General features: G+C 40.3%; 3 protein-coding genes and 3 pseudogenes across 6 annotated transcripts; all 6 read left to right on the top strand.

The window, feature by feature from the left end:
• The first annotated feature begins 346 nt into the window (after positions 1-346).
• LOC306647116 (olfactory receptor 7A10-like) lies at positions 347-1,918 on the top strand (annotated as a pseudogene). The gene is made up of 2 exons: positions 347-375; positions 978-1,918. The product of its transcript is annotated as an olfactory receptor 7A10-like (transcript).
• An 8,513-nt stretch (positions 1,919-10,431) lies between these two features.
• On the top strand, positions 10,432-11,557 carry LOC306645932 (olfactory receptor 7A10-like). The gene has a single exon (XM_079114106.1). The coding sequence runs from the start codon at positions 10,467-10,469 to the stop codon at positions 11,394-11,396; it is 930 nt and encodes a 309-aa protein (XP_078970232.1). The 5' UTR covers positions 10,432-10,466; the 3' UTR covers positions 11,397-11,557.
• Positions 11,558-15,832: 4,275 nt separating this feature from the next.
• LOC306645916 (olfactory receptor 7A10-like) lies at positions 15,833-22,952 on the top strand. Its single transcript, XM_079114097.1, has 2 exons — positions 15,833-15,927; positions 21,839-22,952. Exon 2 carries the CDS (start codon positions 21,852-21,854, stop codon positions 22,779-22,781), a length of 930 nt encoding a protein of 309 aa, XP_078970223.1. The 5' UTR covers positions 15,833-15,927; positions 21,839-21,851; the 3' UTR covers positions 22,782-22,952.
• A 6,385-nt stretch (positions 22,953-29,337) lies between these two features.
• LOC306647115 (olfactory receptor 7A10-like) lies at positions 29,338-30,410 on the top strand (annotated as a pseudogene). Its single transcript has one exon. The product of its transcript is annotated as an olfactory receptor 7A10-like (transcript).
• Positions 30,411-46,127: 15,717 nt separating this feature from the next.
• On the top strand, positions 46,128-47,057 carry LOC306645919 (olfactory receptor 7A10-like; the record flags this gene model as incomplete). The annotated part of the gene is made up of 1 exon (XM_079114099.1): positions 46,128-47,057. The coding sequence occupies one exon, from the start codon at positions 46,128-46,130 to the stop codon at positions 47,055-47,057; it is 930 nt and encodes a 309-aa protein (XP_078970225.1).
• Positions 47,058-64,864: 17,807 nt separating this feature from the next.
• On the top strand, positions 64,865-65,793 carry LOC306645922 (olfactory receptor 7A17-like; annotated as a pseudogene). The gene has a single exon. The product of its transcript is annotated as an olfactory receptor 7A17-like (transcript).
• The last annotated feature ends 4,132 nt before the right edge of the window (positions 65,794-69,925 follow it).

The following is a 69,925-nucleotide window of genomic DNA, read 5'->3' as shown; positions in this document are numbered from 1 at the left end:
TACCATTTCTACATTAGGAGAAGATAATCTGCTCCATTCAGCTTTTATCATCCGCTCCAGCAGCCTAATGATGTGGTGAGAAGGTCAGAGGGTGAGTGGTGGTGGTGTTGAGTTGTGTGTGTGTGAGTGTGTGCTGTCCTCAGGGTAGGGTACTGGGACTCAGATATTCCAACTGTCTGTTATAAAACACAGGGCAACTCAACCGTCAGGGGTAGTAAATGGTGTGTCCATTTCAATTCTTTGTATCAGCCACCTTTTTTGATCCTGTCTCCAAAAGACCTGAATAGAGTTTCAGAGGAGAAAAAGTTTACTTGGTTCTCATGATTTCAGAAGTCTCAGTCCCTAGATGGCTGCCATCATAGCTCTGGGTCAGAGGTGAGGCCAAAGATCTTGACAGAAGGGCATGGAGAAGCCAAGGAGGTGTTTCCTAAGACACTTTCATCTCATGCAGGATGTAGTATGATTTCTTTTGGCAACTTTTTTGAGGTTTAATTGACGCTCCAAGGACCACATGTATTTAATGTGTACAATACAAGTTGTGCATAATTCACATTGTACAATTATGCAAGTATTCATATGCAAATCTAGGATGCAAAGTGGAAAACAGGTACACAGAGGAAATAAACATGTGCTTTGTCTATCTGCAAACGCCTTTGCCCATCATTGGGGTGCAGGAACTTTTGTTGTTGAGGCCTGGACAGTGCCTGGAACATGGCCAACACTTCAGATGTGCTCCTCAATGGTAAGACATAACTTCTCATGGAATGTGCTCACTGCATGAGCTCTTAGGAAAGGCTTTAGTGAGAGAGGAATTCCTCATCAATATTGGCTCTAGGGATGCCCTAGGATGACCAGACCCAGAAATAAAAAAGAAATCAGCTCCTTTACTGAAAAACAAAAAATGTCATATTTCAAACCTATTAGCGATGTCTATATGTATGAAAAGAAGTCATTTTATTTTCTTCCCTTTCTGATAGTAATAGCCACCACGCAGAACCAGGAAACAGCACAAGAGTTTCGGAGTTTCTTCTTCTGGGATTTCAGAGGAACTAGAACTGCAGTCCCTCATCTTTGGGCTCTTCCTCTCTGTGATCCTGGTCACTGCGCTGGGTATCCTGCTCATCATCGTTGCCACCATCTCAGACTCCCAACTGCAAACGCCCATGTGCTTCTTCCTCTCCAATCTGTCCTTTGTGGACATCTGCTTCACCTCCACCACCATCCCAAAGATGCTGCTGAACATCCAGACAAGGAGCAAGTTCATTTACTATGCAGGCTGCATCACCCAGATGTACTTTCTCTTGGTTTTTGTAGAATTGGGCAACTTCCTCCTGGCTGTGGTGGCCTACGACAGGTTTGTGGCCATCTGTCACCCCCTGCACTACACTGCCATCATGAATCCCCCACTCGGTGGTTTGCTGGTTCTGGTGTGCTGGATTCTGAGCATCCTGCATGCCCTACTACAAAGTTTAATGGTGTTGCGAATGTCCTTCTGCACACATTTGGAAATCCCCCACTTTTTCTGTGATCTCAACCAGGTGGTCCAACTTGCCTGTTCTGACACCTTCCTTAATGACATGGTGATGTATTTTGCACTTGTGCTGTTGACTACTGTCCCCTCGCTGGCATCCTTTACTCCTACTCCAAGATAGTGTCCTCCATCTGTGCAATCTCATCAGCTCAGGGCTGGTACAAAGCCTTCTCCACCTGTGCTTCTCACCTCTCCGTGGTCTCCTTATTTTACTGCACAGGCCTAGGTGTGTATCTCAGTTCTGCTGCAACCCACAGCTCACACTCTCGTTCAATAGCGTCGGTGATGTACACTGTGGTCAACCCCATTTTGAACCCCTTCATCTACAGTCTGAGGAATAAGGACGTAAAGAGAGCCCTGAGAAGGCTCTTTGGAGGGAAACTGTAGCAGGTTCAGAAGCCCATGCCCCTGACTGCAGGCAGCAAGCCTCAGAGCCAGAGATGGGATTCTGATGAGATTGGGCATGTGAAGCTTCCTCCTTCTATTGATTTCCTGCAGATTCACTCCTCTGAGTTCAACCTCTCTCCCATTAACAACCCACTTCATTCAGTCTCCTGATTTCTATGATGGTTGGTAATTTTTTACTTTGTGTTTTTTTCTAAGTTCTTCAGAATGTTGTACAAGAAACCTTTGGAAATTCTCATTTAAGCCATGGTACAGAAAGGATTTAATACAAGTCATTTCTTCCCTCTTGAAATACATCATGTCAATTAATGTTTCTTCAGTTTTACTGAAAAATATTCCTGTGTTGGCTATGTGTATGCAGAAGCAGAGCACTGGGCCCCTGAGGAGGATTTAGTAGTTTGTAGTAGATGGAAATGTTTCACTGAAGTATTTCTCCTTTGCATTATCAATTCTGTGTACGTCAATGCTTTAACTGCTCCTCTTGGTAATTTGAACTTTAGTATAATGGTGTTGATTGTGATAGGTTACCGGGGTCATAAAATTAAATTAAAACTTAAGCCAATATATTCAAAAGTTCTATTGATTAGGACTGAGACATACTTTGGAGATTGTTATTCTGCCTGCTACAAGTTCTTTTTCACAGTGATATTAGTTATGTTTCGAGAGCCCTTGCATGGAATTATTGGATGAACATGGTGGAGCACACCTTTAAACCAAGAGCTTGGAGGTTCAAACTAGAGTATAATCATTTTGAAGCCAGCCTGGAAAATTAGGGAGACCAAAACAAACAAACAAAGAAACAACAAAAAATAGGGCATATGGCCCAAGGGAGGGCTACATCTGGGGTCAATCTGTAGTATGATGATACAATCATAAAAATAATAGCAACAACAGCAACAATAATACAAAGAAATCATTACAGTCTTAAGAGTGAGTGAACACACTTCTTTTAAAAAGTACTAAAAAGTAATACCATATAAAGAGAATTTTTGTAGGAGAAGAACTAAAACTATCTACACCAGACCCTCACAGAGCTTCACAGCCTTGCTCCTCAGAGAGAGGTCCCCAGACCAGGACCTGCAGTAACAGGACCCCCTTTGTCAAGTTAGAGTGCAGAGTTTCTGAAGCCATATTCTTCTGCATAATGAAGTTGGTATAGAATTGGTTTTGATGACCTCTTCACTCGTGACATTTGGAGGCAGGGCAATTATTTGTGTTGGGAGCTGTTGTGGGTGATGTAGATGTTTAGGACCACCATTCAGACTTTATCAAACATTTCCAGTGGAATATATCTCAAGTTGAAAACCAAAGGCCCAGTGCTTGGGAACTGGAAACATCATGCCAGAATTCAATTCAAATAAGGTTCTTTACTTTCCTTAATGTAATAGCATGGGTCAACTCGCTTTCTGCAGTGGATGGAGTTCCTAATAGTATCAATACATAAGATAGACTTTATAGAATAGACTTCCATAAAAATGAAGTGGCCCATTACCTATCAGGTATTAAGCTCAGGCTATCATGCATAAAAACAGCAAATCACATCTCTTCCTAGTAAACACTTTGAAGTGAGGGACAAAATGGGAGCTCTTAACTTGTGTTAAAACTCTATTTTAATGACAGGTTGGGAAAGGACCACGTAGACAAGAAGTGTAATGCCCAAGATTTAGACCAAGGGAACAGATTGCTCACCCTTGTTACAGAGGACATGACTCTCTTCTGGGGTATTGGTGCTTTTTGTCCAGTAAAGGTCCATGTTTTGAAGGCACATGAGCACCAGTTGAGATGAGTTCATCAGCGTCAGACTTAGAAAACACTTTTGGCCAAAGTGGGGATGAAGTGCCAGGAGGCTGGACCTCTGGAAGCCAGGAGGATCGATAAAAACTAGGTTTACTCGAACATAAATGGGTCTCTTGGGAATGGAGAATCAGCAGGAAGAATTTCCTGTCTTTCCAGGTCAGTGTCCCTCAGGGGGACAAGCGGGAAATGAGCCTAATGAGCTGATATAGGGAGCTGTACTCTGCCCTGGTGTGGTCTCCGTGCACATCCTTGTGCCAGACAGGACATGTTGGTGTCCTTTGAGGTCTTCGGTCTGCTTTGAAGATCACCACTTCACTCTGTCCTGTTGTTTTTTTCGGGGGCAGAGCTTCAGTTACTATCACACCCACCCAGGAAGGATATTGCACTTCCATAGGGAGACATTCTTCCCAGAGCTGGTCTTCTGGTAAGTCTAGAGCTCAGTGGACACAGCAGGAGCGCATCAGAGAGAGTGGAACCCAAGCTTTAGCCCAGTTCAGTGGAGAGACAGGTGGACCTAGCCCAGAGCAGGGCTGCTGTGGGTTCTTGCCGACCTGATTGATGATTGAGTCAGAAGGGTGTGTTGATGCATAACAGTTAGCTGAGAAGAGAATGTTGCAATGATTAATGCAGGGTTCACTACTGATGAAGAAATGGAGCTAACAGAGGCTGAAGAGAAGATGGGAGGGAGGCGTCCAGTGCTCCCAGAGAGAGAACAAAGTCCAAGCAGCTTTGCAATTAAGGGAGTAGAGGAATAGGGATTAACTGTGGAGGGACAAGAAGTTAGAGCACTTTTAAATTGTATGTGTGCTCAAGAGGAGAAATAATTGATTAAGTTTGTTTATTATTTACAACAATCCTAAGTAAGAATCTTGCAAATACTATCTTAGGATAATAGTTCATGGGACACACATTTTTAAAGTATTGTTTGCTCTATAATAATGCTGAAAAATACGGTTTCACAGGTGAATAGAGTTATGCCTGGATCCTTACTGTGGAATGCTTTGCATACCTGCGAGACTGAATATGCCTGTGGCTTTTTCAGGGATTTCCTGGTGTGTTGCAAAGGAATGTGCTGGGTTTTCCATGGCTTACTTGAGAGAATTCCCTGCTGCTCTGTTTTCTAATATAGTCTTCTTAAAACGTTTTTGATATTTTTTTCTTCCATAGACTGTCTGTTTTCATGTATATAGAGGTGCTTTGGTTAGGAATGTATGAACGTTTGTGAATTTTGTAAATTCCAGTCTATGAATTGGTTGTACCTGCACATTGCTTTTTCTGAAACTATTGGTGATTAATTTAGTATTGTTTGAGTTCTTGTTTTAAATTAAGAAGAGATAGTGAGCATTCTCCTGCATTTCTAGTGCTACATCACCTTAGAGACCCATTTCCAACTGCTTCTCAGAACTCTGCTATTGCTTACTCTTGTGTTTTTGGTCTTTTTCTACTCAGTTGCATTGCTCAGAAAGGTTTCATCTTTAGGCATCATTGAAAGGCATTCATGCTTATTTCCCTTTCAATCCAAGTTCATTTCATCTTTGTTTAGCGTATTTTAACATACACAACTTTCTATGGGAGATATCAGAACTTCACCTAGTTTCACCATCCAGCTGTTTAGAGGACTTCCTTCCTTTTGTCTTATTTGCAGGTGTTTGGCAATTGAGTCTCAAATTCATAACCCATGTTGATATCACTAACTAATTCCTATTTTCCATCATTCCATTGGATGTTTTAGACTTTTCATTCCATTTCATTTCAATCAATGCATGGCGAATGAATATATTAAAAAGTGACATGGAACCCTGTCAACATGTACAGGGGGCTTTTTTAATAAAGAATAGGGGAACACTTAAGACTCAGTAGAGCAGAATGCAAGCTGGTGGTCAGCAGAGGCTGGAAAGGGAGGGGAGGAGTCAGGGAGATGGGATAACCACTGCAACCCACAGTCACAGGGGAAGGGGCTCGTGTCCCACCACACAGTGGGAAGTTCTCAGTGAAGCCATTCCTTATACAGTGTTATGTCCAAAAGTTTATAATCCTATGAAGCTAACATAATATTAATTCTAAAACACTATACTAGTTTTTTTTTCTTTTTTTTACTATTTCAAGGCACATTTAATTCAATATCAAGAGGGTAATACAAAAGGTCCAAATTCAGCAAAGGAACACAGTCCCCCATTACCACCAAGGACCATGCTGTTTTAACATGTGACTTTGAATGAGATGGGATTTCATAAAGTTCACTACTGAAAAAAACAATGCGGTGAGTCTCATCACAGCCAATATCCTTATACAATCTAGTTGTGAAATGAGTGTTCACATTGCTTCAAAAGTTTAAACCTAAGTTCCACACAACACCTTCATGTTTGTACAGTCCTCAGTTAAGATCAATGACAGTATTTGCAACCATTCAACGAACAAACCTTTGATGAAAAGCATATTGATTTAAGGCTCCGTTATGTGATGTAGATCCCTAAGCTAATGCTAATGGTTAAATACATGCATGACTTGTACTGGCATCTATTATTTGACTTTCTCATGACTGTTAAATGTTGGTTCTCAGCAAAAAAAAAAAGAAAAAAAAAACATTAAAAGCAAAATCACCTTATTTGAACCAGAAGTTCAACAAGAATCATAAAGTCTACAGACTTATTGGCAAAACGAATACAGAGTGTCTCTCAGTCATTAGGCTCAAGGTTAAGAGTGATGCATATTCTGTTTTGTCATTTTACCCAAATTTTACATGTTCAATTCATGATTCGAAATCTCTAGGTTTTCAACTCTCCAACTGTCTGAAGACACAGTGGGCCATAGACTTAACACTTCTGTTTCTCACTCTATTTTCTGCAAATAGAAATATTTCTCAAATGTCTGCCTGTTTGAGAAGGGGAATTTTCAGAGATGACTTCTTCAGGAATAGTCAGGATGACATCAGGACCTCAGAAGCAAGGGGAAGAGGAAGAGAAAAAATTGGAAACACAAGGTTTGCCAGGTAAGTTTTATATAAACCAATATAAGCTGCACAGTATGAGGATGTGACTTCTCTCTTTCCCTTCCTCCCTCCCTCCCTCCCTCCCTCCCTCCCTCCCTCCCTTCCTTCCTTCCTTCCTTCCTTCCTTCCTTCCTTCCTTTCTTGGGTCACAATGCCTGAATCTGGGTGTGGAAATGAGCACTTGGATGCCCCACCCCAGCTTTCTCTTAATGAGACTGTCAGGAAGCCTTGACTGGGGAGTATGATTTGTTTACCTATCAGGCCTGAACTTCCAGGCACTCAGTGCACTTTGGGTTTGTTCCAGTTTGTCTTTAGTCTGGCCCAGTTTTCCTACTTTCCATTTTAGGAAAAACGAGTCACTCCCTGGATCTCCCATTGTTGATCTTGGTGGGCAACCCTGGGCGGCTGGACTTGCTTGGGGCACTGACTTTGAGAAGGACACTCTTGCCTCTCTTGTTGCTCTGTTGCTTCACTCAGTCCAGCCTTTTTGGGAAGAGGTTCTTCATTGGTCATTTGAATCCTTTCTAGGCTGTGGCTGCAGAGGGTCTGCCAGTCACAAGGACCAAGGCCATGCTGTTGTCCTCCCACCGCAGCCCCAGAGCCTGCCTTCATACTAGTTTTTGATTACACGTTTTCCATAAAGAATAATAAAATTTAGAAATTTCTAACACAGAGAATTGATGAATGTTTAAGGAGAGACAAGTACTAATGACCCTTATTGGAGCATGTTATATTGCACACACGTGTTGAATGATCACACTAGGCCCTGCTAGTGTGCACAGCTATTATGTCTCAGTTAAAAAAATTCAGAGTGAGGCTGATGTTCGGTCATAGAGCACTTGCTTATCATGCAAAAGGTCCTGGGTTCACTTGTAGCCTTGCAAGGAGAACCCAAAACATAGCAAAGCAACACAAAATGAAAAACCAAACCAAAACCACAAAACAAAGTGCAGTAGATACCTTTCTCAAGAGACTGAAATAAATTTTAATCAATGGGACATATTGCAAAAAATGGAAACAAAATGCATAAACTGATTGCTTTAGATGAAAATGATAATTACACAGTAAACTTACTAACCCTGCTACTCTGTTTTCCTGTAAGTTCTTAGTTTATGTTTGAACTTTTCTTCCTATTCTGCATGCTGACAAGCTCATATGCTCTTCACTAAAATGCAGGATAGGCTCCTGTGCACATTGCACACGCCCTGTATTTAGTGCTGTGGTCTGTTCTAGCTTGTCCCTTCTTTCCTTCTCTCTCAAAGATGCCTGCAGAGTTGCTCCCAATCAACTAACAGAATGCACCTTAGACATTTCAAAGGATGCAGGGTGATTCACAGTGAGGCTCTGCCACCCATACTTTTGGTGGTCTTTCTTACATTTGTAAACATTGCTTTACTATTATATCAAGGCTGCCAAAATCTTCTGGTATTGTTAGTTTCAAAGTGGTTCTCAATGACGAGTGATATCTGTGTCTCCAGGGGACATTGAGTAGTGTGCAGAGACTTCTCACATCAAGAGAGCTCAGGGGTGCTGCTTAATGTCGTACAAGGCACAGGACAGCCCAATCCCAAAGTGTAAGCTGACCGGAATGTTGTAGGTAAGAAGATAGAGAAGTTGGGAGAAAGAACATCTTCAGCTTTCCCTGTCCCCAGCCTGTCACCAAGACATGGCACCAAGTCCCTTGTCCTCCACCACCTCAGAGAGTTCCTCTTTCCTGTTTGAGAATTCCAATTCCACCAGTTCAAGGGCTCCTTAGGGTGTTTTCCAAAGCAGATAAATGTGATGATATCTTGTTGTTTTCTCAACAGCTTGGAGCTAATCTTCGTTCTTATCACCACTGTTTTGATCTCCCTGTTATTGATATCTGTCTATTTTTCTACCATTATCAGCATTTCAAGTGATGTCACAATTAGTGTTCCTCTACTGACTATTGGGGTGATTTTTTTGACTATTGAACAATTTAAAATTGTATTTAGTGATCTGTGCTTATCTTCTTATTCTGAGTTTCTTGCTTACAATGTCATAATTCACTGTAGATTTCATATATAGTGTCTAGATATTCATCTCAAATGTGTTTTGTATTTTTCCACTGAGGTCTTTAAACTGTCTGAGTAATGGTAAATGTGTGAGCTAGGAGATCAACTTCATCTTCTAGCAGAGAGATGGCAGTTTTATAAGGATGTAATCTACCACCTACTTTTTCCTATCAGTTGGATATCTAACTTTGTGTTATATGAAATGTCCACATACACTCGTCTTCATTCCTGATTCATTCCTAAGAGATAACTGAGCATTTATCACCTGCCACAATGTCATAGGAACATTATGTGTATATGTGTGTACACAAAGACTTTGTGAACTGAATCATTTTTGGATGTTGATATATATGTATTTTTATTATTGTCCTGTTGATATTTTAACATGCTGCATACCATTTTTTGGTTCTTTCAGTTTTTTTGCTGTTCCTTCTTGTTTGGAAAAACTAGGAAAATATCATCTCCAGGGTCTCGGGGTGTTGGTCAGAGAAGAGTGTCCACAATCAGAGAGAAAGCCCTGAGTTGCATGTTCAGTGTGCACATGTGCGTGCACACGCGTGCGCACACACACACACACACACACACACACATAAATACAACCTCATATCTACTGTCTCTGCTCAACCTGATTTTGTTTTTCTCATATCTGCTTCATCATCAGTCATGTGACATGATTATTCTTTTTAAAACAGGTTTATTGAGTGGTAATGAATGTTCAAAGGGCCACACATATTTGATGTGTAAAATTCAATGAGTTCCCACATATGTCAACACATGTGATATACCTTTAGCATAAAAATATAATGGGCCTGTGATTTGACCCATGACCATATTCCTTATCCATCATTGGGACGTAGGAACTTGTGTGGTCAAGCCCTCAGCAGTGCCTGCAATTTGGCCAGCATGCTGCATGTGTTCCTGGGTGGTAAGAAAGAATTTCTCATTAAAAGTGTGCAATGGCTTCATGTACAACCAGCAAAATGAGAAGTTATCCTCCACTTATATATGATGTGTCTAAATACATTCTATTGTAATGTATAAGTAATTAGAGCAAATAAAACATATTTAAGAAAGTGTACAATGAGTTAACTGCAGAATAAAGTTTGCAGTTAGACAGAAATTCCTACTCAGTAATGGCATTAGTGATGCCCTAGGATGACCAGAACCAGAAAAAACAGAACAAAACAAAACAGAGGTTAGTTTTTTCATTTTCTTATTTTTTTTTGTTTGGCAAGATATCCTAACGTTATTTTTACTCTTGGAATAGAGTGTAATGACTTTCATTTAAAAGAAGCAAAAGAATCATATTTTCTAATATAATTACTCAGTATTATTTGATAGGAAGAAAAATGCCACACTCTTCTCAAGAGTCCACATATAGAAACTGGTTTATGATGGAAAATATAAATTGTGTCATTTCTGTTGTTTTGGTACTGGGAATTGAATCCAGGGTCACTTTTCCTCTGAGCCACACTCCGGTGTTTTTATTTAGATACAGAGTCACGGAAAGTGACTTATGGCCTTGTTAAATGGCTGAGGCTGGCCTTGAACTTGCAATCCACTGCCTCAGCATCCAGAGTCAATGGGGTACAGTAATGTGCCATCAGGCCCAGCTGAATTTTCCCATTTCAACTAACCCAGTCGTGACCCTATGTGTAAAGAGGAGTCATGCTATTTTCCTTTTTATTTTGGTAGTCACATCCACCACATGGAAACAGGAAACAGCACAAGAGTTTCAGAGTTTCTTCTGCTGGGATTCTCAGAGGACCCAGAATTGCAGCCCCTGATCTTTGGGCTTTTCCTCTCCATGTACCTGGTTACTGTGCTGGGGAACCTGCTCATCATCCTGGCTGCCATCTCAGACTCCCACCTGCACATGCCCATGTACTTCTTCCTCTCCAACCTGTCCTTTGTGGACATCTGCTTCACCTCCACCACCATCCCAAAGATGCTGCTGAGCATCCAGACACAGAGCAAGGCCATTACTTACACAGGCTGCATCACCCAGATGTGTTTTTTCTTCATTTTTGTAGAGTTGGACAACTTCCTCCTAACTGTGATGGCCTATGACAGGTTTCTAGCCATCTGCCACCCCCTGCACTACACTGCCATCATGAATCCCTGGCTCTGTGGTTTGCTGGTTCTGGTGTGCTGGATCCTGAGTGTGCTGCATGCCCTGCTACAAAGCTTAATGATGTTGCAACTGTCCTTCTGCAGAAAATTGGAAATCCCACACTTTTTCTGTGAACGTAACCAGGTGGTCCAACTTGCCTGTTCTGACACCTTCCTTAATGACATGGTGATGTATTTTGCATCTGTGTTGTTGGGAGGTGGCCCCCTCACTGGCATCCTTTACTCCTACTCCAAGATAGTGTCCTCCATCCGTAAAATCTCATCATCTCAGGGCAGGTATAAAGCCTTCTCCACCTGTGCTTCTCACCTGTCCATTGTCTCCTTATTTTATGGCACAGGACTTGGTGTGTACATTAGTTCTTCTGCAACCCGCAACTCACACTCCAGTGCCACAGCCTCGGTGATATACACTGTGGTCACCCCCATGCTGAACCCCTTCATCTACAGTCTGAGGAATAAGGTTGTAAAGAGAGCCCTGAGAAGGCTCTTTGGAGGGAAACTGTAGCAGATTCAGAAGCCCATGCCCCTAACTGCAGGCAGCAAGCCTCAGAGCCAGAGTTGGGATTCTGATGAGATAGGGCATGTGAAGCTTCCTCCTCCTATTGATTTCCTGCAGATTCCCTCCTCTGAGCTCAACCTCTCTCTACCATTAACAACCCACTTCATTCAGTCTCCTGCTTTTTATGATGCTCAGCAGTTTTTTTACTTTGAGTTTCTAAATTCTTTTAAACTTTGAACAAATAACCTTTGAAAATTCCCATTTCTGTCATGGGACAGAAAGCATGTCTGATGAATCATTTCTTCCCTCTTGAAATACATCATATCAATGAATGTTTCTTAGGTTTTACTGAAAAAATATTCCTGAGTTTGGCTATGTGTATGCAGAAGCAGAGCATTGGGCCCCTGAGGTGGATTTTGTAGTTTGTAGTAGAGGGAAAATGTGTCACTTAAGTGTTTCTCCTTTGCTTTACAATTCTGTGTATGTCAATGCTTTAACTGCTCTTCTTGGTAATTTGGACTTTAGTATAATGGTTTAGTGTAATGGGTCATAGAATTAAATAAAAAATTTAGGCCAAGATATTCAAAAGTTCTGTGGATTAGGATTGAGCTAATTGAGATATCCTTGGAAGATCATTATTCTGCCTACTACAAGTTCTTTTTAGCAGTGACACTAGTTGTGTTTCGAGAGTCCTTGTATGTAATTATTGACTGGACACAGTGGAGCACACCTTTAAACCAAGAGCTTGGAGGCTGAAGCTGGAGGATGGTCATTGTGAAGCCAACCTTGCAAGTTAGGGAGACCCGAGCAAACAAATAAATAAATAGGGCATTTAGCTCAGGGGTGGGCCACATCTGGGGTCAATCTGCAGTACGATGAAATGATAATAACAAAAACACAGCAACAATAATACAGAGAAATCATTACTATCTTTAGATTGAGTGACCACACTTCCTTTCAAAAAATACACAAAAATAATAACATAAAGAGAATTTTGGCAGGAGAAGACCTAAAACTATATACACCAGACTTTCAAAGAACTTCACAGCCTTGCTCCTCAGAGAGAGGTCCCCAGACCAGGACCTGCAGTAACAGGACCACCTTTGTCAAGGAAGAATGCAGAGGTCCTGCAACCACAGTAGACCTATGTTCTCAGCATTTGCATCCTTGATGATTCTTCTGCATAATGAAGTTTGTGTAGAATTGGTTTTGATGAACTCTTCACTGCTGACATTTGGAGGCAGGGCAATTATTTGTGTTGGGAGCTGTTGTGGGTGATGTACATGTTTAGTACCAGCATTCAGACTTCATCATATATTTCCAGTGGAAAATATCTCAATTTGAAAATATCAGGCTCAGATGTTAGGAACTGGAAATATTATACCAGAATTCAAATGAGGGTCTTTTCTCTACTTAAGTTAATAGCATTGGTCAGCCCAGTTTCTGTAGAGGATGGAGTTCATAATAGTATCAATACATAAGACAGACTTCATAGAAGAGACGTCCATAAAAATGAAGATGCCCATTACCTATCAGATATTAAGCTCAGGTTATGATGCATACAAAGAACAAATCACATCTCTTCCTACTAAACATTTTGAAGTGAGGGACTGAGTGGGACCTCTTAACTCGTGTTAAAACTATAATTTAATGACAGTTTGAGAAAGAACCTCAAAGGCAAGTGATGTAATGCTCAAGCTTTAGACCAAGGGAACACAGTGCTCACCCTTGGTAAAGAGGACATGGCACTTTTCTGGGGTATTGGTGCTTTTCTCCCAGCACAGGTCCATGCTTTGAAGACACATAAGCTACAGTCAAGATGAGCTCATCAGTGTCCGACTTAGAAAACACTTTCAGTCAAAATGGGGATGAAGTGCCAGGAGGCTGGACCTCTGGAAGGCAGGTGGATCCATGGAGAGATAATAAAAACTAGGTGTACTGGACTATAAACGTGTCTCTTAGGAATAGAGAAACAGCAGGCAGAATTTCGTGTCTTTCCAGGCCAGTGTCCCTCCAGGGGAAAAGGGGGAAATGAGCCTAATGAGCAGATATAGGGAGCTGTGACTCTCTGCTCTGCTGTGGTCCTTCAGTGCACAGCCCTGTGCTGGACAGGACGTTGTGGTATCCTTTGAGGTCTTCAGTCTGCCTAGGAGCCCAGCACTTGACTCCTTCCTGCTGTGTTTTCTGGGGACAGAGCTTCAGTCACCATCAAGCCCACACAGGCAGGACCTTGCACTTCCACAGAGACCTTCCTCTCAGAGCTGGTCACCAGGTGAGTCTGAGAGCTCAGTGGACACCACAGGAGAGCTTCAGAGAATGGAACCCAGGACTCTTTAGCTGAGGTCAGTGGAGAGCCAGGCCAACCTAGCACAGAGCAGGGCTGCTGTGGCTGCTCGCTGTCCTCACTGAGGATTTACTCACAAGGCTGCATTGATTCATGACACTTGGATGAGAAGTGAACATTGCACTGATTAACACAGGGTTCACTGCTGGCCATGAAATGGAGCTAACAGAGGCTGAAGAGAAGATGGGAGGGAGGCGTCCAGTGCTCCCAGAGAAGGAGCAGAGGTCCAAGCAGCTTTGCAACTAAGGGAGTAGAGGAATAGAAATTAACTGTGCAGGAACAAGAAGTTTGATTAGTGCATTTTAAAATTGTGTATGTACTCAATATGAGAAATAATCAATTATACTTATTTATTATTTACAACGATCCTGAGTATGAATCTTGCATGTTATCTTAGGAAAAAGTTCATGGGACACACATTTTTAAAGTATTATTTTCTCTATAGTAATATTGAAAAATATGATTTCACAGGTGAATAGAGTTATGCCTGGATCCTTACTGTGGAATGCTTTGCATTCCTGTGAGACTTAATATACCTGTGGTTTTTCAGTTATTTCCTGGTGTGTTGCAAAGGGCTGTGCTGGTTTCTCTAAGTGATAGGAGTTGCCCCCGCACTGTTTTCCAATATAGTCTTTTTAGGAGATTATTGGTATTTTGTCTACCACAGACTGTCTATTTTCATGTATATAGAAATACATTAGTTGGGAATGTGTGAAAATTTGTGAATTTTGTAAATTCCAGTCTATGAATTGGTTGTATCCACACATTGCTTTTTCTGAAAATGTGAGTGATTAATTTAATATTGTTTGAATTCTTGCTTTAAATAAAAATAAAGATAGTGGACGGTCTTGTGCATCCCTAGTTCTATGTCACCATAGAAACACATTTCCATCTGCTTTTCACAACTCTGCTGTGACTTAATGTGTATTTGTGTTTTTCTGCTCAGATGCATTGCTCAGAAAGGCGTCCACTGTAGGCATCATTGAAAGGCATTCATGTTTATTTTCCTCTTGATCCAAGCTCATTTTATCCTTATTTAACATATTTCAACATAAACAATTTTGTATGGGAGATATCAGAACTTTACCTATTTTCACCACCATCCTGCTGTTTAGAGGACTTCCTTCCTTTTGTCTTATTTGCAGGTGTTTGGCAATTGAGTCTCAAACTCATAACCCATGTTGATATCACTAACTAATTCCTATTACACATCTTTCCATTGGATGTTTTAGATTTTTCATTTCGTTCTGTTTCAAACAGTGCATGGCGAATGAATTTATTGAAAAGTGACATGAAACCCTGTCAACATGTACAGGGGGCATTTTTAATAAAGAATAGGAAAATATTTAAGATCAGTACAGTAGAATGTAAACTGGTGGTCAGCAGAGGCTGGAAAGGGAGGGGAGGAGCCAGGGAGACTGGATAACCACTGCAACCCACAGTCACAGGGGAAGGGGCCTGTGTCCCACCACAAAGTGGGAAGTTTTCAGTGAAGCCATTCCTTATACAGTGTTATGCCCAAAAGTTAATAATCTTTTGATGCAAACGTAATATTACTTCCAAAGCACTCCACTTGTTTTTCTTTTTTTTTTTTTACTATTTCAGGGCACATTTTATTCAATATCAAGTACGTAATACAAAAGGTCTAAATTCAACAAAGGATCACATTCCCCCATGCATGCATGACTTGTACTGACAGCTATTATTGAATCATGACTATTGAAGGTTCTTTCCCAGCAAAAACAACAACAACAACAACAACAGAAATCCAAACAAAGAAACAAACAAAAACAATGAAATAAAAAAATCACCTCCTTTGACCCAGAGGTTCAACAACAATCATGAAGTCAACAGTCTTATTGGCAAAACTGATACACAGTGTCTTTAGGTCCTTATCCTCAAGGTTAAGTGCGATGCATATTCCATTTTTTCATTTTACTGGAATTTTACATGTTCAAGTCATGATTGAAAATCTCTGTTTGCAGCTCTCCAACATGTCTCTAGACAGAGCGTGCCACAGACACTAGTGTGTCTCACTCTATTTTCTGCAAACAGAAACATTGCTCAAGTGCCTGCATTTTCTAGAAGGGGATGTTTCTGGAGATGGCCTCTTCTTCAGAATAATCTGATGGCACCGGGTGTCAGAAGCAAGGAGAAGGGAAGAGAAAAAAGCTGAAACACAAGGTTCACCTGGTAAGTTTTACACAATTCATTACAAGCTGCACAGTATAAGAATGTGGCTTTTTCTTGCTTTATTGGCTCAAAAAGTCTGAGTATCAGTGTGGAAATGAGCACTTGGGTGTCCCACCCCAGCTTTCTCTTAATGAGAGTGTCAGGAACCTTGACTGGGGAGTATGATTTGTTCACCTATCAGGCCTGAACTTCCAGGCACTCAGTGCACTTTGGATTTGTTCCAGTTTGTCTTTAGTCTGGCCCAGTTTTCCTACTTTCCATTTTAGGAAAAACGAGTCACTCCCTGGATCTCCCATTGTTGATCTTGGTGGGCAACCCTGGGCTGATGGACTTGCTTGGGGCACTGACTTTGAGAAGGACACTCTTGCCTCTCTTGTTGCTCTGTTGCTTCTCTCAGTCCAGCCTTTTTGGGAAGAAGTTCTTCATTGGTCATTTGAATCCTCTCCAGACTGTGACTGCACAGGAGCTGCCAGTCAAAAGGACCAAGGCCATGCTGCTGTCCTCCCACCGCAGCCCCAGAGCCTGCCTTCATACTAGTTTTTGATTACATGATTCCCATAAAGAATAAGAAAAGTAAGAAATGTCTAACACGAAGAATTGATGAATATTTAAGGAGAAACAAGTGCTAATGACCCTGATTAGAGCATGTTATATTGCACACACATGTTGAATGCTCACACTAGGCCCTGCTAGTGTGCACAGCTATTATGTCTCAGGTAAAAAAATTCAGAGTGAGGCTGATGTTCAGTCATAGAGCACTTGCTTATCATGCAAAAGGTCCTGGGTTCACTTGTAGCCTTGCAAGGAGAACCCAAAACACAGCAAAGCAACACAAAATGAAAAAAACAAACCAAAACCACAAAACAAAGTGCAGTAGATACCTTTCTCAAAAGACTGAAATAAATTTTAATCAATGTGACATATTTCAAAAAATGGAAACAAAATGCATAAACTGATTGCTTTAGATGAAAATGATGATTACACAGTAAACTTACCAACCCTGCCACTCTGTTTTCCTGTAAGTTCTCAGTTTATGTTTGAACTTTTCTTCCTATTCTGCATGCTGACAAGCTCATATGCTCTTCACTCAAATGCCGGAATAGGCTCCTGTGTACATTGCACACACCCCGTGTTTAGTGCTGTCTTCTGTTCTAGCTCGTCCCTTCTTTCCTTCTCTCTCTCAAAGATGCCTGCAGAGTTGCTCCCAATCAACTAACAGAATGCACCTTAGATATTTCAAAGGATGCAGGGTGATTCACAGTGAGGCTCTGCCACCCATACTTTTGGTGGTCTTTCTTACATTTGTAAACATTGCTTTACTATTATATCAAGGCTGCCAAAATTTTCTGGTATTGTTAGTTTCAAAGTGGTTCTCAATGACGAGTGATATCTGTGTCTCCAGGGGACACTGAGCAGTGTGCAGAGACTTCTCACATCAAGAGAGCTCAGGGATGCTGCTTAACGTCGTACAAGGCACAGGACAGCCCAATCCCAAAGTGTAAGCTGACCAGAATGTTGTAGGTAAGAAGATCGAGAAGTTGGGAGAAAGAACATCTTCAGCTTTCCCATTCATCCCTGTCCCCAGCCTGTCACTAAGACATGGCACCAAGTCCCTTGTTCTCCACCACCTCAGAGAGTTCCTCTTTCCTGTTTGAGAATTCCAATCCCATCAGTTCAAGGGCTCCTTAGGGTGTTTTCCAAAGCAGACGAATGTGATGATATCTTGCTGTTTTCTCAACAGCTTGGAGCTAATCTTCGTTCTTATCACCACTGTTTTGATCTCTGTTATTGATATCATCCTATTTTTCTATAATTCTCAGCATTTCAAGTGATGTCACAAGTAATGCTCCTCCACTGAATATTGGAGTCATATTTTTGACTGTTAACAATTTAATATTGTATTTAATGTTCTGTGCTTATCTTCTTATACCGAGTTTTTGCCTTACAATATATCAGTTCATGGTAGATTTCATATACAATGTCTTGATGTTCACCTCAAATGTGTTTTGCATTTTTACACTGGAGTCTTTAACCTGTCTGATTATTAGTAAAGATGTGAGCTAGGAGATCAACTTCCTCTTCTCCGATTTTATAAGCATGTATTCTACCATCAAATGTTTTACTATCAGATGGATATTTAACTTTGTTTTATATGAAATGTCAACATACACTCGTTTTCATTCCTGATTCATTCCTAAGAGATAACTGAGATTTCATCACCTGCCTCAATGTTATAGGAACATTAGCTGTATATTCTAGTGTGTCAAAGTCTTAGCCAATTTAATCATTTTTTGATGTTGATTTTTTTTATTATTATCTTGTTGATATTTTAACATGCTGTATACCATCTTTGTTGGTTCTTTCAGTTCTTTTGCAGTGAGAATCCCCTGATATCCACACTCAGCACACGTGCACTCGCACACACACACACACACACACACACACACACACACAAATACAACCTCTTATTTACTGTCTCCACTCAACCTGATTTTGTTTTTCTCATATCTGCTTCATCTTCAGTCACGTTACATGATTATTCTTTTAAAAACAGGTTTATTGAGTGGTAATGAATGTTCAAAGGACCACATGTATTTGATGTGTAAAATTCAGTGACTTCCCACATATGTCAACACATGTGATATACCCTTAGCACCAAAATGTAGTAGACCTGTGATTTGCTCCATGCATATATTCTTTGACCAACAACGGGATGTAGGAGCTTCTGCTATTGAGGCCTGGATAGTGCCTGGAATGTGGTCAGCACTCTGTGCTCCTCAGTGGTAAGAGGTCATTTCTCATTAACAGTGCACAATGCATGAGTTCTGGAGAACAAGCTTAGAGGTAGAGAGAAAGTCATACTCATACTCAGTAATGGCATTAGGGATGCTGTAGAATGACCAGACCCAGACACAAAATAGTAATCAGTTGAATGCACCCCATGAAATAAATCTTCCTCTAAGCATTGCTTCCATAGTGTCCCAGAGATTTTGATATGATGTGTCTTTGTTCTCGTTTAGTTCTAAGAATTTTTTAATTTCCCTCCTGATGTCTTCTGTTATCCATTCATCATATAATAGTGTATTATTTAATCTCCAGGTGTTGGAGAAGTTTCTGTTTTTTGTTCTGTCATTTATTTCTAATTTCAATCCATTATGATCTGATAGAGTACAAGGTAGTATCTCTATCTTCTTGTATTTGCTAACAGTAACTTTGTGGCATAAAATATGGTCTCTTTTAGAGAAGGATCCATGTGCTGCTGAGAAGAAAGTGTATTCGTTCTTTGTTGGATGGTATATTCTATATATGTTGGTTAAGTCTAAATAGTTGATTGTGTTATTGAGATCTATGGTTTCTTTATTCAATTTGTGTTGGAAGATCTATCCAGTGGTGAGAGAGGTGTGTTAAAATCGCCTAGTATTATTGTGTTGTGGTCTATTTGATTTCTGAAGTTGACAAGGATTTGTTTGACGTACATGGATGAGCCAATGTTCGGGGCATAGATATTTATGATTGTTATGTCTTGCTGATTTATGCTTCCCTTAAGCAGTATGTAATGTCCTTCTTTATCCCTTCTGGCTAGTTTTGGCATGAAGTCCACATTATCTGAAATGAGGATGGATACTCCAGCTTTTTTGCTGTGTCTATGTGCATTGTATGTTTTTTCCCATCCTTTCACCTTTAGTCTATGGGTATCTCTTTCTATGAGATGAGTCTCTTGCAGGCAGCATATTGTTGGATTTTTCTTTTTAATCCAATCTGCCAGTCTATGTCTTTTGATTGATGAGTTCAGGCCATTAACATTCAGGGTTATTATTGTGATATGATTTGTATTCCCAATCATTTGACTCATTTTTGTTTTTTGACATGAATTGGTTTCTCCTTTATTTGGCTATTCCTTTAGGCTAGTTCTTCCCGTTGCTGATTTGCATCGTTGTTTTTCATCTCTTCCTCATGGAATATTTTGCTGTGAATGTTCTGTAATGCCAGCTTTCTTTGTGTAAATTCCTTTAGCTTTTGTTTATCATGGAAGGATCTTATTTCGTCGTCAAATCTGAAAGTAAGTTTTGCTGGGTATAAGATTCTTGGTTGGCATCCGTTTTCTTTCAGGGCTTGGTAAATGTTGTTCCAGGCCCTTCTAGCTTTTAGGGTCTGGAATGAAAAATCTGCTGATATTCTTATTGATTAGCCCCTGAATATAATTTGATTCTTTTCTCTTGCGGCCTTTAAAATTCTGTCTTTATTTTGTATGTTAGGTGTTTTCATTATAATGTGCCTTGGCGTGGGTCAGTTTTAATTTTGTATATTTGGAGACCAATAAGCCACTTGTACTTGGTTTTTCATTTCATTCGTTAGATTTGGGAAATTTTCTGATATTATTTCATTGAATAGATTGTTCATTCCTTTGGTTTGTTTCTCTGTGCCTTCCTCAATCCCAGTAATTCTTAAATTTGGCCTTTTCATGATATCCCATAATTCTTGTAGATTCTGTTCATGCTTTCTTACCATCTTCTCTGTTTGTTCAACTTTGTTTCCAGGATTAAATATTTTTTCTTCAATGTCTGAGGTTCTGTCTTCCAGGTGTTCTATCCTATTGGTTATGCTTTCTATGGAGTTTTTAACTTGTTTTATTGATTCTTCATTTCAACGATTTCTGTTTGTATTTTTTTCAATATCTCCAACTCTTTATTGAAATGATCTCTTGCTTCCCGTATTTGCTCTTTTAACTGTTGATTGGTGCAATCATTTAATGCCTGCATTTGCTTTTTCTTCTCCTCCTTCAATGCCTGCATTTGCTCTTTCATCTCCTCGTTTGCTTCCCTGATTGTTTTAATTATGTACATTCTGAACTCCCTTTCTGACATTTCTTCTGCTGTGCTGTCACTGGGTTTTATTGATATAGTATCTAGGTTTGTTTGGAACATTTTATTCCCACGTTTTTTCATATTGGTCAGATGTCAGTGGGACCCTGAGATATTGCAGATTTCCTCTATTGGCTTATAGTGTCCCTGTAGATTTCCAGTTTATCACCTCCCCACTTTCAGTAGCCTGAAGTCTTGGAGGAACTTGATAATGCAGTGCTTCGGAAGAAAGCTGCCCCTAGCTGGCTTCTGGTTCCAGGGCTTGGAGCTGGCTCTATGCAAAGGCTCTCACTGGGTGGTCTGCTTCGAGAAGCTGGCCGTGAAAGGAGCCTGCCACCAGAGGGAGCCGGGCTACTTGGGAAAGTCCCTGGCTGTCCTATCCTGGTCCCTGAAGCTGCCTGTAGGCCGGAGGTGGCCGCTGGCTCTGGGACTTGGAGTTGGTTCTGTGCAGAAAGGCTCTCACTGGGGGGCCTGCTCCGATAAGCTGGCCGTGTGGGTGGAGCCCACTGCTGGAGGGAGCAGGGCTACCTGAGGAAGACTCTAGCTGCCCTGCCCTGCTCTGATAAGCCACCCCTATCCAGGCTTGCCACCCAGGCCGAGCTTCACCCGGTCGTGGAGACTCACCCCGTGGCTCTATTTTAGTCTGAGTCTCTCAATGTCTCCCCTTCTTGAATCATGGGTTCTGGAGTGACAGGAGATGCCATCTTGGATGGCCCCCAGAAATCAGTTTCTTTACTGGAAAATATAAATTGACCCATTTCAGTTTTTTTTTTTGTTTTTGTTTTTGTTACTGGGGTTTGAACACTGGGATACTTTACCACTGAACCACAGTGCAGTCCTTTGTAGGGTGAGACAAGGTCTTGCTAAGTTGCTTAGGGCCTCACTAAATTGTTGAGGCTGGCCTTGAACTTGAAATCCATCATCCTCAACCTGGATGATGGCATTGCCGATATGTACCACCAGGTCTGGATGAATTGTCCCATTTCAATCAAATCAGTGGTGTCCATATGTGTGAAGAGAAATCATGTTATTTATTAATTTTTAGGTAGTAATATCCACCACATGGAACAAGGAAATAAAACAAGAGTTTCAGAGTTTCTTCTGCTGGGATTTTCAGAGGACCCAGAACTGCAGCCCCTCATCTTTGGGCTTTTCCTCTCCATGTACGTGGTCACTGTGCTGGGGAACCTGCTAATCATCCTGGCCAGCATCTCAGACTCCCATCTGCACATGCCCATGTACTTCTTCCTCTCCAACCTGTCCTTTGTGGACATCTGCTTCACCTCTACGAGCATCCCAAAGATGCTGCTGAACATCCAGACACAGAGCAAGGCCATTACCTACACAGGCTGCATCACCCAGATGTGCTTCTTTATGGTTTTTATAGAGTTGGACAACTTCCTCCTGACTGTGATGGCATATGACAGGTATGTGGCCATCTGTCACCCCCTGCACTACACTGCCATCATGAATTCTCAGCTCTGTGGTTTGCTGGTTCTAGTGTCCTGGATTCTGAGTCTCCTCCATGCCTTGTTAGAAAGCTTGATGGTCTTGCGACTGTCCTTCTGCACAAATCTAGAAATCCCCCACTTTTTCTGTGAGCTCAACCAGGTGGTCCAACTTTCCTGTTCTGACACCTTCCTTAATGACGTGGTGATGTATATTGTATCTGTGTTGCTGGGAGGTGGCCCCATCGCTGGAATTCTTTACTCCTACTCCAAGATAGTGTCCTCCATCCGTAAAATCTCATCAATTCAGGGCAAATACAAAGCTTTCTCCACCTGTGCATCTCACCTCTCCGTGGTGTCCTTATTTTATTGCACAGGTGTTGGTGTGTACCTTAGTTCTGGTGTAACCCACAGCTCACACTCCAGTGCCATAGCCTCAGTGTTGTACACTGTGGTCACCCCCATGCTGAACCCCTTCATCTACAGTCTGAGGAATAAGGATGTAAAGAGAGCCCTGAGAAGGCTCTTTGGAGGGAAACAGTAGCAGGTTTAGAAGCCCATGGCCCTGACTGCAGGTAGCAAGCCTCAGAGCCAGAGTTGGGATTTCTGATGAGATTGGGCATCTGAAGCTTCCTCCTCCTATTGATTTCCTGCAGATTCACTCCTCTGAGTTCAACCTCTGTCTACCATTAATAACCCACTTCATTCAGTCTCCTGCTTTCTATGATGCTCAGCAGTTTTTCACATCCTCTGAAATTCTAAATTCTCCAAAAAAAAAAAAAAAAAAAACCTCTGTAAATTCCCATGTGTGTCATGGGATGGGAAGGATTTCCTACAAATCATTTCTTCCCTCTTGAAATATATTGTACTGATATATTTTTATGTTTTACTGAAATATATTCATTTGTTTGGCTATGTGTATGTAGAAGCAGAGCACCGGGCCCTTGAGTTGGATTATGTAATTTGCAATAGAAGGAAATAAGTGATTCTCCATTGCTTTATCAATTCTGTGTATGTCAATGCTTTAAGTGCTCCTCTTGGTTATTTGGACTTTAGTATAATGGTGTTGATTGTGACATGTTACTGGGGTCATAAAATTAAATTTAAAAATGTAAAGTCATCATATTCAAATAATTTTTGAAGTAGAATTTGACATCCTTTAGAGATCATTATGCTGCCTACTACAAGGTCTTTTTACAGTGATATTGGTTGTGTTTAGAGAGCCCTTGTATGGAATAATTGGCTCAATATGGTGGAGCACAACATTAAACCAAGTGTTTGGAGGCTGAAGCTGGAGGATGGTCATTGTGAAACAGTCTTGCAAGTTAGGAAAACCCAGGTAAATAAATAAACAAACAAACAAATAAATAAATAAATAAATATCAGGGCATGTAGCCCAGTGGTTGTTCACCTCTGGGGTCAGTCTGCAGTTTCATGAAATGATAATAACCATAGCAACAACAGCAACAATAATACACAGACATTATTACCTTCTTTAGAGTGAGAGAACACACAGCCTTTTGAAAATACACAAAAATAATAACTTTCAAAGACAGTTTGCAGAGGAGAAGAGCTTCAACTACCTACACCAGACTCTCACAGAATTTCACAGCCTTGCTCCTCAGAAAGAGGTCCCCAGACCAGGACCTGCAGGAACAGGACCACTTTATCAAATAAGGATGCAGAGTTCCTGGAACCTTAGTAGATCTATGGTCTCAGCATTTTCTTCTGTACTTGCCTTTTGGTGATTCTTCTGCATAAATATGCAGAAATGTGGTCTAGAATTGGTTTTGATCATCTCTTCACTGTTGACATTTGGGGCTTGGGTAATTATTTGTGTTGCGAACTGTTGTGGGTGTGGTAGATGGCTAGTACCAATGTTCAGACATTGTTAAATATCCTCTGGGGGAAAATATATGTAGTTAAAAACCAAAAGCCCATATATATGAAGCAGAAGCATCCTGCCAGACGTCTAATGAAGGTCTCATCGCTCCTTACAGTATAGCATTTGTTACCCATTTCTCTGCAATGGAGATGGAGGTCATAGGTGTATCACTATGTGAAATCGACTTCACAGAATAGAAGTCAATAAAAATGAAGTTTCCCAGTTCCTATCCAGTATAGGCTCAGGTTATGATGCATGAAGTGAACCAATCACATCTCGTTCTAATAAACATTTTTAAGTTAAAGTTTGAATGGCAGCTATTAACTGGTCTTAAAACTATGACTTAATGACAATTTGAGAAAGGACCACATAGGCAAGAAGTGTAATGCCCAAGATTTAGACAAAGGGAACACAGTGCTCACCCTTGTTAAAGAGGCATGACTTTTCTGGGATATTGGTGCTCTTTGCCCAGCACAGGATCATGCCTAGAGACACGTGAGCTCCAGTCAAGATGAGCTCATCAGTGTGAGACTTAGAAAACACTTTTGGATAAATGGGGGAAGATGTGCCAGGAGGCTGGACCACTGGAAGGCAGGGGGAACAATAAAATCTAGGTTTACTGGACTATAAACTGTTCTCTTGGTAATAGAGAATCAGCAGGAAGAATTTCCTGTCTTTCCAGGCTAGTGTCCCTCAGAGGAATAAGAGGAAATTGAGCCTAATGAGAAGATATAGGGAGCTGTGACTCTCTGCTCTGATGTGGCCCCTCAGTGCACAGCCTTGTGCTGGACAGGACATGGTGGTGTCCTTTGAGGTCTTTGGTCTGCCTAGGAGCCCAGCACTTGACTCCTTCCTGCTGTGTTTTCTGGGGACAGAGCTTCAGTCACCATCAAGCCCACACAGGTAGGACCTTGCATTTCACTGAGAAACCTTCCTCTCAGTGCTGGTCACCAGTTGATTCTGAGAGCTCAGTGGATGCTGCAGGAGAGTATCAGAGAGAATGGAACCCAGGACCCTTAGCTGAGGTCAGTGGAGAGCCAGGCCAACCTAGCACAGAGCAGGGCTGCTGTGGCTGCTCCCTGTCCTCACTGAGGATTTACTCACAAGGCTGCATTGATTCATGACACTTGGCTGAGAAGTGGACATTGCACTGATTAACACAGGGTTCACTGCTGGCCATGAAATGGAGCTAATGGAGGCTGAAGAAAAGATGGGAGGGTGGCATCCAGTGCTCCCAGAGAAAGAGCAGCGGTCTGAGAATCTCTGCAATTAAAGGAGTAGAGGAACAGGGATTAACTGTAAAGGGAAAAACAGTGCAATTTTTATGTGTGTATTTTTATGTGTGTGTACTTTAGATGAAAAATATTTGATTACATTCATATACTCTCTACAAGATTCTGAGGAAGGATCTTGCAAATTTATATTACTATAAATGGCCACGGGACACATATTGTTTAAAAATATTTCATTTGTTCTAATTAGTTGTACATGACAGTAGAATGGATTTATACATTTTGGTACATCATACATAATGGATTATAATCTCTCAGTTTTCTGATTGCACATATTGTAGGATCACATTGTTCAGGCAGTCATGTATGTACATGATGTATTAATATCTGTTTCACTCTGCTATCATTCCTTCCGCCACACCACTTCCCCTCCCTCTCCCCCCTCTACCTAATATAATGTAACTGCTCTTCCATCTCCCCCACCCTCATTGTGAATAAGCAGCAGCAAATTGGAGAAATTTTTTTTTTATTTTGCTTCAGAATTAATAAACTATTGAACCAACCTAGATGCCCTTAAACAGGTGAATGGATAAGGGAAGTTTGATCTATGTATACATATGCACACACACACACACACACACACACACACACACAAGAAGGGATGTATGTTTTAACGTGTTATTTCTGTTGTCTCATTAAAGAACAATTTAACAGTTGAATAGAGATACACCTAGGAGACTTACTTTGGAATGGTTTATATATCTGAGCCTGTGTCTGTGAGTTCGTTGAGCACTTACTTCTAATTACTGAGGGTTTATGCCAGTTTATTGTATACTGGCAGGTTTTATCCCCAACTCATTTTCCAATGCATTTATTTAAAAGATTGGTGAAGTTTCATTTTCTTTTACAGACTGCTGATTTTCATGTATGTAGAAATATTTTTGTGAGGAATATTGAAAAATTATGACTGTTGTAAGTCCAAGCCTATCAATCGACTGTATTTGTTTGCAGTTTTTTGGAATGTATTGAGTGACTAATGTGATATTTTCTTTTATGAACATTTGCTTTAGAAAAGGTAGTGAATATTCTCATGCATCCCTCATGCTACATCACCTTAGATACACATTTCCAATTTCTTTTCACATCTCTGTTTTTGCTTCTGATCGTGTTTTGTCTTTTTCTGCTCAGGTGCATTGCTCAGAAAGGCATCATCTTTAGGCATCATTGAAAGGCATTCATGCTTATTTCCCTCTTGATGGAAGCTCATTTGATCTTTACTTAGCATATTTTAACATACATATTTTTGAATGACCAATATTAAAACTTTACATATTTTCATACATAGTTTATAGGTCTTCCATCATTTTGTGCTATTTCCATTTGTTTGGCAATTTAGTCTTGAATTTGTAACCCATGTTGAAATCATTAAATAAATCCTATTTCCAAACTTTCCATTGGATGTTTAGAGTTTTCATTCCATTTTGTTTCAATCAGTGTGTGATGAATGAATGTATTGAAAAGTGACATGGAACCCCATGAACATGTACAGAGGGCATTTTTAATAAAGAACAGGAGAACATTGAAGACTCAGTGTGGTAGAATGTAAGCTGGTGGTCAGCAGAGGCAGGAAAGGCAGGGGAGGAGCCAGGGAGGCCTGATAACCACAGCAGTCCACAGGCACAGGAGGAAGGGCTCCTGTGTCCCACCACATGCTGGGAAGTTTTCAGTAAAGTCTTTTCTTATACATTTTATCTCTAAAATTATTTTATAATCCTAAGAAGCAAACTGAAAATTACTCCAAAATACTATAACAGTTTTATAACACATGTTTACAAAAAAATAAGAAAAATGAAGTTAGGTAGTTCCCAACACAAAGAATTGACTAAATGTTTAAGGAGAGGGAAATGCTTATGACCCTGATTTGAGCATTTCATATTTCACACATGAATTGAATTATAACACTCCACCCCGTTGTATGTACACTTATTTGTCTGTTAAAAAAAACAATTTGCAGTGAAGTTCAGTGAGAGCACTTGGTTATTATACACAAAGCCCTGTGTTTATGTCCCCTCAATGCAAATGAAAACAAACAAAAAACCAAAAAAGCAGGGCCCACGAAAATAGAAAACTATAATAAATAATCAATGTGAAATATTAGATAAAAATTGGAAACAAAAAAATCCATAAACTGCATTAAATAAAAAACTATACTTATACCAAACATACTAGCACTGCCGTTATGTTTTCCTGTAAGTTCTCAGTTTATGTTTGAACTTTTCTTCCTATTCTGCATAATGACAAGCTCATACACTCTTCATACAAATGCAGGCATAGGCTCCTATGCACACTGGTCATGCCCTCTCTTTGGTTGTGGTCTGTTCTAGCTTGTGCCCTCTTTCCTTATCTCTGAAAGATGTCTGCTGAGTTCCTTCAAATCAACTAACACAACACCCTTTAGATGTTTCAAAGAATGTATGGTATTTCACAATGGGACTATGCTATCCATACTTCTCTTTGTGGTCTTTCTTAGTTTTTAAATTGTTGCTTTACTATTATATCAACCCTTCAAAAGTATTTTGCTATTGTGAATTTCAGAGTGATTCTCAGTCATTAGTGATATTTCTGCCCTAGGGGATATTGAGCAGTATCTGGAGAGATTGTTTGCTGTCCAAAAGAAGGGGTCATAACTCTGTATTTGAAACGTCCATGTACACTAGACTTCATTCCTGGTTCATTCGACAAGTGATAGCTGAGCATTTATCATCTGCCATAATGTCATAGAAACATTGTCTGCTCTGTAATAGTGTGCCAAAGTCTTGGTCAACTTCATTACTCTTCATGTTGATGTTCTCAGCATGCTGTATAATATGCTTTTCAGTTCTCTAAGTTTCTTTTTAATTACTGTATGGAAAACCATGAAAATAGAAACCTCAGAGACTGAGGGCAATATCAGTTAGTGTAGAATGCCTACAAGCACAGAAACAACCTGGAGTTACACCTAGCCTAACACACACACACACACACACACACACACACACACACACACACACGAAACAGCACCTTCTATCTATTCTCTCCATTTGGGGCACTTTCAGCTCTTGGCATGATATATCATGATTTCTTTTTTGAACAGCTTTGTTGAACTGTAAGTAATACCCAAAGGACCACATGAGTTTAAAGTGTACAATATGAGTTATGCCTACGGAAATGCTAATATGCATATGGAAATGCAAATATAGGCCAGATCCTGGGCACAAAGAGGAAGGCTACATACATATTCTCTTTGCCCATCATTGGGATTTGGAGCTTTGGTTGTTGAGGCCTGCAGAGTGCCTGGAACGTAGCCAGCACTCCACCTATGCTCCTTCATGGTAAGAAGCAATTTCTCCTTAAAGGTTTAAGGAGAAACTCTTGGAAAGGCTTAGAGTGAAACAGAAATTCCTAACCAGTAATGGCTTTAGGGATGTCCTAGGATGACCGGACCCAGAAACAAAACAGAAATTAATTTCTTTACAGGAAAATATGAAATGTAACATTTATATCCATTTTGTGATGTGTGTGAATAGCAGTGTATGAGTCAGGATTCTGTAGAGGAACAGAATCAATAGGAAGTATGATATAAAAAGGGGATTTATTATATTGTCTTACACAGGCAGAAGGTGGATAGTCCACAATGGCCATCTATAGCTGGTGAGCTGGATGAAACAGCAGCTGCAAAGTCCAAGACATAGAAGACCCAGATCAAGAAAGATCAAGAGTGCTTCCCTGTTCTGAGACCAAGGCATCAGAATCTACCTGGAGAATCACTGGCAGAGTCTTCTTTAGAAGATTGAAAAACCAGAGTCTGATATCCTCACAGGATTGAAGCAGCAATCAAGAAACCATTCAAGAATCAAGTTTGCATCTGCATCTGCTTCCTGGTTCTTCCAGCTTCTATTCCTTCCTATTGGGTGGTGCTGGCCAAGCTTAGGGAGGGACTCCACTTCAGTTCCTGTCCCACATTTCAATCATTCCTAGACACACCATCATGGACACACCCAGAAGCCTCTTAATCATCAACATCTCTTAATCCAATCAAGTGGACAATTCAAATTAACCATTGAAAGTAGTCATATATTCTTTCTCTTTCCAGTAGTCACATCCACTTCATGGAACCAGGAAACAATACAAGATTTTCAGAATTCCTCCTTCTGAGATTTCAGAGGACCCAGAACTATGGCCCCTCACCTTTGAACTTTTCCTCTCCATGTACCTGGTCACCGTGTTGGAGAACCTGCTCATCATCCTGGCCACCATCTCAGACTCCCACCAGCACACACCCATGTACTTCTTCCTCTCCAACCTGTCCTTTGTGGACATCTGCTTCACCTCCACCACAGTCCAAAGATGCTGGTGAACATCCAGATACAAAGCAAAGCCATTACCTATGAAGGCTGCATCACCCAGATGTGCTTTTTCTTTATTTTTGTAGAGATGGACAACTTCCTCCTGACCGTCATGGCCTGTGACAGATATGTGGCCATCTGTCACCCCTTGCACTACACTGCCATCATGAATCCCCAGCTCTGTGGTTTGCTGGTACTGGTGTGCTGGATCCTGAGTCTCCAACATGCCTTGATACAAAGCTTAATGGTGTTGAGTCTGACTTTCTCCACACATTAGAAATTCCACACTTTTTCTGTTGTCCAACTTGCCTGTTCTGACACCTTGGTTAGTGATTTGGTCAGGTATTTTGTACCTGTTGCTGGGAGGTGGCCCCCTCACTGGCATCCTTTACTCCTACTCCAAGATAGTGCCCTCCATCTGTAAAATCTCATTAGCTCAGGGCAGGTACAAAGCCTTCTCCACCTGTGCATCTCACCTCTCCATGGTCTTCTTCTTTTATGGCACAGGCCTAGGTGTGTACCTTAGTTCTGGTGCAACCCACAGTCCACACTCCAGCACAACAGCCTCGGTGATGTACACCGTGGTCACCCCCATGCTGAACCCCTTCATCTACAGTCTGAGGAATAAGGATGTAAAGAGGGCCCTGAGAAGGCTCTTTGGTAGGAAATGATGAAAGACTCTTACCTTGGGATTCAGGGGCACCTGCCCATGACTGCAGGCAGCTCAGACTCAGATAGAGTTGTGTTGTTTTAATCTGATTGTGAATGTGACACCTCTTCATTCTGTTAACCCCTGGAGTTGACATGATTCTGGTTTCACCCTCTATGTAATGTAACCAGCTCTCTTTATCTAGCCTTCGGATACTCTGACAGTCAACTGTTTGTGCACATTGTCCGTTTAACTTCTCTTTGAAAGAGGAAATCTTTATGTTACAGAGAACAAATATTTCTTACAAAAACATTCTTCCCACATGAAATATGTCATATTGATGAAGGTTTTTCTCTTTCACTGATAAAACAGTCATGTATTTTGCTGTGTTTATGGAAACAGCAGCACTGGGCACATCAGGTAATTTTTGAAATTTACTGGAGCGAAATCTGAGGCCACCATTTTTCTGTGTTGCATTATTATTCCCATGTATGTCAGCAATATAACTGCTTTTCATGAAAATTCATCTTTATTATACTAGTGTACTCTACTACAGGTTATTATAGTCTAAAAAAATTCAACAGTAAGATATATAAAGAAAATATGGTATATACGCCCAATGAGGGTTTACTCACTCATAACGAAAAATGAAATTATGGCCTTGTTGAAAATGATGGTCCTGGAGAACATTGTGCTAAATGAAATAAGTCAGGCTCAGAACATCGAGGGTCAAATTTTCTCTCTCACCTGTTGAAGCTGGAGAGAAATGAGGCATAAAAAAGGTATAGCATGACACTAGAAGGGAGAATAATGGAGTCAAGGAATGGACAGTGGAGTGGGTAGGAGGGAGGGGGAAGGGAGATCATCGTCCCACATATGCCATATCTACACAGGAACACACTGCCGTGAATTCCACCTTCGTGTCTGCCTATAAAGCACCAAATAATTACAGTGAATAAATAGCGGGAAGACCAGGAGAGTGCAGGAGGTGAAATAGGAGAGGGAGCAGAGCAAAGAGAGGAAGTCCTGGGGCCTGAATTGGAGCAAATACTACTCCATGCAAGTGTGAGTATGTGACAATGAGCACCACTGTTATATATAACCACAACACAATAATAAATCATTAGAAGGGAAAGGAATGATTTATTGTTTTTAATCCAACATATTTAAACTGTCTTTGAATTAGGTTCCAGAAATCCTTAGGAGATCATTATTCTGCCTACTGAAGTGTCTTTTTCAGAATTACATTAGTTGCCATGTAAGAGCATCAATGTAGAATTATTAACTGGCAATGGTTGTGCACACCTTTAATCCTACTGACTTGGAGGTTGAGCATAGAAGGTGGCAATTTTGAGGCCAACCTGGGCAAGTTAGGGAGACCCTGGCTCAGAATAAATAAATAAATAAATAAATAAATAAATAAATAAATAAATATCAAAAAGATCCAGTTGTGTAACTCACTGGTAGATCACTTCTGGCTTCACTCCCCTGTAATATAAAAGACTATATAATAATAACTGGACAAGAAATTATTACTGTCTCTAGATTGAGTAGATGCATTTCCTTCAGGAATAACATACAATGATGATTTGGGAGGAGAAGACCTAAAATCACCTACACCAGACTCCACAGAGCATCACAGCCTGCTACTCAAAGTGAGATCCACAGACCAGGACCTGCAGTACCAGGACCACTTTGGACTTTGTTAGATTACAGAGTTTCAGGAGATCCATGAGCTCACAATTTGCAAGGGAACTTGCATCCCTGGTAAGTCTTCTGAATGATGAGGTTGGTCTAGAATTGGTTTGGATCACCTCCTCAAGGCTGCCATGTGGGGGCAGGGTAATTTTTTGTGTGGGGAGCTGCTGTGGGTGTTTAGTACCATGCTGCAGACATTGCAAATATCCCCAGGGGAAAAACATATGTAGTTGAGAACCAGAGGCCCTTATTTGAGAAGAGTAAGTGCCATGCCAGAATTCAAATGAAGGTCCCATCTCTCCTTAATGTAACAGCATTGGTCAGCCCAAGATCTGCAGTGGACAGAGTTCACAAAAGTATCACTACACAGAAGAGATTGCATAGAATAGACCTTAGTAAAAATGAAATTGCAGAATTCTTGTCAGGTGCTAATCTCAGATTATGGTGCACAATAAGAACTAAGTACATCTTTTCTTAATAAATATTTCAAAATGAGGGACTGAATGGGAGCTCTTAACGTGTAAAAACAATAAATTTCCTATTCTTTTGGTTGTGAGTGATGTGGAGTTACCCTTGTCGTGTATTCAAACACAAGGATAGGAAAGTGTGTCCAGTTAATCTTACTGTTCTTCCTGTTTCCCTCTCCTCCCTTCCCTCATTCCCTTTGTCTAATCCAATGGACTTCTCTTCTTCCCCTCTCTGCCCCAACCACAAGAATAGGATCCTAATTAGAATAAGTTATATTCCACGTACTTGTAATATGTGTATGTCATGTATATATAAAAAGAACAAATCACATAAAAGTAAAAAAATGAAATTTACTGGCAGTGTTGGGAAAGGACCATGAAGACATGACGTGATATGCCCATGGCTTTAGACCATGTTCTCACCCTTGTTAAAGAGGAATGGCTATTTTCTGGTATATCAGTGCTTTTTGCCCAAAACAGGTCCATGCTTTGAAGACACATGAGCAGCAGTCAAGATGAGCTCATCAGTGTCAGAATTAGAAAACACTTTTAGTCAAAGGAGTGTGAAGAGACAGGAGGCTGGACCTCTGGAAGGCAGGTGGATCCATGGAGGAACAATAAAAACTGGATTAACTTGGTTATAATCATGTCTCTTGCGAACAGTGAATCAGCAGGGAAGAATCTTCTGTCTTTCCAAGTTAGTGTCCCTCAGGGGAATAAGAGGGAAATGAGCATAGTGAGCAGAAATACGGAGCTGTGACTCTCTGCTCTGATGTGGTCCCTCAGTGCACAGCCTTGTGTAGGACAGGATATGGTGGTGTCCTTTGAGGTCTTTGGTCTGCCTAGGAGCCCAGCACTTGACTCCTTCCTGCTGTGTTTTCTGGGGACAGAATTCAGTCACCATCAAGCCCACACAGGCAGGACCTTGCACTTCCAGAGGGAAACCTTCCTCTCAGAGCTGGTCTCCAGGTGAGTCGGACACCTCAGTGGACACTGCAGGAGATCATCAGAGAGAATGGAATCCAAGACTCTTTAGCTGAGGTCAGTGGAGAGCCAGGCCAACCTTGCACAAAGCAGGGCTGCTGTGGCTGCTCGCTGTCCTGATTGAGGATTTACTCAGAAGTCTGCATTGATTCATGACACTTGGCTGAGAAGTGAGCATTGCACTGATAAACACAGGGTTCACTGCTGGCCATGAAATGGAGCTAATGGAGGCTGAAGAGAAGATGGGAGGGAGGCGTCCAGTGCTCCCAGAGATAGAGCAGAGGTCCAAGTATCTCTGCAATTTAGGGAGTAGGGAAAAACAGCCATGTTATGGTGTATTTTGATATGTGTTTACTTAGACGGGAAATATTTGATTATGTTTGTGTATTGTTGGCATGAATCCACATCACGGTTCTTGCAAATATCATGCAACAGAAATCCATGGATGCACTTCTGATAGTATCATTTCTCCCTTTGGTATTCACATGGAAAGCATTATGTCACAGCTGAGTACAAGTATGTCTAAGAGCCTTACTGTGCAATGATTTGCACATCTCTGAGGCTGAACATGCAGGTGGGGTTGCTTGCCAGTTACCTCCATATTGCACAGTCTCTCCCACGAGACTTTTGCATAGACAATGCAGGGTATTTCCCTCATATTCCAATGTATTCTTACAAAATACTGGAGTTTTTCCCCCACACAAATTACCTGTTTGCCTTTTAGTTCAGTTGTCCCTTGTGTACGTAGAGATATTTTGGGGAGTGTGTGAAAATTTATGAACCTGGTGTAGTCAAAACTATCAGTTGATTATGTTTCCGCACTTTTTTTCTGAAAGAATCCAGGAATTGATGTTCTTTACTTGTCAGTTCTTCCTTTAAGGTTCTTGTGCTTCTCTGTTGCTAGTATTCGTGTTCTAAGTGTATTTCCAACTCATTTTCACCTTCCTGTGGTTGCTTACTGTGTCCCTTTACATCTTGGGATTAGGTACATTTCCCAGAGAGGTATTAGCTTCGAGCCTCCCTGGGAAGGCTTTTGTGCCTCTTTCCTATTTGTTTAAAGCTCGTTTTATTTGTATCAAGTATATTAGAATACACTTATCTTTACATAAATCTCATTAAGACTTTAAACATTGTTACTAGCATGGAATTTAGCGGATTTCCTTCCTATTGCAGTATTTGTGAGGTTTTGGCAATTTAATCTTGAGTTAGGAAACAAGTTGAAATTATTAAATAATTAAGAATTTATAACTTTTCTTTTAGATGTTTTAGATTTTCATTTAATTTTGTTTCAGTCATTGCAAACTGTATGCTTGTATTGAAATGTCACATGAGTACAATAAACACACACAATGAATATATCCAAATAAAAATGAAAATATTTAAAAATAGTGAAAATTAGAATGAGTGATCAGTAGAGGGCAGGAAGTGTGTAGGAGAGACAGCAGGGGTTGTTGGTGAATACCAATACACATTTATACAAGACCATAAATTCAGAGTTCCTACAGCACAGGGCAATAGTTATAGCACATTTTATTCTGTGTTTTATTGTTATGATTTTCATATTCATAAGAAAAAGCATAAAATTACTTAAAAAACATAGACCATCTTTTAATTATATATTCTCATAAAGAATTAGAAAAAGAAAATTAGAAGCTTCCCACCAGAGAATTGATAAATATTTAAGGAGAAGGAAATGTTTATTATCCTGATTTGTGCATTTAATATTGAATACATGTGCTGAATTGTCACATTGTACCCTATTAACATGTACAGGTTTTGTGTATCAATTTACAAAATTGGATAGCCGTTGTAGCACAGTTATATGGAGCTTGCTTAGCATACACAAGGTGTTGGGTTTGACACTCAGCCCAGCCAAAGTAAACGAAAAACAAGCCATATGAATCAATTGATTATCAAATGAAATTTTAAGACCAAAAAATCCATAAACTCATTGCTTTAAAGAATAAAAGCAGTATACTTCTTATAAGGCACAAGTTAAGAACATACCGATCACCACTGAGAAGTCCAAATTTAAGAGTCTTCATTAAGCTGGCTGGCTGACTATCTCACACAATGCCCCCAAAAATGGCTTTTGGGAGAACAGCCCTGACCATAGGGTTGTAGGGGTTCTTATACCAAAATTACATCAATCATAAGTGACTTGCTATGATTCAAAATTACAAACTAACATCATGAGATTATCCACAGAGGGAGAAGTGGGTCAAAATGACCCTAACCTAGGTACAAACTAAAGAATTGTTCCTAACATCCACACAATCACTGTTCACATGGTACATTGTTTAGAAGAAATAGGAATCAAAAGAACGATTTTTCTTTACATAGGAATTGTCATTTTGTATTGTAAAACATGTTGCACTAAGTACAACTGATGATGGGTACAGAGGTGGGGTGTTCCCATGGGAGAAGCTTATTTCCTACATAACATGGAGGCTCAGAGCAAAATAGAGTCTGTTTAGTCATTTCCCTCAGAGTCTGGCCTAAATATTCTCGTGGCGCCAGATCTGTCAGCCCATCACATTCCCCACTGGTTTTCTACATAATCAAATCATTGATTGATTAGTGGTGCACAGGTGATTGTAGTGAGTGTGCAACACCATTAGCTTAACAGACTGGATTCTATCTCTAACATATTTAGTTGAACAGTTTATCATGTATGGCCTGATTAAAAGTCCCAACGTAACTAGGATGAGAGGTCTCACCATTGTGGTTATTAGAGTAGTTAACCAGGGGAACCAAGAGAACAGATTTTGATACCAATATTTCTCAGGTTTTCAACTTTTTTTTAAATCTTTTTTGAGCCTTTTTTTAAATCAAAGATAAACTATCATGAATGACACCTGAGTGGTTAGTACAGAAACCATAGGTCTCCCCTAAGGCCATGCATATTTTTTTTTATTTTAAAAACCGCAAATTTAACCATCTTTTGTTTTGTAAAACTAACTCAGCAGGTGAATCAAGGGAATTTTTCAGCGACTTATAGAGTTTTTAAAATTTATTTAAGTTTACGTATATTGTCTACTTAAGGTTTTGAAATTTTGGTTTCCTGTAATAAGTGTAGTGGTCCCTATAGCTGTGTAGCTGGCTATGTTTATTTCTACTAGGAGGGGGACTAAGACAGGGGCCACTCATTTAGATCAATGCATGAGTCTCATATGTTCCCTCTTTCTTCCCCATCATACACCTGGGAAAAGAAGTGAACAGTAACACAGAATTCATCCTATTTGGTAATCTCAAAAAGTTGAAGGGCCAAGCATGGAGTTATTCCTGATGCAGTCCAAGTAAGAGAAAAAACACAATTAATATTTTTTAGGTCTTATCTTTAGACAGTGGTTGGGATCTCTGAGAGATATCCCTTTTTCTGTTGTCTAAACTCAGATGTGATAAGTCCATGTTGTGAGTAAGGTCCCTTTCATTTCAGCTGGGTGTTAGTCCTTTCTGGAACAATTTGATGTAGACATAATCTTCTGACTGTGATGGGTGTTAGAAATCAGTGGTCTCTTGGGGCTGGTTCTCTCCTAAGTTGAACCTGTTGGAGAGAATTAACAACAGGTTTGAACAGGAGCAGGTTCTTGGTAAGGGTGGAGGAAGTGCTCTGGAAGCATTAACATTTTAATCTCTCAGAGTTCATTCACCTCCAACTTTCTGGACCCAAACTGGCCCTTATTTTTGTGATTTAACCCAATTTACCTATCTATATGGACTGTCTTTTAAAGTTTGTATTATTACCCCTCTAATTTTAGGGACTTTTTACTGCTGTAAGGGAAAAGGGTGATGACCGCTCTTGCTGCTTCTAGCTGAGAGGGGGCATTGTGGGATATGGCAAGCAGTAAAAAGTTCCTTTTTAGAAATTGGATCTTTCTAGGGGCAAAGTCTTGTTTTATGAAAGAAAAAAAGAACCATGAGTACAAAATAAATAGCAACTGGAACATGTCAATGAATATTATGAAGATGATAGAAATCAATAATCTCTTACCAGGAGGTGGAAGAGCTGAGATGTTGTTTACATGAAAAGGTCTAACAAGGTCTAACAAGGTCTAACAAGGCTGGAGAGGATAAGGCCTCAAATGTAAATGTTATCTCTGTCAGAGTTATCAGGAATGTAAGCACAACATTTAGTTAAGTTACTTACTGTCATCAGATTTTTATAAAATATCTTCTTTTTGGCATAATCTCTTTGTTTAGTAGAGAGCCCTTTATTTTTGTTACTAAGGGTTAGAGAATCATACTAGCAAACATTGATTAAGTCTTCCTGTATTGGAGATTAGAAAGATCTGTAGGCCTTAAACTGACTATAAACTTATAACTGGCAGTTTCTTTTGATAATTATCAGGCATTTTTGTCTAAGAATCTTTTTGTCACCTTTAGTTTTACTTATTTTGGTGGGGCTAACACAAGTGTACATCTCAAGTTACATTAAAATAACTATTGTTTAGTTTTTAAAATGTCCAGGAATGACTCTGTTTTGGTTTTAACTGTTTTTGCTAGATATTTAATATCAAGCTGGGCAAACTGACCTTGTTCCTATCTGCTGTTAAATGTCAGCTGAGTTCCCACAGGGTTACTCTTGGGGAACTTGAGAGAAGCTTCTTAGTTCCTTTAGTGCCATTCACTAGGTGGGGTCTCCTTGATGAGGCGGCTTCCTTTGGAAACATTAGGGATGTCTCCCTTTCCCAAGGACCCCCCTCTGCAATAAGTGCACGGATTGGCTACTCATCCTCTAGTGGTCTCCCTGATCAGAAGGTTGTGTGGCCCAGAGTTGTAAAGCTCCCTGGGTTTAGGCTGACTCTGAGGGCAACAGCCAAATACGAATTGTCTTGACCCCTTTATTTTAATCTCAATCTTTAAATTTTGATCTTAAACATCCAGCAAGTCAGTTTCACCAGTCATACAGTAAGAGTACTGGGTTTTTACTTTAATGTCTATGACTTTATAGTTATTTACCAACTTTTATTAAACTGGGGTCTATATTATCTGTCCTATTGGTGATGGCTTATTATCTCAAATTAATTTAGATTGTTCTTGAAGCAGTACCTCTGTAAAACATTAACCAGTCAACAGTTACAGAGTTTACAAGGAAAATACAAAATGGAATTAACAACAGTAAAAACCTATTTAGTTGTGTAAGAGCTGCCTTAAATTTAGGCTGAGGTATATATTATATCCTGTGTTTGAGATCACAGTAATTTTATAACAACAAAATCAATCTTTTATTATTATTATTTTTTGTGGTTCTGGGGATTTGAACCCAGGGCCTTGTGCTTGTGAGGTAAGCACTCTGCCAACTGAGCTATATCCTGAGCCCAAATCAATCTTTTGGATCTAACTTTAAATTTGCTGAAGTCTGACTTATTTTAGAGCCATCGTAATATGTAGTAAGGTTGGAAGCAGAGCCTCATCTCAGGTAAGCAGGGCTCTTCATAAATCTTAGGTAAGCAGTCTAGTTCTGAAGCTGATCTTTATCTTTTTTAAATATCATTTTATAAAGTTTACATATATTGTTTCCTAAGTCTATACAAAGGTTAATTAACACAGTATGATATTACACCTAAAACATGAATCAAAGAAAGTTGAGAGGTTTTAACTTTCCTTTTGTGTAGTAAAGTGGCAAAATGTTTTTCTGTTTCATGATATTAACCTCTAAACAGATCAAACTTTCATTATCTTACAGAAATACATTTACATTTTTATCCCAGTGCAGAGGTAACATAAGGTTCAGGTCCAATTACAGAACATTAAATGATATAAATAAATCCCCAATAAAATTTATTATTTTGGTAAGTTGAAATTTACCATTATAACTTTAGGTTGGAGAACACCAACTTGATAAAATGTTCTTTTAAACCTTTTAAAGACTTGTATACCTGGAAGATATGAACACTTTTAATATATAAATAAGAGTAATAGAATCATAACTACATTGATGTTTTTATATTAACCATGTTTACTTTTAAAGAAAATTTAGACTTTGTTATGTAGTACAATACAGTAACAGTTGCTGTTTAACCAGAGTTGTACAAACCCCCAATTTTTAAGATTAGATGCTCTTGAGAATAAAACTTAATAGATACAATATTAAGAGTAACTTAATGTTTTAAGAATCATTGGTCATTTTAGCATATGGACTGAAATTTGGTTTGTATCAGTACATTAATATTTGACCTTAGGAAAAAACCTTGAATAGTTTTAACTGTTGTGTTACTTATATGTACACATAAAACTTTTAAAATTTATCCTTAATTTACACTTTTGTAATCTCTTAATTGGACTCTCTTGCTGTTTACTTAGCTGTATTACAATTTTATTTTATCAGATAAAGACATTATTATCTAGAAACATTTTTACTAAATATATTTTATGTCTAAAACCTTGTAATGTTTTAATCTGTTGATCCCCTTTTTTAAAATTTGTATTCCGAAACAACCCTTATAAATTTATGAATTTAGATAAATTACTCCATTTTAATCTGATGAAATACTTTGTTACTTATGGAACTCTATTTAAATACAGTTGAAACTTTTGGACCCTTTATATAGAATAATACCTGTTAATACTTTTAGTAATCATGTTTTCAGTGATAACATAAATTAAATTTAAAACCTTTTTTTATTTACCAATTCATGAAAACACCAAAAATGTTTTAAATATATTACCCTGTGGAATTTAAGAAGTTAAGGGTATTTGGTGTTATATTTAACAGTCAGCATTTTAACTCTCTAAACCAATCAGATATCTCTAACAAACACATCCTTGATCAATCCCATATATGTTAAATCTAATTTAGTTATTTTTTAAAAACTGAGGTATCAGAGAAGTGTATTGGGCCATATCAGTCATTTCTTTCCTGTTGACGAAAAATCTAGAAACAATGGATACTAGACATTTTATTAAATTCACATTTTATTATTTTTGACCATCTGCAAACAAAACTGTTAGTACCCGAAAGCCATATTTTTGTTTACCCAATTTAAAACCTTTTAAATCACGTGAATCAAAAGCATTTGGATCCATTTTTTTAAATTTTAATTTATGAGTTCACATGTCAATTTTGTTACCAAATATATGTAGACATGACACTACACAGGTGTACACATACATGAAGTACAGATGCACAAACACCTTATAGCTTATTTTTTAAAACCTATTAGAATGAGAGTTAACCCTTGTAAACTGGTCTCAGAATTAAACAGAGCATTAAGAAAACCTTATAGTTGGGGAAAATAGTTCTGATAAAAATTAACCTAGGCTCACCAGATCGAAATTATGAACTCAAAAAGACAGAATTTTAAAAGTCTTTTTGGCCTCCATCCTAATGTGGTCCCTTCTCATCAGAGATGAAAAAGAATTAAGAGAATATAGACAAGGGTTATGCCCTATCCCTCCCTGAAGGAGCTTCTCAAAGAGACAGCAAGGGAGCTGCTTCCATTGGTCTCCTTGGGAGAGCCCCTCAGGTTGGGGTCTTGTTCTAAACCAATTTTTCTGGTCTCTTGGAAAGCAGCCATCAAAATTTTAGCCTGGCATTTTGGTGGACCAAATCCAATAGTTGGAAGTTCCTGTTGGCAGCAGTTTATGTTTTAATGTAAGCTTTATTGAAATGGTTAAAAATATTTTTAACCACGTTTTCCAAATTTGACTATAAAACATTTGATCAGATGGTTCAGGCTGCCTAAAGACAATTTGGTGGTCCCCTGAGGGGCCATCTGACCTCGAAAGTTGGTCATTCTCTCTCACAGAATTTAGAGAGAGAAAAGAAGTCACAGCAGGTCCTGTCATCAGCGGCCCTTCTCTGAATTCCTGGAAACTTGTCAATATGCATTGAAGGGTGTATATGATGAACATGAGGGAGACTGACCCACATCCACACTCAAGGCAACAAAAAACAGAAAAAGACGAACAAACAGAACAGACAAGACACCAAAGACAATGACAAGTGGCCACTCCTGATTCCTGACCTGAGGGCCTGGGTAAGGTCTTGCCAGTCCTAGATTGGGAAAGTAATGCTGCGTCCAGCTTTCTTCAGAGTCCTCAGATACCAATCCGCCAGAAACAGACTTACTGGTCACTCAAGGGTGCAGAAACAGGTGACTCTTGGAGAATTTAGTTCAGTCCTGGGGCGGGGCCCCACAGACCATGCAGCCTGGGACTCAGGAACGTCTCTCAGAGGCCTTCCCCTAGGAGCATCATTGTGGCCTCTCCCCTCTGCAGGAGTTCCCAGGTCTGTGGTGAGTGGTGGTTACCCACCAGGCAGAGAGGATCTCGCTGGGGCCTCCAAATGTTATGAGGCACAACTGAAGAACACACCAATCAACACTGAAAAGTCCAAATTTAAGAGTCTTTGTTAAGCCGGTTGGCTGACTGTCTCACACAATGGTCCAAAAAATGGCTATTGGGAGAATAGCCCTGACCATAGGGTTGTAGGGCTTCTTAAACCAAAAATCACATCAATCAAAAGTGTCTGTTGCTATGATTCAAAATTACAAACTAACATCATGAGATCATCAACAGAGGGAGAAGCAGGTCAAAATGACCCTTACCTAGGTACAAACTAAATAATGGTTACTAAAATCCACACAATCACTGTTCACAAGGTACATTGTTTAGGAGCAATAGGAATCAAAAGAGAGCAATTTTTCTTTACATAGGAATTGTCATTGTGTATTGTTAAATATGTTGCTCTAAGTAACTGTTGAAGGGTACAGAGGTAGGGTGTTCCCATGGGAGAAGCTTATTTCCTAAATTACATGGAGGCTCAGAGCAAAGTGGAGTGTATTTGGTCATTTCCCTTAGAGTCTGGCCTATAATATTCTCATGGAGCTGGATCTGTCAGCCTATCCCATTCGTATACTAATTTAATCAATGCTATCATTCTCTATTCTGTAAGTTATCAGTCTCTTTTAAAGCTCTTCTTTCTGTAGTATGTGTACATACATGCTCCGATACTTTCTATGGAAATGCATGAGAAAAATCACGTGCACTCCTCACTGTTCTCTCATTTGGTGCACTGTTCTCTCCTCAAGGTCCCCCACCTTCTCACTCTAATTCCTGTGGACTTCCTGCAGATGACCAGATCAGTGCAGTTTAGGTATTTCTAAGGATGCACAGCATTTCATAATGGGGCTGTGCTACTCCTACTTTCCATGCCTTTCATACTGGTTCTCACTAATTCACTGCTATATCAATGTTACAAAAAATACGTTGCTATTGTTAAGTTCAAACAAGTGATTCTCAACCAGAAGGGATGCCCCCTCCTTGACACAGAGCAAGTTTCACAGACACTTTCATCTGTCACTCAGGGGAGGGGTCATGAGAGCGCAGGGGTGTTGCTGACCCTCCCACAATGCACAGGCCAGCACCCGCCTCTCAGATTTAACTTGCCCCAGAATGTCAATATTCAGGAGATCAAGAGACCTTGAGTTAAGGAGTTTCTCTCCTTTTGGTATTTGTAGCTGACTTCAGATGATCTCTCTTGTACATGGTCCAGATTCACATCTGTTCTACCTAATTTTGAGAGTTCTCTTTTTTCTGTTTAAAAATTCTAACCACAACCTACGAAACAGCTCTTCAGGAGCTTTTCCTAAGGATGGGGGCTGTGGATAAAATATTTCTTGCTGTTTTCTTAAATTATTACGAAGCTTAAGCAAATATTTTGGTGTCCCTTTACTCTTATTTGTCCATTTTCTACCAGGATCAGTATTTTGAGTGATTTCTACAAATTATTGTTTATCCATTGATTCTCAGGTAGTACTTTTGACCATGAAAATCATTCAAAATTTTTTACTGGTACATATCTGTCTTCTTATGTCTGAGTTTCTTGCCTTACTAGGTTCTTGCTCAGTGTAGATTTTTATATAATTTGTAGCTTTTCACCTAAAATCAATGGTGGTTTTTACACTTAGGTCTTATCTTCTCCGGTTACTGTTAACGTAAGGGGGCCAACTTCATTTTCTTCCAGGCAGACATTTATGTGAGCATTTTTTCCACAATCAAATCTTCTACTAAATTGAAATGAAACTTTGTCATATATGAAATGTTCACATATACTCAGGCTCAATTCTTTATCCACTCAACAAGTGACAGCTTGGAGTTTATTAACAACATGATATTATAGGAACATTACATGTTATATTCTGATATGCCAAAGCTTTTGTGGATTTAATTACTAATTCACATTGGTATCTTGGACTTGCTCCTGTTAGTCTTGTTCCAGGTAGTTTTGGTTTTGCATTGCAAAGGATGGAACCAGAGCCTCGGTCATGTTAACCAATGCTCTACCACTGAGCAACACTGCCACCTGGATTCCACTAGCGTTTGAGGCTCCATTCAGCTTGTTGAACACAGTTGCTTAGAAGCAGTCCCATGGAACCTGGTTGCATTCTCCTGGCAGTTTTTGAATTACAGAACTTACTACCTTCCTACATTTTTCTCTAGTAACTGCAGACAGACTTCTGTATCTTTGTCTGAACAGGAAGGTGAACAGAATAGGTGAAGTCTTTGCTCACCTGGATCTGGTTTTATAAGGTCATAGACTGAGTATGGTGAAATGCATGTGTTATAACACAGTGTTCCCAGTCATAGGAAGGAAACAAAGGGACAGGACTGTCATTACATGTGTGGTTTTGCAAAGAATGAGTGGGGAGACATCTGCTTGTTGGATGAAGACCAGAACCAGGGCCTGAGTGCACCCAGGGGCTTTGTTAAGAAAAAATAATAGACAATTAAAATCCAAACCCAAGAATAAAAAGAACAGGTGCCACAGGAGAGAAGTGAGGAAGAGGATTCCTCAGCCATCATAGCAAAACCCTTTGGTCAAGGAGGTCTGGAAGAGGCACAGAGAAAACAAGAGTTCCTGCTTCATATAGCAACAAGACAAGATTTCCTTGTACTTTATGGATCCTTTTGTGAATTGTTAATTTATTCTCCTTAATCACTTTATCTTTGTGTCCTTTCTGTACCACTTTGAAATCATAAAGGCATTGCTATTTTTTACTTTGGAGGTGTTTATTTCTGCCCCTTTCTTATTTTTGCAGGGTGCCCAGGAGACAGACCCTGGGCTGGAACACACCCAGAACCAAGGGAGTGGTTTCTTCCTCTTGGTCTCTCAGGGAACATTCGGGCTTATTACCTCACTCCCCTAGCAACATGTCCTTTTCATTCCACTATTTTTCTGTTTATTGACATTTCCCTCCATATGCGTTTCTTTAAATGCAGAGAGTAATCTAGCATTTACCATATTGGTAATGGCTGCATGTTTATGTGTCCATGGGAGGCTTACAAAATGGGTGTTCTGGCTGCCATTTCTGCATTAGGGCAAAGACAATTTGATCTGGCCAGGTTGCATTGTATACACTAGGAGCCTAACAGTGGGGTGTGAAGGTCAGAGGCCACAGTGGTGACAGTGTGGGGTGTGTGCATATGTGCCATCTTCAGGGCAGGGCTCTGGGACTCAGATATTCCAAGGTGATGGTCATAGTACATAGATCAACTCAACAATACAGGGTAGTATGTAGCATGTCCATTTCCATTCAATGGGTGCTGGGAAGGAAATTAATAATATGCGAAGATGTAGTGGGGAGGAAGGCCTCCCTTCTCAGGCAGATTCAGCTCCAGCAGGGAGGCCACCTCTTTCCTCAACATCTTCTGACACCATCTCTGATAGTCTCCCTCTTTCTCATTGACCTGTTCATATTGGCTGCTTGATGCCCTTGGGTTTCCTATACATGCTCCTGTCACAGGGCCTTTTCACTGGGAATTCCTTCTGCCAGGTAGTAATGCTTGCTGGCCTGCTTGTTCCTGCTGGATCCCCTGAGGACTCTGTTCAATTGTCACATTCTCTACTGAACTTCTGGTCACCTATTAAAAACAGTCCTGGAGCTGGGGGTGTGAGTCAGTGCGAGAGCCCTAGAGCACCTGCTTAGCATATACAAGGGTATGGCTGAAATCCCCAGAAACACACACACACACACACACACACACACACTTGCACAAACACACACACACTCACACACACTTAAATACAACTGCTTACCTGTTGTCTGCATTATAACTGATTTTCTTTTTATCATAAGTGCTTCATCATCAGACATACTACATGATTATTTTGTTTAAAGCAGGTTTATTAAGCTATAATTAATATTCGAAGGACCAAACATATTTGATTGATTTGATGTACTATTCAGTGAGTTGGCACATATGCCAATACATGTGATATATCATTTCCAAAAAAATATATTAGACCTGTGATTTGCCACTGTGTACATGTTCTTTGCCCATCATTGGGATGTAGGAGTTTTGGTTTTTGAGGGCTGGACAGTGCCTGGAATGAGGCCAGCAACTCATTCCATGAGGCCAGTACTCTTCCATGGTGAGAAGAAATTTCTCATTCAAACAGTAAAATGCATGAATTCTTGGGGAAAGCCATAGAGAGAGACGGGAATTCCTCCTCAATATTGGCAAAAGGGATGCCCTAGTATTACCAGACCCATGATAAATTGTAACACTTCAACCATAACAGTAGTGTCTATATGTGTGAAAAGCTGTAACAGTTTTCTCTTTCCTGTAGTCACATCCATCACATGGAAAAAGGAAACAATACAGGAGTTCCAGATTTCCTCCTTCTGGGAGTTTCAGAGGACCCAGAACTTCAGCCCTTCATCTTTGGACTTTTCCTCTCCATGTACCTGGTCACTGTGCTGGGGAACCTGCTCATCATCCTGGCCACCATCTCAGACTCCCACCTGCACACACCCATGTACTTCTTCCTCTGCAACCTGTCCTTTGTGGACATCTGCTTCACTTCCACCACCATCCCAAAGATGCTGGTGAACATCCAGACACAGAGCAAGGCCGTTACCTATGGAGGCTGCATCAGTCAAATGTACTTTTTTACATTGTTTGTAGGTTTGGACAACTTCCTTCTGGCTGTGATGGCCTATGATAGGTATGTGGCCATCTGCCACCCCCTGCACTACACTGCAGTCATGACTCCCCAGCTCTGTGGTTTGCTGGTTCTGGTGTGCTGGATCCTGAGTGTGCTGCATGCCCTGCTACAAAGCTTAATGGTGTTGCACCTGTCTTTCCCCACACACTTAGAAATCCCCCACTTTTTCTGTGAACTCAACCAGGTGGTTCAACTTGCCTGTTCTGACACCTTCTTTAATGACGTGGTGATGTATTTTGCACTTGTGCTCTTGGTTACTTGTCCCCTTGCTGGAATCCTTTACTCCTACTCCAAGATAGTGTCCTCCATCTGTGCAATCTCATCTGCTCAAGGAAAGTACAAAGCCTTCTCCACCTGTGCATCTCACCTCTCCGTGGTCTCCTTATTTTACTGCACAGGCCTAGGTGTGTACCTTAGCTCAGCTGCAACCCACAGCTCACACTCCAGTTCAACAGCCTCAGTGATGTACACTGTGGTCACCCCCATGCTGAACCCCTTCATCTTCAGTCTGAGGAATAAAGATGTAAAGAGAGCCCTGAAAAGTTTCTTTGGAGGGAAAATATAAAATGATCCATTTCCAGGGCTGCAGAAGCACATGCCAGTGACTATAGGCCGCAGAGCCCCAGAGCCAGTGTTGAGGTTTTTGATGAGATGGTGGATGGTAGATCTCCTTTTCTTTGCTTCCTGGAGTTTTCAGCCCTTGATGTCCACCTGTCTGAACATCCAAACTTCTTTATTAGGCTTTGTTCTCTGATATCCAACAGGTTTTCACTTTGTGGTTGTCTGATTCCCCACAGTTATTCCAAATATTGAAATAGAAATGTCTGAAAATTACCACTTATGTCACAGACCATCAAGGATTTTCTAAGAATAATTACTTCTTCCATGGCGTATTTTATTGAGTGATATTTCTTTCATTTTACTGTTAAAATAGTCATGAGTTTTACCATGCCCAGGGAAGAAAAGTAGATTTGACGACTGAGGGAATTCATGCAATGTGTAGTCGAGGTAAATGTGAGGTAGGTTTTTCTCTTTTGCCTCTATCATTCCTTTGAACATCATGATATTGCCTCCTCTTCTTGATAATGTAGAATTTATCATCATAGTGCTTTTTAAGGACTGGTCACAGGCTGAGGCTGGGGCTCAGTGGTAGAGCACTTGCCCTGCAAATGTGAGGCCCTTGATTGGGTCTTCAGCATCACATTATAAAAAAATCCAAAACAAAAATCTGGTCATTGTGTTTTACAAGAATAATTCATTTAATTTTTGATTGACACAATACTTTACATATTTATGAGCTGCATATTTATGCATTATAATTTTTAGTGTATTATAATTATACATAATGTTGAGGGTCATTTTAGTATAATCATACAGGCATGGGATATCATTTCCTCTACTTTGGTCCCTAGTATTTTCCCTGTCGCTTTTCACTTTCTTCCTCTGTTCCCCTGGGGGAAATTCTACCAATTATCATTCTATTTCTGTGTAGTGATTTAAAAATTAGCTTAACACGGAATTGACCAAACTATGCTATGTGCTTATATGAATACACCACAGTGAATTTCACCTTTATGTATATCTATAGTGCAATGTGTTTTGATCCATGTATACATGAGGCAAGGATTCACTCAGGAGAGTGGTATATTCATTGCCTTAAACACCAATCATTTCTTTATGTTGAGCACATTCCAAATCTTCTCCTAAGAATTCTGAGGTATACTATGCATTATTAGTAGCTGCTTTCTCCCCACTGTGCCATAGAACCACAGAATGTTCTGCTCCTGCACAGCTTCAACATTGCTCTTATATGTCGGATCCTGCTTCTATGTCAGCTCATTGTCCACGACATCTACCAAAGACCTGGGCTAGAAAGCCCCCCAGAGGTGTCCACTCACCATTGTTTCTGCACAGATAATTTTATACTCTAGATAACAGATTAAATGTGAAAAAATGTAAAAAACGTAAATAGATTTTGGTTCTTGGGTTTCAGGCCCCAGGAAATGAGGGGTGGGCTTGCCTGTTTAAGGGTGATACAAGGGATCTTGGGTGAAGGAACCGCTGTGTATTTTGATGTTATTAGTGTTAATATCATGGTTGTGTTAAAATATTCTACATTTGTGACATGCTACAATGAGAAAAGAGTGTGTGAGTCTCTCTGTGTTATTTCTTGCATATGCATGCTCATCTGCAATTACCCCTAAGCAAATGTTTAAAAATGTAAAGGAAAAAAAAAACAACAATACAAAAACAAGTTTTTCTCCAGGAGGAGGGGTTTGAACATCTTTCCTTTTACTCCTTGAGCTCATATTTCTTTCCTAATTCCCCCCACATATTTTTTTCACAATCTCATGCTATCATATGTCTTGAGCTTAAAACTCACCTTAATATATATTCTTCCAATAAAGCCATATGAATTAAAAAACAAGACTTATCATTCTTGTATGCTGTGTCTTTGTCATTCTAGACAATGTGGACCAGTGGGGGTACAGGATCCTGTGATGAAGACTTTTTTCACACAGTGTAAAGCTGTTGGATAAAGAAATAAACAGCATTGGGACTAAGAATATTTGACACCTCATACTCTTCCATCATTGCCTTGCCTGCTACTGGGGGTGAAGGGCAACATGGTGCATGTGGAAACTGGTAGGTAGGCTGCACAGTAAGGGAAGCTCTCAGAGCCTCAGTTCAAATGAGACTTCTTTGGAAATTCTCTCATTTTCATCTCTATCAAGACAAAATCTTAGTCATAGTTGAGTTATTTTATAGCATTGGATAGTTTTCTTTCCACATGATTTTGACAGATCACTTTCAATCTTTTTTATTTTAAAAGTTCTAGAGTTATATTTTATGTTTTTATTAGTGCATTATATTTAAACATAATATCGGGGTCCATTTTCACATAATCATACAAGAAGAGAATATCCATTGCTTCACTTCAGTCCCTAAAACTTCCCCTTCCCCTACATTCCCCTTCTACTTTACTGGTTTTCCATATATCTATATCTATGTCTCTACGTATGTATGTATGTATGTATGTATGTATCTATCTATCTATCTATATTGAAAATGATGTTTTGACTGTTATGCATACCATTGGCACATCATCTTCACTCTTAAAATTTACCAAGTCACATTCTGTTATCAATTTGGTGACACTCTGACTGGCCATAGGAATTCTTAGGAGCAAGTCACATACACACATGAAAACTTGCACACAATACCACTTAAGCTTCAGAAGCCTGTGTCTGTCGGATTGTGATGGTTAATAACTTTCAGCTCCTCTCTGGGCTGAAGTCTGCATGGGTGATGATCTAACACTAACTGTGCTAACTATGGAAGTAAAACATCTGCAGATGCCAGACTTAGAGATCATCCAGTGCAAAACCATCATAAGTGAGTCAGAATGCAAGAATTGCTAGGCTCCGTCCTGTTCCTCAGGAGATCTGGCTTCAGTCAGGCCTCTGAAACATCTACCTAGAGTTAGTAATTTCTCATTCTTACAGACATTGAGTAGGAAGTGAAGAGTAACCATCAGACTGGGCAGAAGGTATGGTTGCTTTGGGGTTCAGGCAAGCACTACATGGTGATCCTCAAACTTTTGCATGCATCAGAGTCTGGGAGGGATTGTGAAAGCACAGATTGCTGGCACCATTCCCACAGTGCTTGATTCATTAGGTCCACATAGGTTTGAAAATATGTGTTTGTATTAAGTTCCCCGGGGATGCTAATATTGCTGTACCAGGGAACCATGGTTGAGAACCACTGACCTAGAGACAAGTTTTCTCAATAGTGATGGTAATCATGACATGCAGCAAAGAGACGATTACCCAAAGTGAATGAGTTCACGAACTCCCTGGGCTTGGATGAAGGATGAAAATTATACTTTAGTGGGGAAAATATGCTAGGATTGAATTATGTGTTTCTTCCTCTTTCTGGGCAAGCCTTGCAGCCTCATGGAAATGGGAAGCCAAGTAGGAATGAGATTCTTGCTCTTTATGGGACCAGCACATCCCCTGTGTTGGGCCCTCTCTTCCCAGGTACCTGGAAACATGTACTGGGACCTGCTCATCATCCTGTCCACTGGCTGGGACTCCCCACTCTGCACACCCAGTGGCAGGGACCTGTTCGTGCATTGCCAGGTGTTGAGCAGCATCCCTAGTCTCACACACTGGGTACTTGTCACACTTCCCTAGAGGTGTCAATCTAAGTTTCTAAAGACACTTCCAAATGTGTTTTGGAGGCAAAATCATCTCTGGTTGAGGACCACAGGACTATGGCATAAGAGCTATAAAATCTTAATGGGGTTCCACACAAAACCCATGCATTACTCAGGTTAGAAGTCTGGGCAGATCAGTTAAACCTTGAGTTCCATTTCTGCAAATTTAGAATCAGGTTCCTAATAGTACTGACAGCTGAAATGACTTTTATAAACATTGCATAAGAGAGTCCTTAGGTTTCAGTCAGTGTTTTCACCACTGTGACCAGAAGACCTGCAAAGAGAAATTTGAGAGTGAAAGTTTATTTGGGGCTCATGGTTTCAGAGATCTCAGTCTATAGGTTGTCAAACCAATTGTCTGGGTCCCTAGGTGAGGCAGGACAACATGGTGGGAGAGTGTGGTGGAAGACAGTGGCTCAGGCATGAGGATCTGGAGGGCAGGATGATGAGGAAGCAGCAGAGAGAGAAAGACAGCTGCACTCAAAAAAGACAAAATACATATCCCAAAGGCACATTCCCAAGGACTCACCTGTCCAGCTACGCCCCACCTACCTACATCTTCCAGTTAATCCCTATCGGGATAAATTCACTGACTGGTTTAAGACTCTCATAACCCCACTGATTTCACCTCTAAAACTTCTTACATTGTTTCACATGTGTACTTTTGGGGACACCTGTCTAATAAGTAACGCCTTATAGGTCATTAACCTTGGGGAAAGGTGCATAAAAATATTTGAATATAACCCTTATAATCAGCAAGCATTTTATGGGAAGAATTAAATGAATTAAATGGCAGCTCGGAACTTGTCTTAGTCTTACAAGCATTAAACTCTTAATTGTTTTGTCAAAAGCACCATGAAGCCAAGGAAGGTCATACCCTCAGGCTCATTCAAAACAACACAGTTGTTGAAGAGGGAGATTAAAATTTTCTGAGGATATCAGAGACTGTGTCCATAAAGTGAGTCAGTACTTTGAAGATTTAAGAGACAGTGAAGCCAGACTCTTTAGTTTCATAATTTGGAGAAATCCTCAACCTAGGACTGGGAGAAGGTCAGACCTCTGGAAATCAAGAGTTCTTTGAAGAAGAGTGAGGGACACTGGTTTTGCTTGATCTCTTGAGAACACATAATCTGCAAAAAAGAAAAAAAATCCAAAAAGCAAAAAACAATTCTTGGTATACAGAACGGAATCCCACAGAGATGGGATGTGCTCAGGGATTGAATAACAATAGGGGGACATGGCAGGCAGACACCTAATGGAGAAGCTACCAGGAGCTCTAGATATCTCCCCACCTGTACTTCAGTAGGTGTGACCTTCAGCTGGACAAGGCTCCCCACCACAACATTTTGGAGAACTAAGCCTGGTTCAGGGACTGATGCTTCACTCCTTCCTGCTGTCCTGTTTTGAAACACAGAGAGTCTCCATCATCAACCCTCCAGGGGAGATTCTGTGTTTCCACACAGAGACCTTCCTTCCAGAGATGCCATCCAGGTGAGTCCAAAGGCTTGATCAGGGCTGCAGGAAGTTCCAGAGACAATAAAAGCTGAGGAAGTTTCCCTGAGAGCAATTCAGCCTGACCCAGGGTGCAGAGAAAGCAGGGGAGGCTTGCTTGATTTTTAGGGTGCTTACTTAACAGTGCTAAAATAATAGTAACAGCTGAACTCAGCAATGCAGGTGTATCACTGACATTTTAGTGATTGTGATAGTGATTCCCTTTTAATTAAAGGAGGGAACGGTAGGTATAACATGGTTCCTGTAAAATTAGAATATATGTCCAAATATTTTTTGAAATTGTTGGGTATTAACTGTGGATATTTCTTGCTTAAGATGGGATGCAATTAAATGTTTGCATATCTATAAGAAAAGGCCAGATCAATGCAGTGCTGGCAAATCCTACCTTGCAATAGTGTCTCATGAGGCATATGTCTTGCAATTATCTTCCCTCATGCAATGTAGTCAGATGAAAAAGTAAAAATGAAGCGAATCACCAAGCTTATATCCATACTCCTGAGTGTGAATAAGCTTTTATCGTGAATTGTGCAAATTCTTTGAGATTGCGTAGTGGGGTTGGAGTGCACCAATTCCCATTTTTTGTTGTAGAGTTTCAAATATAAGAATTGGAGTTTTCATCACCTTTGTATTTAGTTCTTGTACATATGTGAAGATGTGTTGGGGGAATTATAAAACTATATGTATTTTGTGTGATGAAGTCTGTGGTTTTATTGTGCTTACCTCATTGCTTTTTAAATGCACAAAGTGCATCTGCATGATATGAAGAAATGAATAGCCTTTATGCATATTTCCAACTTGTTTTCACAAGCCTGTGATTCTCCACTATGACTTTAGTCTGATTTGATAGATCTCTTTCCACAAGCCACGTTCACATTGGACATTGTTTGAAAGTCATTATCATTTAATCAAAATTACCTTTATCTTTCATATAATATATATATATATACACACACACACACACACACACACACACACACATATGTGTGTGTGAACACTCAGTTGTATTCTCTTATGTCTAGGTCTTTGAATATTCAATTATTAATCCATGTTGAAATCACTTAAATCACTGCCATTTTGTATCCTGTTTCAGTACATTATCAATATAGCTTCTCATTCTCTTGTTTGAAAACCACTCAATTTCACTTGGTTTTAAACCCCTGCCTTCTAACTTTTTAGTTTTCTTTAAATTTGTTTCTATATACTGTACATGTTTTCAAACTTTTGTGAAAATGTGAAGATGAGCAACACCGATGAATTCTCTGTCTTTGAATCTTGAACTACGGTGGTGAAGACAGAGAATGATGAACGTGTATGTGTGATATAAGGCCCTGAGGGATTAATTACAGGAAGGATGTTTTCAGCGTAAACAGGATTGTTGTGGTGACATGGATGGGATTTTATATAGTAACATTGGGGAAACCTTTGCATGTTGACAATGATCAGATTGAATATACCCATGGGACTCAAAAGCAAATAAAAATATCAGAGTTCCAGACCTAAAATAACAAAGAAGATGCCCCTGAGAAAATGGAGAGAGGGGCTTTCCTGATCCACTGTCAGACCACATGAAAGTCAGTGGGTCCAACAGATGTGGACCAGCACAGGAAAACAACCTTTCATTGTTTCATATGAAATGTTTCAGCTCAGTAGCTCTTTGTCTCTTCTCTTTGGGACTGTTGGTTTATTCCTTTGCTCCTTTCCCTGTTGGGATGTTCAATCTGCATGTCTCTTGACACTGAAAAGATAGGCTTTTATATCATGGGTAAATTTATTTTTGGTGTTTATTGCTTTTGCTGAGTTTTGAGGGGATATAACAGGAGCTAGACTGTACCTGTAGCTAAGGAGTTTACTTATGATTCCTAGTCTCTCAGGAATAACCCGAGTTCATTAGATCTTTTCTTTCTTTCCATTTTATTCCTTTGGGCCTGCTTAATTCTGCCCTCAATGCTCACTGTAAAGATTTTTTATTGTTTGAAGTAAGTTTCTTGAGATCACCCAGAAATTCTTGACTGACTGACTGTTTTGCTGGGGATAAACTCAGGTCTTGCACATGTTAGGCAAACTCTCTACCACTGAGGCATGCCCCCAGCCATTCTGCTTTTACATTTAAGGAGGTTCCACTATGTGGCCCATGCTGGCCTCAGACTTGCAATCCTCCTGCCTCAGCCTCCATGGGTGTGGGCTGCCATACTAGGCTCATTCACCACCTCTGACATGGTTTCTCTTCATTCTCTTGCTCACTTTGCTCACCACACTGGCTTCCTTGATAGTCTTGAGTAACTGAAACAAGCATCTTCCTCAGGGACTTTGCCTTGTCTGTTCCTCCTCAGGTGCACCCAGTCCCAGATACTTCCTAGTTCCCATGTTGTCTTCCTCGAGGTCTCTATTCAAATGTCACCTTGTCTGCTACTCTTCCCTGAACATGCAGTAAAATAATGTCCCCATCCACTCTGTCCTTTCTATCATCTTATTGCACCTGCTGTAGTTTGAATCTTGAATGTTCTCTAAATGTCCAGGTGTTAAAGAGTTGGTCCTCAGAGAGGTGCTTTAAGAGTCAGGCCTAGGGGCATGTCCTTAGGTCAGTGGGGGTGTGGCCTCCTCCTTGCTCTCTTTTGCTTCCTGGTCATGGAGGAGTGGACTTGCTCTGCACAGGTTTTGCTCCATGTAGTCCTTCCTCACCACAGGCCCAAAGCCACAGGGTCAACTGGAAATTTCAAAACTGTGAGCCAGAGCACAACTCACTCTAAGTCAGTTTTCCCGAGAATTTGTTACAGTGATGGGAAGGTGACTCACACACTGTTCCTTCTCCTTCACATACTGTGTGGATTTTGTTTTTCTTCATGTGTTGTGTCAACAGTGCCTCCTTCTATTTATATTTCTTACGTGAGTAGAAGTATTTCTCATAAAAAGTAGATGAACCTGGAGAATATCATGCTAAATGAAATAATCCAGACTCAGAAAGTCAAGGACTGAATACTCTCTCTCATATGCAGAACCTAGTTAAAAATGAGGGGGGAATAGGGGAGAATCCCATGAAAATAGAAGAGAGATCAGTGAAGCAGAGGAAGGGGATTGAGGGAGAGGCAGGGGGATGGGAAAAGGGAGGAATGGTGGAAAGAAGCTGAGCAAATTATGCTCTCACATACATGAATACACCACTGTGAATTTCACCTTCGTGTATATCTATAGAGCACAAATTTTAAAAACTATAAATAAATAAAAGGAAGACCAGTGAAGTTAAGACAACCAGGAGGGAGAAAGGGAGGCAGAAGGAAGTGCTGGGAATTGCACTGGAGCAAATTGTATTCCATGCATGTGTGACTAGGTCACAGTGAACCACAACGTTATGTATAACTATAATGCACTAATATCATGTATAGCTACAATGCACTAATACAAACATTAAATACTTTTTGAATACATGATCTTTGAGTAGGTGCTGAACATGAGACACAAATTTCTAATCAAAATTGGACAATTAATACCATAAAGGGGACAAAATTCATGCACAAAAGGCAGATGTTAATGACTTTACAGTAGAAGATTGAGAGTGCTGCAGAGCTCAGTGGTACAGCTCTTGCCCTACAGGAGTTTGATGTCCAGCATGTGCACGTAAACACACACAGTCAGAATAAGTAGCATTGTGACAGGCCTGTAATGATTTCTTGTGTCCTTTTCTTGTTCTCCATTTTGGTAGTCATATCAGACACATGGAACCAGAAATGATACACAACTTTCAGAATTTCTTCTGGGATTTTCAGAATAAGCAGGAATACAACCCCTCATCTTTGGGCTTTTCCTCTCCATGCACCTGGTCACTGTGTGGGGAACCTGCTCATCATCCTGGCACGTCTCAGAAGCCCACCTGCACATGCCTATGTACTTCCTCCTCTCCAACCTTTCCTTTGTGGACATCTGCTTCACCTCCACCACTGTCCTGAAGATGCTGGTGAACATGCAGACACAGAGCAAGGCCATTACCTATGCAGGCTGCATTACCCAGATGTGCTTCTTATTTCTGTTTTCAGGACTGGACAGCTTTCTGCTGACTGTGATGGCCCACGACAGATATGTGGCCATCTGTCACCCCCTGCACTCCGTGGTCATCATGAACCCCCGGCTCTGCAGACTGTTGGTTGTGCCATGCTGGATCATGAGCGTCCTGAATTCCTTGTTGCATAGCTTCATGGTATTATGACTGTCCTTCTGCACAGACTTGGAAGTCCCCCACTTCTTCTGTGAGCTAAATCAGGTGGTCCACCTTGCCTGCTCTCATACCTTTATTAATGACATGATGACATATTTCACAGCTCTGCTGCTCGGAGGTAGCCCCCTCACCTGCATCCTTTACTCCTACTCCAAGATAGTGTCCTCCATCTGGAAAATCTCATCAGCTCAGGCCAGGTACAAAACCTTCTCCACCTGTGCTTCTCACCTCTCTGTGGTCTCCTTATTTTATTGCACAGTCCTTGGAGTTTACCTTAGTTCTGCTGTGTCCCAAAACTCACGTTCAACTGCAACAGCCTCTTTGATGTACACAGTGGTCACCCCCATGCTGAACCCCTTCATCTACAGTCTGAGGTATAAAGACATCAAGAGTGCTCCTAGGAGACTCCTTGGGAGCACACCTGGGAAAGAATCAGTTGATCCACCTCAGTAGACTTGCCTGTGCTTTCGAGACTCTATCTTTGAGTCTGAAACTAATTCCTTGATCAGATTGTAGAATGAAAACTTGATCCTTTTATGTTCCAAATCTCTGTTTTTTTGCAATCAGCTCTCCCATTCAATGAAAGTACCAGCTTGACCAGGCTTTCTGTTCTTCGTGGTCTCTAATGAAATGTCTTCCTTTGTCATTTCCTGTTTACCCAAACTCATTCTCACCCTTGTGTCAGAAGTATTTGGAAATTTCCACCCATGTCATGGAATAACATGGACTTCTTAAGAATAATTTCTTTCTGTATAACAAATATTTTTCTGTGTTCTACTAAAGGAATTGTCATGAGTTTTACTATTCCTGACGAAAAGACTACACGTGGAAGCTGAGTCAATTAAAGTCGCAACATACAAAAATCTGAAATTGGTTTTTCACATGTGCTACTATGATTTTTCTCACCTTTTCTTTCCCTTCCCTCCATCCCCATCTCTCTTTCTCTTTCTTTCATTCATTCTTTCATTCTTCTTTTTTAAGCTAGGAACAGAATCCAAGTCCTTGTGCAGGCTAAGCAAGTTCTCCACTACTGAGCTACTACTTCCATCATTATTTTCTACCTCATGACCTTTCCTGTTCCTCCTGGTAATGGGGACATGAACACTCTGGTTTGTTTTGTAACTAATCATTGCATTTTATTCTCTCATAAGATCCTGTTTTCTTATTCAGTTCAGTGGAGACAGTAACATATTTATTGGCAAAAATTGTCAAGTGTGTTTTTCTAAGTTGAGTTTAATGGGAAAGACAGATTTGAATAAAAGTGTTGACTCCATAAGGCCAGTCAGGGATGGCCTTAAAAATGATCAACCAAAATTTTAAATTGGGTAGTTGTATTGCTATGGAAAAACATTTCCTTTAAATAGTCTGTTTCTACTCACTGAAGTGGGGAAAGTTGTTGTGCAGGGGTGGGAGGGTTTATGCAGTGGGTTTCAGGAGTGGTTGGTGAATGTCATGTTGTATCATTGAATTATCTCCCCGTTGCTCCTTGGATATGTCTAGTGCTGTCTGTAAACATGACTCTTCCTATTGCTCCCAATGAACTGTCTCTCCATCTTCTAAATTTTATCAGAACTGCTACAGAGGATGTGAAGGAACAATATCATTCCATATTATCCCCTTTGCCTTCAGGAATCAATTTGACCATTATGATCTTTCAGTGACTCAAAAGAGAGCCTGAATTCCACCCCAGTCATGTGATTCAGAGCCAACAGTTTTCCAACTCACAGGTGCATGTCCTTCCACATCTCCTGGTCACCTGGAACCTCATTGGAGTCACCTTTTAATTCAGTTATGTGAAATTAGCATGATCAAGAGAATAATTATGAACGCTATCATGAAGCATTGGAACAAATGTCAAAATCAAAAGTAGCAGATTATTCCAATTTCATGCAGTTCTTTTCCCCTAGATTATTGTATCATTAGCTCTTGCTGTGTACAAAGTCATCCTAAAGTCAAATGGTTTAACGTAGTATTATATCATCAAGTGGAAGTGGTCTCATGAGTCTGTACTCAGCTGGGAGCATCTGTGTTCTGTTTTCAAGGATCACCCATGGTTTGGAGGGTGAATGCGGTGCTATTCTGTCTGGAGATCATTTATGGACAACTTACTCCATTTTTCCATCATGGTTAACCTCCTAGTTTACAGGAATGAACTACGTTCATGTAATTCCACTGTTCCTATATCTATATGTGACCCCTTGCTTCCCTTCCAGGTAGAAACAACAGTTCCATCTTTTTAAGTGTGACCAGCCTTAGGTGCCCTCTATTGTACCCTGATATCTGCACCACCTGATTTTCCTTTTAATTAATTTATTAGATTATAATGATATTCAGCAAACCACACAGATTTGAAGTGCTCAATTTGGTGAATTACAAGAATCCCACAACAATGTGAAGTATGCACAGCAGGATTCTGTTTGTGTGCAATTCAACAAGGTGCTCAAAGAGGTTTAATTGCTTGATTATGCAATTGTTATAAAATTTGCATCCTTGATCCATGCTATGGATAGAACTGTAGGTCATTGTGTGACGTGAAATAAGCCAGGCACAGAAGGAGAAATACAGGAGGATCTCACTCAGATGTAGAATCTGTGGAAGTTGATCTCACAGGAGCACAAAGTAGACTGCTGGTTACCAGAGGCTGGAAAGGGTAAGTGAGCAGAAGAGAAAGAAGGTTGGCCAAAGGGACTAAGTTGTAGTTAGGTAGGAGAAGGGAGTTCTGATGTTCGGTACCTATTTAGGATCATGAGACCTACACTTTGTGTCCACAGAACACATGAGGGTATGGATAGTTCAGAAAAGATGGAAGCAAGTATCGTTTTTGAAATTAGTGCATTATAATTATACATAATATTCATACTATCGTGGCTCATTTGACATGATCATATAAGCATGGAGCACAATTTTCTCCAATATTGACCCCAATACTCCCACTTATCCCCTCCCCTCTCCCTGCCATTTTTCTTTCCTTTTTTCTACCAGTCTTGAGTGTTTTCACCACGAAGAAATGAGGAATCTTGAGGAGGTTAATATGCTTACCTTGATCCAGAAATTGCCTGATGTATACAAGGATGGAATCATCATATGTTACCCTAAAAAGATGTGACACTCATACGACTCCATTAAAACTTTAATATTAAGAAAGTTAACCCCCGGAGCCCTTTTCCTGAAGGTAATCTGGGGGAAATAAGCAGAACTTCAACCAATTTCATAAGGAGTAAAGGAATAAATGAAATGTGTGGAAATATTTCATTGAGTCCACAGAAAGTGGTCATGGTGCAGGATGGGAATACAACAAATGTGCCTATGGATTTGTAATACATTTTTCCTAAAAGTGGAGTCCTCCATCCACATGGTCTACATGTACCTACAAAATTGTGTTTAATTCCATCTTTCTTCTTGAATCTCAAGGGAAGAGATATGAGAAGTGCCAACTTTGAATGAACAGGAAATGAGAATGGAGATCCGGTTATGGTGCTTGCAGAGACCTCTACTCACCTCTTCAAACTCGTGCTCACATCCTAAGTTAAGAGCCATCATTTGGTCCCTCATTATAAGAATGTGTTCTTTGTTACAGGCATGAAATTCCTGGGATTGTCGGCAAAGTGCAATGAATACAGGAGGTGTAGTCTTATGGTTTCATGTTTTAAAAAAATACAGCTCTGTCCTCTGTTAAAGAGAGAAATTGAAAACACAGAGGCTGTGTCCCCAATGTGAGTCAGAGTTTGAAGACACAAGATACCTAGCCATGGCAGGGTTCTTAGATTTAGACATGAAGAAAATGTGACTCAAAGGTGTGGCAGGAGGTTTTGGAAGGTGGGGAGCTCAGAAGGTGGTAGCAATAAGGGGTGGAGTCACCTGACTTCACTCTGATCTCAGGGGAATCTATGCAAACTCCCCGTTTCCTGTCGAGGTCAGAGTCCTGTAGGGAAATCAGGTGCTTAGAGGCTGGAGTTAAAGAAGGATATGCACCTAATGAGTAGATGGAGAAAGTCGTAGACTGCAGTTGCTCCTGCTCTCCCTGAGTGCATGCCCTTGGGACATACTTGGTTCTTCAGGAGCTTTCCATCTGACTTGTGGACCAAAGCTGAACTCATTCTTATTCACTTTTCTGGGGTCAGAGCCTCACTCAGCACCACCTACATCCAGGGAAGAACTGACACATGTCCATGAGGACCCTCTGATCAGAGATGCCACCCAGAAGAGCCTGAGAATCCAATAGAGACTGCAGGAGAGGATTAAAGAGAATGGAAGCCAGGAGCTTACACCCAAGTTTCCCAGAGAGCCCAAGTCGCCTGGCCTACAGTCCAGAGATGGTGGTGTCTATTTGCTAGTTTATTAGTGACTGTATAAAATACTAAAAAGGGAAGTGACCAAGAAGTCAGCAGCACAGGGTCATTGTTGACCATGAACTAATGGTAACAGAAGCTCAATCAGAAGAGGAATGGGGGGCATGAAGTGGTTCAAATCAAAGTAAAATGTAAGTCGGTGGACATTTGCAATAATGTAGAATGGATAAATCCAGTATGAACTACCGAGGGACATGCACTGTTGGGAGCTCATTTAAATAAATTATAATGGAGTATATTTCAGCATTTTTCCTATTGGTGAGTGAGAAAGATCCAGATGTAGGACTTTTTGTAAGTGTGCACTGTACATATGTGGAGATGTATTTGTGGGGAATGTTCGAAAGTTACAAATTTTTATGTCATATAACGTATCAGTGTTTGCTATTGGGTTCCTGCCAGGGCTTCTCATTCTGAAAGACATGACTCAACAACATGGCATTTCTTCACCTGTGCATCCTCACTTCAAAGTAAACACTGGAGAAGCTCTTCTGCACTTTGTGTGCTGACACGCCATCTTTTTCATGTTTCCAACTCACTTTTCGTGTCTCTGCTGTGTCACTTTGTGCCTTTGATTCTCCACAGTTGGATGTGAATTTATAAGAGCCATGTCACCTTGGCCAACAGTTGGAAGGCACTCCTCCTCACTTTTCACTAAAGATCACCTTCCTCCTCCATAAGTATATTCATTTATTTATCTTTAGATAAGGTGCAATCATAACTTTGTATTCTACTCCCTGATATTTTACTTCCAACTCTCCAGTAATTTAGTTTTACATTTTATTGTTAGTCACCTGATTTGACCATTATCCAATGTATTTTTTATCAAAGCGTTACAAGATACCTCATAAACCTACACAATTATCACGTGTCCAACAAAATTAAACTTATACAAAGTTTAAAATCCCAAACAGAAGAAGAACCATGAATTGATCGCACATGCACAAAATAATGAATCAAAGGAAAGGGAAATGTTTAAGGAGATAGAAGTGCTAATTGCCCCGATTTGATCATTGCACATCACATACTTATATTGAATTATCACCTATATAATCAATAAAGAGGCACAAATATTCTGTGTGAATTGTAAAACAGTGAGAAAGAATCCTGCCTTAGGTGCTACCAAACCACAGAAAGGCCAATAGTTCAGGAGAAGTGGAGCAGAGACAGGGAATGCAGATCTACTATTTCATATTAAAATTCTCAGCTTTGCGGCATGGACGTTAGATACCTTGTGTTGTGAATTGTTGATTTTTAAGCCTGGGTGATTTTTTTCTTTCGACGTGTATGATCTGTCAGCTGCCTTGACATCAGGAAGGAGAACAGTGGGAGGGAGGAGGGGAGGGAAAGGGGAGGTACTGGAGACCCAAGGGGATCAAATTACTTTCCCTGGCTGTGTGACTGTGTCAAAATGTCTGCAATAATATGTATCACTACAATGCACCAATGAAAACATTTAACAAGTAGGTTAAATAAAGCAAGGTCACTACTTCAGTCTTTGGGCAACTTTGTTTTTGCTGTTTCATGGGTGTTTCCTGCACACCCAGGGAGTGTGACTGGGCTGGAAAGCTGCTGGAACCAGGGAAGCCTTCCTTCCTGGAGAAGCAGCCAGCGCCTGGGCCTGCTAGGTCCTGTTCCCCTGAGTCCAGCCAGCACCTGGGCCTGCTAGGTCCTGTTCCCCTGAGTCCAGCCAGCACCTGGGCCTGCTAGGTCCTGTTCCCCTGAGTCCAGCCAGCACCTGGGCCTGCTAGGTCCTGTTCCCCTGAGTCCAGCCAGCACCTGGGCCTGCTAGGTCCTGTTCCCCTGGGGTCCAGCCAGCTCTCTCTCTGCCTCTGCCCTCAGCTCTTCATTTTCTGTCCACCTCGTTGGCCTTCTCCTGCCTGTTCTCCCACTTCCCCTATCCTCCTCTGTTTCTCTTTCTCCTTCTGTTTCCTGGACAGCTTCTTCTACTTTTTCTTAAGTACGGGGACGATGGACCAGGCTGAAGTGGAGCTCTGTTCATTTGTTCGTGGAAAGTTCATCGAGTGGAATCTCTAGTTTCCATGGCCACATTCCTTAGGGAAAGATGATCTCAGCTTGGCTTGTGGACACTCATAGCCTTGTCAGTGTGATTGGGGCTGAGAGGTCATGGTAGAAATAAGACCAGGAGACCGTTGTGTGTTCCTATTTGTGTGTGTGTGTGTGTGTGTGTGTGTTTCAGCGTGTGTGTGTATGTGCCGCATTGAGGGCTCAGAGAAAGACTACTTGAGCTTATATATTTCAGGGTGAATCTTAGCAGCTAGAGGTCAGAAATTAACCCTCAGGTGGCAGTAAGGAGGGAATCCTTTGCAATTCACAAAATATCTTTGCAGCAAATTTAGGTGCAAGAGGCCCAAGGTGTGGATGAAGGCCCTTGTACCTTGTAGCTTCAGAGCAATGAGGCCACCTCATTCCTCAACATCTCTGACACCATTTCTCATCACTCTTGTTCCTTCTCTTCACCAACGGCTTTCTTTTAAGCTTGGTTTTCTGCAAAAGGCACATTCCTCAGGACCTTTGCATTGACCTTTCCCCAATGAGCACTGAACTGTTGAGGACAACTTGTGGTTCCTAACCTGTCTTCCTTGTGGTCTCTGTTCAGATGACACTTTTCCTGCTGATCTTCCCTGAATAGCTATAAAAGTAGAATAAGCTATCTACTCTTGTTTTCTTCAGAGTACCCATTGAGATATTTAGTGAATTTAAAAAAAAAAATTGCTTCTTGTCTTTCTGGAAACGATGGACTTCTCTTTTGTGCCTTATACATATTACTGATACAGTGACTGGAATAGTTGATACTCAATAATTAGTTAATTCCTTATTTTTACTTAACATATATTCATACAACTTTATAGTTATAACTTTATGTTTTCATATATGTATAAATTGTTTGATCATTGAATAAGGGTAATTAGCCTAATTACCTGAAATATTGGTCAGTTCTGTGTGGTGAAATATTCAAAATCCTCCCCTCTAGCTATTTTAAAATATGTAATATATAATTGTTAACTATAATTACCAGACTGTGTAATACAACACCAGATGTCACTCCTCTTCTCTAATTGTAACTTGCTCCCCTTGAGAAGCTCCTCCTCTTTCCGTTGGCCCCATAATGCTTCTCAGCTTCTGGTGAACTTCATGTGATGCTGAGCTTCTACGAGAGCAGCTTTTGCAGAATCTGCATAGTAATGATACCATGCAGCTGTAGTGTCCTGTGCCTGACTTGTTTCACTTCCCATAATGTCCCCCAGGTTCACCTATGTTGTCCTCAATGACAAGACTCCTCTTTTTAGTAAGAATTGAATATCATTCCACTGTGTATCTGTACCCCAACCAAATGGCCAATATCCAAATGAAAAATGCTCACAATTGCTAGTTATCAGGGAAATGCTAATCAAGACCACAGTAGAATATCGCCTCAGTCTAGTTAGAAGAGCTATTACCAAAAAGACCAAAGATAATCAGGGCTAGTGAGAATGTGGAGAAAAAGGGATACTTTTCCAGTGTTGGAAGGAATGCAGACAAGTGAATTCTGTATTAAAACAGAGTTACCACATTACCCAGCAATCCTACTGCTGGATATGTAGCCAAAAAATGAAATGCTTATGTTGAGGAGATATCTTCCTTCCATGTTTATTGATGTACAATTCACAGTAGTCAAGACAGAAACAACCAAAGTGTTCATCAGAGGTTTGATATTTATTTTTCAAAAGCATGAAAAACTTTCTTCTTAGAATCCTGAAATTCATGACTTTCTAGCAAAACTTTGAGAGGGAAATAGGGATTCCTCATCAGAGATGGCACAGGATCCCTTGGGTTACAAGAGCCATACACATTCTATAGAAGTTTATTTCTTTCCTTTTCCTTGGTTTTTCTTTTACTTTTTTTGTGGAGCTAAGGTTGGAATCCATGGCCTTGTGCACGCAAGGCAGACACTCCACCACTGAACTACACCCCAACCCTAAAATTAATTTCTTAACAGTAAAATATGTATTGTTTCATTTAATGATATACGTAATAACTGTCTATGTGAAAATACTCTTTTTCTTGTTTCTGGTAGTCACATGTGTATGGAATCAGGGAACGATACTCAGGTTTTAGAATCCCTTCTTCTGGGATTTGCAGAGGACCCAGAACTGCAGCCCCTCATCTTTGGGCTTTTCCTCTCCATGTACCTGGTCACTGTGCTGGGGAACCTGCTCATCATCCTGGCCACCATCTCCGACTCCCACCTGCACACACCCATGTACTTCTTCCTCTCCAACCTGTCCTTTGTGGACATCTGCTTCACCTCCACCACCGTTCCAAAGATGCTGTTGAACATCCAGACACAGAGCAAGGCCGTTACCTATGCAGGCTGCATCACTCAGACTCACGTTTTTGTACTCTTTGCAGGGTTGGACATCTCTCTTCTTTCTGTGATGGCCTATGACAGGTTTGTGGCCATCTGTCACCCCTTGCACTAAATGGTTACCATGAACCACAGGCTCTGTGGATTGCCAATTCTGGTGTCCTGGGTTGTAAGTGTCTTACATGCACTGTTTCAAAGCTTAATGGTGTTGTGGCTGTCCTTCTGCAAAGACCTGGAAATTCCCACTTTTTCTGTGAACTGAATCACCTGCTCCACGTTGCCTGCTCTGACACCTTTCTCAACAAGGTGATGATGTATTTTGCTGCTGTATTCCTGACTGGTGGTTCCCTCACTGGCATTCTTTACTCCTACTCCAAGATAGTGTCCTCCATCCGTGCAATCTTATCAGCTTGGGGGAGGTACAAAGCCTTCTACACCTGTGCTTCTCACCTCTCTGTGGTCTCCTTATTTTATTGCATGAGCCTAGGTGTGTACCTCAGTTCTGCTGTGACCCCAAACTCATGCTGTACTGCAACAGCCTCAATTATGTATAGTGTAGTCACCCCCATGCTGAACCCCTTCATCTACAGTGTGAGGAATAAGGACATCAAGAACACTCTGAGAGGACACTGTGAGAGAGAAAGATAAAAGTGTCTAACTGAAGAAGTGCCTATGCTTGTGGTGTTCAGAACCTCAGAGCCAGAATATGGAATTCTTTAACAGAAAATGGAAGCAGAACTTACTTTTTCTACCTTATTACTGATTTTCCTTGTTTTAAAATTTTAGCCTCTACATACATTTCCACAGCATCATTCTCCTTATTACACTTTCTTTTAAAAATTATTATTGATTCTAATTAGTTGTAGATGAAAATAGAATGAATTTATACACTTCGAGAAATCATACATAAATGGAGTGTACTTTCTCCATTTTCTCATTGTACATTTTGTAGGATCACATCAGTCATGCAACCATGTATGTACATGAGGAAATAATGTCTGTTTCACTCTTCTATCCTTTCTTCCCAATCCCTGCTCCCCTCCTTTCACTCACCTCTACCTAATATAAAGTAACTCTATTTTTCCCTAGCCCTGCCTCCTTATTGTGAATTAGCATTCACATATCAGTGAAAACACTCAGCCTTTTCTATTTTGGTTTGGCTTATTTTGCTTAGCATGCTATTCTCCAACTCCATCCACTTAGTAGCAAATGCCATTATTTCATTCTTTTTTAAACCTGAGTAATATTCCATTTTATTTGATATTTTGAAGGGCACCTAGGTTGGTTCCATAGTTTAGCTATTGTGATTTGAGCTGCTATAAACATTGATATGGCTGCATCACTGCAGCATGCTGATATTACAGCTCATGCTGATACATGCACCTCAAATAGAGTGTTAATCTTCAGAATATAAAGAACTCAAAAAACAACTCGGAAAGAGAAAATAACTCAATGAATGAATTGGCTCCAAAACTGAATGGACACTTCACAGAAGAAATATAATTGACCAACAGATATATGAAAATATGTTCAACATCTTTAGCATTTAGAGAAATCCAAATCATAACTATTCTAAGATTTCATCTCAGTCCAGTCAGACTGGCAATTACCAAGAATACAAATAACAATATTGCTGAGGATGCGGGGAAAAATGTTCACTCATACATTGCAGGTGGGACTGCAAAATGGTGCAACCATAATGGAAAGCAGTATGGAGATTTCTCAGAAATATTGGAATGGACTCACCATTTGACCCAACTATCCCACTCTTCGGATTTTACCCAAAGGACTTAAAATCAGCATACTAAAGTGACACAGCCACATCAATGTTAATAGCAGCTCAATTCACAGGAGCTAAACTATGGAACCATCCTAGATGACCTTTAGGAGATGGATGGTCATTGTGTTTTACACTCATCTTTTGGATCCTGTTTCTCTTCCAGCATGGTGTCCACAGTGCCTACCAGACTCATGGGCAAAACGGGTCCCACAGGCATCTACTCCACCATTTTCCTAGGTGCTCAATTTTATGTGCTCCGCAACATGTTTGAAATGATGGCAATATATAAATGGTGAACAGAGTAATGGTTCTGAGGGTCCAGGCACTGGGCAGGGAGGGAGGTGGACGCGGCTGTAAATGGGCAGCACTCGGGATCCCTGAGACATGGGAACTGTTCCATATTTTACTTTGATGAGCATATGTTCACTGTAAACCTTAACGAGGTTCAGCCTGATATTTCCACACATGCCTACAGTGTACACTCATCAGATTCAGCCCCCTTCTCCCCCTCTCCAACAACTTCCAACATCTTGTAATAACTTCTATTCTACATTCAGGTTGACATTTTGTTTTATTTTTTAACTTCCTTGTTTGAGAGAGACCACACAGCACTTGCCTTTCTGTATCTGCCTTATTCACTCAGCACAATGTCCTCTGGCTCCATCCACGTTGTCACAATGACAGGATTTCATACTTCCATACACATGAATGATGTTCCATGTTGTGTAGGTGACACATTTTTCTCCTACAATCATCTGGTGATGAGCACGTAGGTTGACTCCATAGCTCAGCTGTTTTGAATGAATTTGTAGAAACATTGGTGTGGATGCTTCTCTTTGCTCTGCAATTTCCTTTCCTTGTGATCAATATAAATATCCAGCTGTGATATTTTGCTCAGTACTTTGTGGAAACTGACCAAAGCGTCCTTGGATCTGTTGGCCTCATTTCTTCACTGAAACATAACAACCTACAGTTTTCCCCAAACAAAAAGTTGAATTAAAAATTATCAATAAGAAGTGGAAGTTGTGTGAGCACGCCATTGGTTCACAATTTTTATGTGTTTCCACTTTTCCCTTGAACTGAAGATTGCTTTTTACTTTCTCCCACGTAATTGTAGCTGCCATGGACCATCCTGTGTTTAGAGTGTCCCTTATGAGAGCAGGTAGATGAAAGAGAACACGGTTTGCTGACAATGTGCTGTGGCTTTATGTCAATTTCGACGTGACGTGTGCAGCCGAACATGCTGAACTTTGCTTTGCAGACTGGTGTGAAAATGTTGGATTTTGAAATAAGCAGATTTGGGACCATAAGAAATGTTGGCTCTGACCTTTCATTGCTGAGGGGGGATGAGGTGGGGTCTGCAGAGCACAACATCTTGTGCTGTGTTTATGAGGATCTAGAAGTGAGGAGCCCAAACCTGGAAACATAAAGAAAATACCTGGAGAGGGACTGATTCCTTATGCTGTTCTATTCACTGCACACTGTGCATGTGCTAAAGTAACACCCTGACCCCCACCGACATGCACACCCACATGCCAGTGAAAAGTAAATTGAGATTTAAAAACTGTATTCAGCCTTTGCCTGTGTTGGCCCATGTTATACACACTGTTCTGATTTCCTTGGTCACTGCTTCACAAGGAGGCAGGAGCTTATGTTCACCAGGCAACAGGCTTGAGGTCACTGAGGGGATGATGACGAGGCCCCTGGCCAGGCTGCGTGGACCAGGCCACGCTGCAGACCTGAGGTGCAGTTGGCTCTAGAGAAGCTTTGCTGATGTGCAATTCAAGGTCCAGGGAAACAGAAGCTCTGACACTAACTCCTGCTTCTGGGATTCTCCCCAACACAGTGACGCTCTGTCTCTGGGTGAGCAGTCTTAGGAAGACAGCAGACACCAACGCAAGGCATTCGAAGATTCCTTGGTTATTTTAATGTGATTTTCTCTCTGCATTCATGAAATTGAGCACATTTTCATGTTTCTAAGATGTTTGTATTTATTCTTTTAGGTCACTGGTTCAGGCACTTTGATCATTTTTTCTGCTGCTTTTAAAAATCTGATTGTTTTGAAAAAAATTTGCATGTATCTCTTTTGCTAGTTTGGATTTTATTTAATTTATATTTAATTTATTTTTAAATTTTTTCATTTGTTCTAATTAGTTGTGCATGACAATAGAATGTATTTAGAAATCATTCTGATCAATCATACATGAGCGGAGTGTAATTTCTCATTTTCTGATTGTACGTATCGTAGGATCACACTGGTCATGCAGACATGTATGTACATGAGGTATGATATGTTTCACTCTAGTACCTCTTCTACCCACATACCCCTTCCCCTCCTTTCACTCCCCTCTACATAATATAAAGTAAGTATTCTTCCATCCCCCCTCCCTTATTGTGAATTAGCATTCACATATCAGAGAAAATATTTGGTCTTTGGTTTTTCAGATTGGCATATTTCATTTAGCAAGATATTTTTTAAACTACATTTTATTGTCCATGTTTGAAGGTTTATCACCTGATATCATGGGGTAAATAGAGGGAGTTAAATGATTACAATGATGAAGCAAATTTCCACAATATACAACATATCATAAGTTCTCCTCTACTTTTAAAATTTTCCCATCAATGATTTTTACATTCACATATTAAAATATTTTATTTTAAAAATTATTTTTAATTGTACATGTTTATGGGACATAGCATTATAAGTGAATTCCTGCATTTTATAAAAATATAAATTAACATGTAATAACCGTATATAGTTATGAATACAGTGTAACATTTCAATATGTGTACACAGTAAGTACTGATTAAATGAACATGACTAATGTCTCATCTACTCCTTAAACCTTTGGTCTGGAGACTTTGAGTTCCTCTTTCCTAGTTATCCATAAAATATGTAATGCGTTGCTATGAACAGTTCAACTCCTGTGCTGGAGAACTCGACAGAACTTGTTCATTTCTTCTAACTGTGTTTAGGTCCAGTTCTCCCACCGCCCA

This window comes from Sciurus vulgaris (assembly GCF_902686455.1).
Source record: "Sciurus vulgaris genome assembly, chromosome: 16".
NCBI classification, from domain to species: domain Eukaryota; kingdom Metazoa; phylum Chordata; class Mammalia; order Rodentia; family Sciuridae; genus Sciurus; species Sciurus vulgaris.
This window is presented reverse-complemented; position numbering and strand designations above follow the sequence as displayed.

What these genes read in the sequence shown, in the direction of transcription:
- LOC306645932 (XM_079114106.1), top strand. Translation starts at nt 10,467, where the DNA reads ATGGAAACAGGAAACAGCACAAGAGTTTCAGAGTTTCTTCTGCTGGGA.
- LOC306645916 (XM_079114097.1), top strand. Translation starts at nt 21,852, where the DNA reads ATGGAACAAGGAAATAAAACAAGAGTTTCAGAGTTTCTTCTGCTGGGA.